Source organism: Lactuca serriola, chromosome 1 (assembly GCF_051521515.1).
Source record: "Lactuca serriola cultivar US96UC23 chromosome 1, Lser_US96UC23_V15, whole genome shotgun sequence".
NCBI classification, from domain to species: domain Eukaryota; kingdom Viridiplantae; phylum Streptophyta; class Magnoliopsida; order Asterales; family Asteraceae; genus Lactuca; species Lactuca serriola.
The window spans coordinates 241,463,282-241,535,370 of NC_136408.1; the positions used below are offsets into that span (position 1 = coordinate 241,463,282).

Genomic DNA, 72,089 nt, shown 5'->3' on the forward strand with positions numbered 1-72,089 from the left:
TTGGTTTTCATCACGAGTAATGTTACTATAACATAATTTATATCATTCAATCATGTCAGAACAATTAACCTACCCTTACTTTTTTTGGAAATGGTGAACAGATAGGAACAGTGTATGAGCAAAATTCATCGACTATCAACGAAGATTTATATGCACTATCTCGTGGTCCAGATAATCGAGCTATATCACATAGTGGATACATAGTAAATGGAGTTAAATTTCTTGTTAAATCACGAGATGACCATAGGAGGACTCAAAATTGCGGAGTCACGGCTGTAGGAATTCATAATGGTGTTGAAGAAGATTATTATGGATATGTTGATGAAGTCCTTGAATTTTCATTCATAAAAGGATATCGAGTTATTTTATTTAAATGCATTTGGTTTGATACCGACCGTAAAAGGATGCAAGTGATGTTTGAACCTCAATTCATATCTATAGATACAACCAAAAAAGCTTATGACGAAGATCATTTTCTGTTGGCAAATCAAGCAAAACAAGTTTTCTACATAAATGATCCCATGCGTGACTCAGGCTGGAAAATAATAGAAAGAAGCACACATAGGCATTTATGGGATATTCTGGATAATGAGGATGTACAGGATATGTTCGAACATGTAGGAACACCGTCGGATACAACCCCATTTCAAGCATCAGATTGTGAAAATTTCAAGTTTCATGTAGATGATGGCGAAGAAGAGTTTGTGGAAATTGTTGATGTTGAAGCTTTTGAAGATGATTTGGATGATTTTATTGATTATGATACTATCCCCAAAGAAATTATTGATGAATTACCTTAAGATTTAGAAGGTTTAGATGATAGCAATGAAACAAATGTAGCCCTAGTTGATGAGTCAGACGATGAATATGAATAATTGTAATCTTTTTCTACTTTGTTGGTGTGTTTTGTAATTTGTTACATTTTTAAAACTTTTTTTACTATGATTATGGATAATTGTATTCTATTTCTACTTCCTTGGTGTGTTTTTAATCTGTTAATATTTAAAACTTTTAGACGATGAATATAAATAACTGTACTCTTGACTAACTTGTTTGTAAATCACATCCTTTGTAGATAAAATGTGGATATTTTTGGTGATGATGATGATTGTTAATCTCGGAGGTACTAAGCGTGTAAGGAAAGAACGACAAAATTCAGTGATGTCATTAGGTGAAGGAAGTGAAGGTGAATTCGATCCAAAGTTGTGCACGCTTCGTCGACGTAAACGTGTTATGGATTCCGTTGATGCAACAGGTAAACCTTATATGTTTTTAGTGTTTACTAAAAAAAAGAGTTAAAGAAAAAATTTAGTGTAATGGATTTTGGATTTCTGTTTTAGACCTGATTTGTGTTTTTAACTTTAAATCTGAAAGTTTGGACAATGTACTTTTTACAACCTTATAAACAACTTACACAATGTATGGGTGTTATTCGGATGGGTAATTCTATTTTCTGGTTATTCGGGTTCGGGAAATATACTTTCTAATTTCTGCAGGAGGGAGTGGTCCGAGAAAAAATCTGCAATCAACATCAAATTTGCTTGTTGGTGGAACTGTCACTAACACAACTGAGCGAGTAGTTTGCCAAAATACAAATTCTTTTCCCCAATCGGGCACTACAGGTAAACATCATCAAACCATGCATATACACCCATGCTTTCTTATGCAAAATAACAGCAATTCCATTGTGATTGCCAGAGAACACAACGAGAAAGAAAATAAAATCCTGGTTTGTTGTAATAATTATCTAATTCAATTTAGTCTATATATCTTCGTCTCTATCTATCTATAACGCCTCGTTCCCGGTACGTATTTAGTTCATTAAATTCTCATTTTATAAGAGCTACTCAACTAGTTGGTAGCCCTAACTCGTCGAGTAGATGCCAGTTTAATCGCGGGGTTTAAGTGGACTACTCGACGAGTAAGGAATAGACTCGGCGAGTAGTCCACTTAAACCCCGCGATTAAACTGGCATCTACTCGACGAGTTAGGGCTACCAACTAGTTGAGTAGCTCTTATAAAATGAGAATTTAATGAACTAAATACGTACCGGGAACGAGGCGTTATTAATCCTTAGGGTTTGCACCCTATTTAAGCAACATTATGGGTCTTCACCCCAACCCCCATCACCTTCACATCCTACTCTCAAAACCCTAATCAATCTTCTGCATTCCTTGAGCCATTTTTCCTTACATTTGTGTGGTTGAAGCTAGGAGAAGGAAGGAAAAGAGTGAGTACAACGAAGGAGGGCAGAAGATCTAGAGTTCTTGGGTCATCTCAGACTTATTAAAGTTATAAAGCTAATACCTTGGCGTCTACCCATTTAGATCTCCTTATAGACTTGATATTTTCACTTTTTGGGTCCTTTCCAAGGTTATTCCGAGATTTGAACCTTAAGGGAGGAAAGGACTTCAGATCTGGACATTTCTAAGCTTTAGAAGCCCAAAGTTGTCACCTTTATTCAGCCATGACTCCATGACATGTTATAGACCTTCATTTTTGGCTTGGAATGAGTGTTTTAGTTTCATAACATCATGCATGAACGTAAAGTTAGCAACTTTGCATGTAATGCTAGTCTAAGGAGTCCAGATCTATGAGTTAGAAGCATTGAAACGGATTAGAATCGACTGAATGGATATGTCACAAAGAGGACTCGGTGAGTTGTTCTCGGACTCGGCGAGTCGGGTTGTGAACCCTAACTCTTTTTCTGATTTGGAGTAGGACCAGTGAGTGGATGTGGTCACTCGGTGGGTGGAATAGGACTTGGACACAAAAGTTGAAGAACTCGACGAGTCTACGAATGGACTCGGCGAGTTAGAGTCGATAGGTCCCTTTTCTGATTACGCTAGGACTCGGCGAGTTTAAGGATGACTCGACGAGTCAGTTCGTCTAGTCACGATGTCGATTAGCATGGAGACTCAGCGAGTCATAGGGTGACTCGGCGAGTCGAGTCGTGAATCTTAGGGTTTCTGAGTTCTAGAACTCGGCGAGTCAATAGGCTAACTCGGCGAGTAAGTCAACCCAGAAGGTTGACTTTGGTCTGTACGTTGGCTACGACCAAGGGTAAAATGGTCATTTTACCCTAAGAAGGATTATCAGTTTTTGATTAAGTGTTGTTATGGAATTTATAGCCGGAGAGACGCCAGAGCAGCAGATAAGGATCCCTCACCCAGTTTTTCAGCAGTCAGTCATACGAGGTGAGTTTCCTTCCAGTAGGAACGGGTCTATGGCCACAATGCCGACCCGTTTAGATGATAGTAGTTCCGGAATTCGGTCCAATGCTGGGGTGGCCTCGAGAAGTAGTTATGTATGCTTGATGTCTTCGTGATTCATGCATGTTTATGATATGTGTATATGTTACGGACTCCGGTCCGATGTCGGGCAAGCCCGATGCAGTAAATGTGATTATGTTATATGTTCATGCTTATGTTATGTTCAGTTTATTCTGGACTTCGGTCCGATGCCGGGCGGGGCCCGATGCAGTGGGCGGGGCCCAAGTTATTCCGGACTTTGGTCTAATGTCGAGCGGGACCCAATGCAGTGGGCGGGGACCAATTTATGCCGGACTTCGGTCTGATGCCGGGTGGGGCCCGATTGTAGCACCTAGTTCCTGGTACGTACTCCTTATGATTTATATTTTAAAATAGTGCATTTTTGCCTTGGACTCGGCGAGTTGAAGGACCAACTCACCGAGTAGGAGCGGGATAAGACGCGGGGTCTGAACTTTGGACTCGGCGAGTCGGCCCCCGGACTCGGCGAGTAGACCCTGTTTGGGCAAAAAGCCTAATCCGGGTGTTTGCACCTTATTTAAACGCTCTAACTTGGCCTCCTTTGTCCCTAACACTTCCAGAGAGCTGTAGAAAGAAACCCTAGCCCCCATATTGTTCTTGAGAGTGATTTTGGCCTTGTGAGGAGGGTTTGGGAGCTTAGAAGAAGAGGGAAGAAGTTGAAGTTTACAAGGAGGGGAGGTAGATCCGAAATCTATACTGTGAGAAGCTTCCATTCAGGTAGAAAAGTTCTTACCTTGATCACTAGTTCATTAGATCCCCCTTTTTGTCCCAAATTAGTGGTTTTCAAGCCCTAAAACCTCAAACTCCATGTATTCATGCTCTATGTTCTGAAAGGACTTCAGATTGGGACCTTATAGACATCTTAGAAGTGTAAAGTCTCTGTGTTTGGAGTTATTGAGGTCCATATTGAGTGTATGACCTCTTAAAGAGCTTGGATTTGCCTTCTTAAGTTTGCAACTTTACGTGATAAGCATGCCCTAGGAACATAGATATATGGTTTAGAAGCATTGCATGTCTCAGATTTGGTCTGTATGGGAAGTGGGTCGAAAGGACTCGGCGAGTCCCAAAGTGGAACTCGGCGAGTTCTATGAAGATGGTCTTAGACTCGTCGAGTTGGATGAACAACTTGGCGAGTCCTATGAAGATTGCATGAAACTCGACGAGTTGTTCTTCAAACTCGGGGAGTCATATGAACTGTCACTCAGTAAGAGGGGTTTAAGTGTTGAAGGTCCAACCCTTCGTATCTGCATGCGGAATTAGCAATTTAACGTGTAGCAATAGTCCCAGAACCCCAAATCCTCTCAAGGGATGCTCGGGTGAGGATTTGGAAGCGAGTAGGAGATCTGCTCATGGGGACTCGGCGAGTCGGATCACGAGTCGGTTCTATAGTCCCGAGTAGTGAGTTAAGGGTGACTCAGTGAGTGGGAAGAGAGACTTGGCGAGTAGGACCGGGTTAGTAGGAGAAGGACTCAGCGAGTCTGTGCCACGACTCAGCGAGTCCAGTCAACTGGAAGTTGACTTTGACCAAGGAGTTGACCTTGGGCCAGGGGTGGGTCAGTTAATTGACCTACGGGTATTTATGAGTGGCTAATCTATGTTTATGGATTTGTAGCCGTAGGATTACCGGTATAGCCGCCAGACGTCTAGCAGTCAAACTTTCGGTAGCTACGTTACGAGGTGAGTTTCCTTCCAGTAGTAACGGGTCTAAGGCACCAAGGCCGACCCGTATAGACGATATATTAGTGCCGGAGTGCGGGTAGGGCCCGTATCTCATAGTTGAGGTTGATTATGATATATGCCAGTATGATAGAATTGTTTATACTCGTTGTCTGTGTGATACTTGTATGTTATGCTAGCAGCTGAGTGTGGGCGAGGCCTGTATCTCTCTGATAGTGGAGTGTGGGCGAGGCCCGTATCTCTCAGATAGGGGAGTGTGGGTGAGGCCCGTATCTCCCAGATAGCGGAGTGTGGGCGAGGCCCGTATCTCCCAGCTAGCGGAGTGTGGGCGAGGCCCGTATCTCCTAGGTGTTCATTGTATGTTTGTATGGTATGAGGTATTATGGGGGAACTCACTAAGCTTCGTGCTTACGGTTTACAGTTTTGTTTTCAGGTACCTCTTCTTCAAGAGGGAAGGAGCTGGCGTGGTAGCAGCACATCATACACGCACCTTGTTTTCCGCACCATGAGTCATTATGGGATTTTGTACTCTGATAGTTGATTGTTTTTCATGTTTCGGTTTTCAGACACGATGTATGTTATGAAATGGTTTGACCAAACAATGTTTTAATTACAACCGTTTTCTAAAGTATTGATTTAAAAAAGAAAATTTTTGGACGTGAAATTTGGGTCGTTACACTGATGCAGTGGGCAATGCCCAGTATGTGTTATATGTGTTGTAGCACCCGATTCCTGGTACGTAAATCCTATTTGAAGTATTTCTTTTCTTTTAGCCTTGGACTCGGCGAGTCATGGGTCCGACTCGCCGAGTGGATGCGGGACCCGGGACGCGTTTAAGTTATCGACTCGACGAGTCCATATCCTGGACTCGGCGAGTCACAGCTGTTGGATGAAACCCTAAGTTTCAGGGGTTTGCACCCTATTTAAGCGACTTATCCGCCCCAGGCCAGCCCCCATTCTTCCCCCCAGAGCTCCCAACCTTCGTTTGTGCTTGTTCTTTGAAGATTTGAAGCTTTGTTGTGTGTTTTTGAAGGCTTTGAAGGAGGAAAGGAAGTAGATCCAGAAGAAAGGAAGCCATCCAAGCAATTATTGTGTTCTTCCAGCAGTTCCTTTGAGGTATAACCCGTTTTCCCCATGATTCTATGCTTAGTACTTCATTTGGGTCTTTCTTGGTCAAATCCCCAAGTTTGTATGTGCATTATATGTTGTAATAAGATGTTTGGCCTCTAGATCTAGGCAAGTTTGAGCTCCAGGAGCTCAGATCTGTTAGCTTTTTGGCCCCATGTTGCTTGTTAGCCCTAGATCTACCCTTTTGAGACATTTTGAGCCCTAAAATCCATATTGGTGAATATCCACACGTAAAGTTGGAAACTTTACGTGTGATTCGTGTCCTAGAAGTCCAGATCTATGAATGGCATGGACTGGAATTGAGCAAATCGGTATATTTTAGGAGTGCATGGCAACGACTCGGCGAGTCGTTCATGTGACTCGGCGAGTCTGCTCGCGAGTCTCCGAGTTTGTCCCCTTTTCGTAGTGTCGGGTGAGCAGTGAGTCACAGGGTGTGACTCAATGAGTCGGAAGCTTAGTCCATCTATGGAGGTACTCGGCGAGTCAATTCCCTGAATCGGCGAGTTCAAGGCAATCTCCTTAGATCAAGAACAGACTCGACGAGTTGTTCATACAACTCGGCGAGTCTCAGTATAAGTGTTCTTCGGATGAAGATAGACTCGACGAGTTGTTCATACAACTCGGCGAGTCTTAGCATGAGTGTTCATCGGATGAAGATGAACTCGACGAGTTGTTCATACAACTCGGCGAGTAGGATGAAGGACTTGAATATTGGTCATGAAGGCGAACCCGTCGAGTCGTCGCCTAACTCGACGGGTAGGATCGGGATTCAGGGCAGTCGCTTGAGTAGGGACTCGGCGAGTTGGAAAGCCAACTCGGCGAGTCGGGTCAACTGAAAGTTGACTCTGACTTTGACTTAGGGCAAGGTCAGGGGTAAAATGGTCATTTTACCCAAAAGTCAGTGAGCAATGTACTGATGGAATATATTGTGGGAATTGCAGCCGGAGGGTTTCCGGAGCAGCAGCAGCAGTAGTAGGCGATCAGTTCCCACACAGACCAGCAGCTATTTCGAGGTGAGTTTCCTTTCCAGTGGGAACGGGTCTAAGGCCCCAAGGCCGACCCACGTAGATGAGATGCTAGTACTAGAGTGTGGGCCGAGCCCGTATCTCTGGGTTTAGCCAAGTATGTTATATGTGTTAATATGATAGAGTTGCTTATACTTGTTGTCTGCGTGATACTTGTATGTTATGGGTTAGCGGTTGAGTGTGGGCAGGGCCCGTATCTCTCCGAGGATGGAGTGTGGGCTAGGCCCGTACCTCCCAGATAGCGAAGTGTGGGCAGGGCTCGTATCTTCACAGGTGTGGGCGAGGCCCATATCTCCCGGCTAGCGAAGTGTGGGCAGAGCCCGTATCTTCCCGAGTGTGGGCAAGGCCCGTAACTCATAGCTGAACATTGGTTGATTATGGGTATGCATGGTATGGGGTATTATGGGGGAACTCACTAAGCTTTGTGCTTATAGTTTTCAGTTTTGGTTTCAGGTACCTCCTCAGCTAGGGGAAAGGAGCTGGCGCGATAGCAGCATGTCACACACACACTCTCCGGTTTCCGCATTACGAATTTTACTGGGATCGATACTCTGATATTCTGATTAGTTGTATGTTTTGGTTTTCAGACATGGTTCACCTTATGTATGGTTGATCAACCGATGTTTTTATTAATTAATATTTTCTAAGGAAATGTTTTTAAACAAAAAAAATTTGGATGTGAAAATTGGGTTGTTACATGTGTTCTTGTATGGTATGTGGTAGTTTGGGGGAGCTCACTAAGTTTCGTGCTTACAGTTTTCAGTTTTGGTTTTAGGTACTTCCACTAGCAAAGGGAAGGGCTCGGGATGATCGCATGGCACACACCACAGTCTTCAGCCTGAGAGTTTTACTCTGATATTTTGATAAGACATTTGACATGAGATGTAATATGTGATAGATATTATGAGATTTTAAAACACATAGTTTATGATTTTATACTTTGGTAATGAAATGATGGTTTTAATAATGTTTTAAAAACGAAACTTTTGGGTTGTATTTTTGGGATGTTTCACTATACTTACATCATAAACGCAAAAATGTTACCTCCTTTCATGGCATCTGTTGGAATAATCAAAATCTAGGACAGGTTTCACCCAAGGGTATTTTGGGAAAAACCATCTTATTTTTAGTTTTTTGTGTTAGATTAGGATTTGTTTTGGCTTAGTATGAATAGTATATGTATCTATGATGTTTTAATTAAGTTGTATTCATGTTTTTCTCAACAAAGCTTGGAGTACAAGCAAAATTTCCCAGAATTTTTGTTACACCCCCGGACCAGACGGGGAAACGTCCGAAGGCGGGTGACTTTATTGTGCAATATCATAACAATTGAATATAAATGAAATAGAGCAATCCAAACATCATACATTGAGATAACAAACTTACATTGTTTCCATATTATATTTGTTCTTCGAGTTACACAAAAGATATATAAGTAGAACACTTCAAACTACAGCTAATTAGCCTTGCATCTACGTCCCTTGTTACCTGATTACTAGATCCCTGAGAATACAAGGCGTTTTGAAAAGTGTCAACTAAAAAGTTGGTGAGTTCATAAGTATTTTGTACAAAATCGTTTACACTTGTTTAGAATCGTTCTTATTGTACTTTCAGAAAATCCAATATTTTCTATTAAATCGTTTGGAGTCTTGCCTTGAAAATCATGGATATGTGTATGCATGTCATTACTTTTTTTCCTCCTTATAAGGAGTGATTTTGAAAAGTAGTGTGATTTGTAAAAGAGAGTTGTGTACGAGGATAGTTCTTTTGAATAGTAATAGTCAACCGTTCCAAGAAAAATCCCTTATTTTCAAACGGAAATATAGTTGAAAATCTTGTTCCTCTTATCGAGTAAAATTGAGTGTGCGTTCTAGTTTATCGTTATCGAAATTGTAGAAAAATCGTTTTCTCCCTAAAATCCTATATTTTCTGCTATAAAATATCTGTAAGTGCTAGTTCCAACTACGTATATGTGTGGGTTAGTTTATCGTTATCAAAACCATTTACGAACGTTTTCCATGGAGTCCTACGCTTTTTAATTTGTAAAAATAGTAGTATTACGACTCTATACTTGTTAGGAGAAAGAATTAACATGACAATTGTGGACATTCTACGCGATGAAAAAGGACAGTTAACACAAAAAATGCGGACCATCACCTATCACGTGTAGGACGGTCAACACAACGTGCCAAAATTTATTTATGAGGTTTTCCTTACATAAATTTCTAGTTAATATAACATATTCTAGTGAGTCGTTATAACCATACTAATCTGACGGGGTGCCTGTTTTGGCATTTCTCAGACCCCTCGGTTTGGAAAAGACATTTGTCACCCTAAACTGGCCTGTCTAGCTGTAGCGAACAACGAAGGTGCGGGGTATCAACCCCGTATAGATCTATACACAAATTCTCACTCTCCCTCCAGAAGACTCTGGCTATAACTCCTTACAGGACTTAGACGTACACTAATATTTTTATATTTAGGTACTTTTGAGGTTTGTCTAAATAGAATATTAACAATCTTTTGAGCAATCGTTAGAGATCCATTATTTGTTAGATAAATAATGAAATTCGTACTTATTGAATAGAAATATCATTCTCGTTTCATATCGTTGATTGTGCTCGTTAACTAAGTGCTCATGTTCGTTCCTTTTCATATCGTTCTCGTTCCATATCGTTGATTGTGCTCGTTAACTAGGTGTTTGTGTTCGTTCCTTTTCGCTTATTGAAAAACAAGTCATTTTAGTCAAGAGAAAAAGTGTCGAGTTATAATTTGTAAAAATTTATAACTGTCGGTTATGACACGCATTTTCTGTTTTATGACATATAGAACATTAGTTATGTTGTTGGAGGTTTTACGACAACAGTTTATGACATGCAAATATTTATGTCATAAAGGCTCTACTTGTGTATTTTCTTGACGCAAAATTTTATATTGAATGTTTATAAAATACTCCCTGATAGTTTGCAAAATAGTCACAAAGTTTCCATTTTCGAAAAATCACTAGAAATAGTGTCAACTTATATATGTCCCTTTTTATAAGTTTTATCTCTAGACATGAAAGCATAGATAAGGGGGTTAAGTTGGACACAACCAAATGTTGGGTGGCTCTTTTGTTCACAAAGTATCCTTTGTTCCTTATGAAGTTGTGAAATCTTTCGTTCATGAGGATATTACTAAAATAATATTTTAATAATATTTCACACACACATACAAATTGTAACACCCGTTTATTTATTAGTTAAATAAATAAATAAATGATCGGATAGTAGCCCTAAAATCGATAATTATTTAGCAAGGTGTTGATCTCGAGGAGCTATTTGTCACACTTTTAGAGATTGGGGGTTAAAAGTGTAAACCCGGACTTAATTTGTAAATATTTATGAAGACAGGGGCTCCGTGGTAATTATTGGGAATTTATGGGACTTCAATTGAAGAGATTATGGGGTAGGGGCCGTTGGGTACATTTCGTACCTAAGTTGTAATGGATTTTTAATGTTGGGGTTTAATGGGTAAATATAGGATTTGATTGGAAAAGGATCCTATGTGGAGGGACTAAACTTGTTTAATGAGCAAAGTTTTGAGTGGAGCGGGATTTAAACCCGATGACTCCTTCATTCCCGTTTAAAGCATCGCTACCAAAACCCTAAACCCTCCCGTATGTAGCAGCCATCATCCCCCCTTATGCCCCCTCACCGGAGCCGCCGCCACCACCACATTCCCGATCAGCCAACGACCACCAGACGGCCGTCCTTTTTCCCCCATTCTCCTTCTTCAGTCGCTGTCAGTTGAGGCTTCGCCCACTCGCTACTTCGCAGACCGGAGCTACCACCGTTGTGAGTTCGATTTCGATCACCACCGTCGTCGTTGAAGACAAAGGAGCCACGAGTCGATGCGGGTTGGTCGGGAGATCAAGGATTATGCTGCTGCGGTTTGCTATTTGGGTCGCCAATCTCCTCTGTCTTTGTTTCTTTCTACTGTTGCGCCACCATTGCTCTTGGTCGATGTCTCGTTGGCGACTCGCTCTAGCCAAAACAACCGAGACCAGTCGAGCCACCACCATGAATCGTTGCTACAACTTTTTGTGAGTTCAGGTGGGTGTGGGTTTCTTTTATGAGCAAAAGACGAAGGGGGGTGCGTTTTTGCGTCATTGTGCATACAGTTGGGTGTTTGATGGCCGACAACAGCGAAGAACTTCCATGGCCGCCACCAGCCGTCGTGGAAGGTGGTAGTGTGCGTGTGCTGCCATGTGTTTAGGTGTGTGTGTGTTCTATGCAGTTTCATTGGCCAGAAAATTGAGACAAGGCCACCACCACCACCGTGAGGTGGTGGCTGCCACCATGTTCCACCACCGACCACCACAAGGGTGGTTGTGGGTGTGTGTTATTTTTAGTATAGTGTGTGTGTGTGTTATTTCATGAGTGCATTGTAATTGTAAAAATTGGAATAATGAAATGGAACTCAAACCACCACCGTAGGGTGGTGGCTGCCGCCACCGGCCGCCGTGTCGGGTGGCGATGTGCTTAGTTGTGTTGGGATTGCTAGTTTGGGGATGTTTGGTCAAGGGACTAAAACTATAATGGACCCAATAAAACCCTAATGGGCTTAATAATATTTTAGTGGGCTTGATAGGCCCAATAAAGCCCTAACTGACCTAATATAACAACGGAAATTTTAAAACAAATTTTTCATTTCTAAAAATGTATTTTCATCCAAGACAAGGCATAAATATCCAACATATCATGTCATAATACAATCATATAAATCCCAAGATCATAAATCATCCCTCAGTGTGTACAGATCACGCCGGCGCCTTCCCACGGTCCTCGCTAGTACCTGAAACACATACACAACAACTGTAAGCATAAATGCTTAGTGAGTTCCCCAAAATACAACTTACGCACATACGCCTTTCCAGGCCCTGACCTTCCGGTCCATGTGTCTCAGGGGACTTCCGTCCCGACTAGTTAAACCTTCCGGTCCTACCTACGTCAACCTTACGGTCCACATCACAGCGCCTTCCGGCCCATAACATATTCGCCTTCCGGCCCATAACATGATGCCTTCCGGCCCATATCAAGCATATCATACTTAGCACATATAACAATTAACTTTTCACATATAGCACATACGTCTCATAACATATCCGACCTTCCGGTCACACAGTCAAAACCCTTCCGGGTACAGTATAGTGAGAAGACTCACCTCGCGAATATTGATAGCTAGCAAATCCTGGAATCACACGTGCTCGATCCTCCGAGCTACAATCTCCCTATATCATCATACGACTCTTATTAACATTTTTACCACTAAGGTTGACTACCCTTTATAAGTCAACACTGGTCAACTCTGGTCAACGGTCAACGGTCAACTTTGACCGGACTCGGCGAGTGCACTAAGGAGACTCGGCGAGTCTAGACGCTTTCACCAACTCTCTAGGATTCCCTTTTTACACGTCGAGTATCCCCCCTGACTCGACGAGTTCCACCCGGCAGAATCGCGGGGCCACCCCGACTCAACTCGCCGAGTCTCGAGAACAACTCGGCGAGTCCCGGCTCGACTCAGTCCACCTGACCACCCTCTCTAACTCGCCCTGACTCACTGAGTCATCATATGACTCGACTAGACCACTCACTGGCCGATCTAAGGGCAATCTTCAAGCTACTCGTCGAGTCTGCTCATCGGGCTCGGCGAGTCCATGCCATGCAATCACTCAAACTCGCTTCTAAGGTCAAATCTGCTCCAACAATTCATAGATCTGAACTTCCTAGACTGATTCAACACGTAAAGTCCTTAACTTGGTGTTCATAACACACCCCATGGCTCATAAATGGCATTTTGACTTAAGGCATAAGGATTCCAATCCAAAACCTCCATTGATTCACCAAAAAGCTTGGGTAAAGGGACACTCTGGACCTCCAAGGGTCCAGATCTATGGTCTAAATCGCTTAAGGGGCCAAGGGGGCTCTAGATCTAGCCACAAAAGGGTTCAATAAACCCTAAATCAAATAAACATCAACATAGAAGAGGGTAGCTCGAAGATATTACCACAATAATGATGCTCTGGACTCCAAACTCTTAGAAAATGGCTCCCCTTGCTTTCCCCTTAGCTGATCCTCCCTTTCCCTTGCAAGATGACACCTCCAAGATCAATAATGGCCTCCTACTTTGCTCCAAACGCTCACACTCGATTAGGGTTTCACTCAAGGGACTGGTGAGCACAAATGACGGCCATAAGGCCCTTTAAATAGGTCCCAAACCCAAGAAATTAGGGTTTCATTAAACAGCGCGGACTCACCGAGTCCAGGCGCGAACCCGCGTCCAAATCGCGATCCTACTCGGCGAGTCTGAGCTCCAACTCGCCGAGTACCCTCACAAAACAACAAAAACTGAAAGCATAGAAGATACCTGGAAATCCGGGCTGTTACACCTAAAAGCCCAACAAATTAATAAATGGGCTAGTATTGGGTTGGAAACCCTAATTAGGGTTTGGAAAACCCTAATTCCAATGAAACCCTAACTTTAAGAATTAATCAGGTCACACACACAAGAATTATTTAATAACTTGAGATATTAAATAATAAACCTTGGCAAACATTAATCTAAGCGATAATGGACTTAATGGATTAAGTCCTTATTGGGTTAAGTAGGAAACTTAACCCTAATCATCATTTTATGTGAAACCCTAATTTCATATGGGTTTATTGTTGGGCCTTTCTTTTGGGCCTTGAGGGTTGGGTAATTAATGGGCCATCCAAAGTCAAGCCAATGAACTAGAATAATTTAATGGGCCTGGGGTAAGGCCCATGTAAGGGGCTTGGGACCAATTTGGAAAATTAGGCCTTAGATGGGCCATAGCTTGGGCCTTAATGATTATATGGTGTTGGGCCTTAGAATGAGACCATGTTTAGGCCTAGGCCCAATTTGGAAAATTGGGCCATGTGTTGGGCTTTGATTTCTAATTGACTTGGGCCTATGGATTGGGCCTAGGGCTTAAATAAGCCAAGCCTGGGGTAATGTAGCAATTAACCAAGTATGTAATATGGTTATGTGTTGGGACCCAATTATTAATTGGGTGTTATTTTGGTGTTGAAAGTTCGGGAATCTGTCAGCCAGCAGTTGGGGTCGAGTCTGCGGGACTTTAGCAGTGTGGGATTGTGTCTACGGGACTTCAGCAATGTGAGGTGAGTTACCTTCCAGTAGCGGTGGGTCTAAGGCCACAATGTCGGCCCACCAGTAGGAGACGTATGATAGATGATTGTCTCCGTGATATCATCTAGGTTTGCTACTACCTGATATGTTATATGCTAGCATGATATGTTATATGTGATAGTAGTAGAGTTTGGTTGTTAGGACCGGAGGGTAGTCAGACACCCCAGATACATCTGACAGTATGTGATGTTATGTTTATATGCTAGCATGATCTGTTATATGAGTTAGAGGTAGTAGGAGGGGAGCAGTCCCCGAGTTCGGTTGTTAGGACCGAAGGGTAGTTCAGACACCCCAGATATGTCTGATAATATGTTTTGTTATGATATGTGATAGTAGTAGTAGTAGTAGTAGTAGTAGTAGGGGTGAAATAGTCCCCGAGGTTCGGTCGTTAGGACCGAAGGGTAGTCAGCACCCCAGAATGGCTTGACATGGGTAGTCAGCACCCCAGAATGGCTTAACACAGGTAGGACGGCACCCCAGAATGGCCGCATGGGTAGGTCGACACCCCAGAAAGGTCGTACCGGGTAAGTCGGGCACCCTAGAAATGCCTGGCAGCATGTATGTTATGTGATTGTGTGGTATGTGGTATGATGGGGGAACTCACTAAGCTTCGTGCTTACGGTTTTTAGTTTTGGTTTCAGGTACTTCTTGTTTAAAGGAAAGGAGCCGGCTTGATCACAACGCATCACACTATGGTTTTCCGTACATGAGATCTTTGGGATTACACTCTGATATTGTTTTATGGTAACATCTTTGATTATTTCTACTTTGGTTTTGACATGACATGATATTACAGATGTTTTATGACACTGTCAGTTTTATAATGATGTATTTAAAAAATGAAAATTTTGGCCTGTATTTTTGGGATGTTACACAAATATACGTATACATGTAATTATTCAAATATTTAGGCAAGATTTGACTTGTACTCTCCCCCAAAAACATTAAAATATTGAAAAAAAGTGGGGTATGAAGCTCACCTTAGTTGACTTGCTGGGTGATTTGAAGAGCTAAGGAGGAGTTTCCAAGTTCCAACACTTGGGAGTTTCTTTGAACTTAAAAATATCCTAAGAATAATTTTTGTGTAAATGCAATGAAATCTTAGAATAATATGAAGAATTATTGTTCAAAGAGGATAAGAATACTCACCAAAGAAATTTCGGAATTTCCTTTGAAGAGATGAACTTGAAGCTTGAAGGAGTTGATAGCACTCTTAGAAGTTTGCTGGATATGAAAATGAGAAGTGGGGAAAAGGAAGAAGAGGAGTTCATGTATTCTAAGTGGAGGGATAAGAGTGATATGACACTTGCTTGGAGGACTTGTGTACAAGACTTATATCCATGGGTATTTTTGTGTTTAACTGGGATTTGCTTGGAAAATGAGGAATTTCATCAAATCACAAAGTCAAACTTCCTTGTCCTTTTCTTGATTTTGGATAAGGTTTTCCTAATTCCTAAACCTTTTAACTTTATGAAAATATGATTTAAATAATTAAATTTGGCATAAAATATAGGTTTTAGGGGTCTTAGTTAAGAAAAACACGAGTTTAGTGGAATTCCCGACCTAAAAATACCTTAAATGATAAAAAGGTGCGAAATGGTCTAAAATCCGAAGTCAAGAAGTGAGTTCCGGAGGCACTATGTGAATTTCGAAGCTATATTGCAATTTCCGGAAGTGTTGGGCGAGTTCCGAAGCTCCTCTCCTAATTCCGGAGTCCACAGACGAGATCGGGAGTGGCCTTCTCGGAATCCGAAGTCAGATGCGAGATCAGAAGCTGCAGGAGAAGTCCGAAGGTGCGAAGGCTGGCTTTGACTTCCAAAATAGGCCTTCAGGCGAGGTCTTCCGGAGCTGAACCGAGGAATCCGAACTAGGTGATTCCGGAGCATGGGGGTTCCTCTTGGTTCCTTAGGAGGCATTCCGGACTAAGAAGGTTCCGGACCAAGAGGGTTCCAGACCAAGAGGTTTCCGGACCAAGATGGTCCTTTTGGGGTTTCCTCTTCCGGTTTTGAGCTGTTTTCGACTGAGGAAGGTACTTAAGGAGATTTGAGAGAGATTTGAGATACGTGGAGAGATTTAGGAGAGATTTCACATAATTGGAGAGATTTGGGAGAGATACACTATTCTTGGAGAGATTTCACATACTTAGAGAGATTTGGGAGAGATTTCACATACTTGGAGAGATTTGGGAGAGGTTCACTATACTTGGAGAGATTTGCATTCTAACACTATATGGCTCCTTAGGAACTCGTATTGAACACTTAGGTGTGTTAGCACAAGTCTCACAATAGCCCTTGTTTACTTGAGGATGAAATTTCCTAACCAAAAGGCTAGTTGTGACAATTTTTCCCGTGTTTTGTGCTTCACCTATTCCGCCTCTATATCTTGTTTTTATGTCTTTGGCCTACTGTGATTTCTATGTTTCTTTCTTTTTTGTGATAATCTATGTAAATTAAGTGAATTAATTCCCAAAAATCTTTTTATTTTGTTTTTATACAGTAAGTATGAAAAGTGATTGTAGTTCTATATCATTCATATTTTAGTGTACCCTTAGTTTGACCACTCATACAATGTTTTGTGTATTTGTAATACATGTTTAGTATACCATCCATGTTTTTTAACTACACTTATGCTTATCCATTTGCGCGCTTATGTGACTACAACAGGAGGGAGTGGTTCCAGAGAAAATACTCAACCAGCTTCATTAGCCACAGAGGAAGTGGTTCCAAGTAAATACTATACACTTACTCTTTTATTATGATATTACAAATTATGCATAAGATGACGTATAATTTATGTCGTGTAGATCAGCCACAGAGGCAGAAACAAGGCGAGACTCGTGGTTAAGGGTTACTCCCAGGAGGAGGGTATCGACTACGAAGAAACCTTCGCACCTGTTGCAAGGTTGGAATCAGTTCGGATATTCTTAGCATACACAACTCATAAGAACTTTGAAGTGTTTCAGATGGATGTTAAATGCGCGTTTCTAAATGGTGAATTAGAAGAAACAATATATGTTAAACAACCACCTGGGTTCGTTAATGAGAAGTATCCAAATCACTGCTACATTCTGGATAAGGCAGTCTACGGACTGAAGCAAGCTCCGAGAGCCTGGTATGAAACTCTTACTCGTTTCCTTAAAATGTCTAAGTTTAAACAAGGTTCGGTTGACCTAACCTTCTTTCGTAAGAAAGAGGGTGACCACTTGATGATCGTCCAAATTTATGTTGATGACATCATTTTCGGATCCACTAATCCCAGCCTCACAGCTAAATTTCAAAAGTTGATAGAAAATAAGTTTGAGATGAGCTCAAAGGGTCTTATTAACTTTTTCCTTGGATTGAATATAAGGCAGGGACCAGAAGGTATTTTCATTAATCAGGAAGCATATACAAAAACTTTGCTCTCTAAGTTCGGCATGATAGGAGACTCTAAAGTGAAGGTTCCAATGACATTTGGAACGAAACTCACACCATCTATGGAAAAACCAGCTGCAAATATGACCCTTTATCGTCAGATGATTGATTCCTTAATGTATCTAACAACTAGTAGACCGGACATTATGTTTTCTGTTTGTTATTATGCAAGGTTCCAAGTAAACCCTCGTGAACCTCACATGGTGGCAGTGAAAAATATTTTCAGATGCCTAATGAGATTTATCATTATTTTAATTGGTAGGATTATTTATAAACATAAAACCTAAGAGGAAATTTAATTTATCTTTTTTTATATATTTATGATCTGTGATTAAAAGTTAAAGAGCAAAGGAAATAAGGCCCAGTCAGTAGGTAGGTAAGGCCCATACCAATGCAACGAACTTTGAGGTCAGAAATGTAATTTTCACGTTCCCCTCCGGAGACAAAAAGGAGTTCACGGCAAAAACTTCTGTTCACGGATCAAAGCGAAGAAGACGATGGCTACGACGTCGTTCCATCGTTACGCCGTCGTATCGCTTCTCATGATCTTCTTCATACAACCTTCGATCTCCATTTACTGCGACGAAGATGATTGCTACGATCTACTAGGGTTAGCTATAAATTACCCTCTCCCTTCTAATTACTAACAGTTTCACTTTCACCCCTTTATTTTGACTAAAATTTTGTTGATTGATTACTCTAGGGTTTCTCAAAATGCAAATGCATCTGAAATCAAGAAAGCTTACTATAAGCTCTCATTGAAACAGTAAGGTTCTTGTTAATTTATGTAATGTATAGTCGAATTAAGTTTGTTGTTTGATATTGAATCGAATTTTGTTTTTACAGTCATCCGGATAAAAACCCAGATCCCGAATCGAAAAAATTGTTTGTAAAAATTGCAAATGCTTACGAGGTACCCAATTTTATTTGAACTTCTCTATTGAATTATTTGCAATTTAATGCTCTACATACCCTTCACGCTTAATAGAAAACCATAAGTTACTTTTGCGTTCAAACAGGTTAATTATCGACTTCAAAATTGATGTAAATTTTAAGCTTTTTGAGATAATTTCTTAACCGTATTAATCTATGGTGTAAATCCGTATCTGTTATTTTATCAGTTTTGCTATTGAACTGTTTTAGGCTTAACGACAACAATCTAAAGGTTTCTATCTCTGTGTATGTATCTATTTGAATAACATAGTGATGCATTAAACTATAGATCAAGTACTGAAACATAAAAAAGAGTATGCTGCTTAAAGAAATAATTGGTAACATAGGGTTATGAGCTTGTGCTTCATGGGGTAAAATGACACTTGTCGCTTTCCATTTTCTTTCATAGATCTTAAAAGATGAAGCTACAAGAGGGCAATATGATTATGCAATTGAGCACCCAGAGGAGGTAAGTTATAGAATTCATTGCTATATTTCAAATCATGATGAAGTATTTATGCTTTTTTGATAATTATTCCCCCCTCTCTTCCCAATTGCAGGTGTTTTATAATACAGCTCGCTATTATCATGCTTATTATGGTCATAAAACGGTTAGTTTAAATAAACTTGCAATGTGTATCTTTCTGTTTTGAATTTTGTAACAAATCTTTATTACATTCTTTCTATCATGTTTAAATAGGATCCTCGTGCTGTTTTAGTGGGACTTCTTCTAATTCTCTCAGCATTTCAATATTTGAATCAGTGGACAAGGTATCATCAGGTAAATGACATGCTATTATACCTATATACATGTGTTTCTTTTTTACTCAATGCACAAATAACGACTTAATAGAGAAAGTACTAAATCAGGGAAATGGATATAGTAGTTGAATGGATAATGATGTATGTATGAAGTAAGTGTTGTATACAAAATAATGTTTTTTTTTTCATCACTATTAACATTTGAAAATGTCAAGAGTAGTTCATAAATCTATAGATGCTTGTCTCTTCTTTTTTCTTTTTCCATTAGATTTTAGTATTATTATTATTTTTTTTTTTTGATGTATATTACCTTTTTATAGGCTATTGACATGGTGAAAAGAACACCAGCATACAAAAATAAGTTGAAGGCATTGGAACTTGAACGCACTGGAGCATTGTCAAGCAAAAAGAAGGGTGGTTACAAGCTTGACAAGTATGAAACAATCACATTTATTTTTTTCATTATTTTTTATTTTTTGGGAAAACTGTAAAAAAGTCCTTACTTATTGGCCTCATAATCGATTTAGTCCTTATATCTTTTTTTATTCAATTAAGTCACCAAAACCGGTAATTGTATTCAATTTGACCATTTTACCCGGTCAACAGGTCATCCAACTTTTAAAAATTACACTTTTGGCCCAGATTTCAAATTTTATTACAAATTTTGGTCCAAAACTTACACTTTTGGCCCATATTTTAAATTTTATTACCAATTTTGTCCAAAATCTATACTTTTGGCCCAGATTTCAGAATTTTGTTATGAATTCATCCTAATTTTAGTTTTTTTTACAACTTGTTTTTTCAATATATATATATATATATACACACACACACACACACACACGTTTAGGATGAATTCATAACAAAATTCTAAAATCTAGGTCAAAAGTGTATTTTTTGAAAATTGGATGACCTGTTGACCGGGTAAATTGGTCAAATTGAATATAATTACTGGTTTTTAGGACTTAATTAAATTTAAATTAAAAAGATATAAGGACTAAATCAATTATAAAGCCAATATGTAAGGACTTTTTTTGCAGTTTCCCTTTTTTTTTTTTTTAAATAAATTTGCAAAGTTTTATTTTCGGATTTCTATCCTTTGTTCAAGATCACTCTCTAAGGTTATGTTTGGTACACGAGACTCGACAAGCTTTCTACAGCTATTTTACATGATGAGGATGAGGAGGGCATTTACGTCTTTTGCACAAACAATGTCAGAGAGCGACACTTGTCCCACCTTTTTTGGGTGTGGGACAAAAAGTTGCAGTTTTTTGTCCCATTGACCTCTCACAGAGTCACATTTTTGGATCAGGAGGGCATTTACGTCTTTTTTGAGAATTAAGCAAGGAATGTTTTTTTATATGACAGGAAAACACAGGAAGAGCTTAGCAAGGAACTTGAACTACAAATAAAAGGTGCTGAAAAGCCATCAATGTGGGGACTTCTTGCTGTTCGTTTTATACTTTTGCCATACACTCTTGGAAAGGTCTTTTTATATATCCTATCATTTGAATTTTCTAGCATATATATATCATCATTGATTTTTTATTTTTTATTATTTTTTTTTCCAGTTAGTTTTATGGCATGGATCTTGGTATTGGAGATACAAGATAAATAGAACTTCATATTCTTGGGAAGATGCATCTTACTTGACAAGAAGAGCACTTGGGGCACCTCCTGATTCATGGGAGTATCTTGGTAACTATTTCACAAGATTTATGTTTTTTTTTTTTTTTTCTTGATTTATTTTATATATCTCCTTCCTTTCAAATTATAATTATACTACTATGAAGTTAACCGATTTTAATTATTTAGTTCTTTGATGCTGATTCAACTTCTCTACCAAGAATTATCTTTTCGCTATTCTTAACATTGTGAACCTTTAGCTATATATGATTTTTTTTTGTCTTTATCTAAATGTTGAATTTTTTTTCCGATATTTTATTGGGAAATCTACAGAAAAGTCCTAAAAGTTTTTTTTTTGAACAGAAAAGTCCCGATTATTTAACATTTTGCCCAAATTAACGAAAAAGTCCTTTTTTATATTTGAACAGCAAATGACAGATTATATGATTTTCTCAAAATAATGGGACTTTTCTGTTCAAAAAAAAAAAAAAACTTTAGGACTTTATTGAAACTTTTCCCAAAAATTTGCGACTTTTCTGTAGATTTCACATATTTTATTTGCACAAATTTCCCCTTTTTATCATGAGAAACATGATTGTAATTATCTTTGTAAACCTCCTAAACTTTCTCAACTCTTTGTCATTTTGAAATTTAAAATTTTGAAGATGGTAAATGTAAATTTTATAGCAATGAAAGTATGTTGTTATTTCTTGCATTTAACATTTGGTATTGTAATTTTTAGATGAGTCAACCAAGAAAGATCTCATTAATCGACGTTTATGGGTGAAGTCAAACTTAGAGATCTACCTTGCTGAGATGCGAAAAGAGTCAAAGAGGAGAAGGTAAAATGAACCGGAAGTCAAAGGTTTGACTTTGACTACCATTAGTCAATAAACCAGAATCAAATTACAGAAGATTAAATTTTTTGATCCAAGTAAACTCATGATACAACATTACAACTTACTATGCCTCTATAGCTACTCTTTTCAGTTTTTTTTTTTTTTTTTTATTTAAAAAAAATTAATATAGAAATCACAACCCAATACGTATTAATTGGAATAGTTTGTATTGAAGAATATTAGATCGTGGGAGTTGACAAATGGTGACATGTACTTCTATCGAAGAGAGCTGTTGTTAAATTTATTTATTCGATTGTTCTTGTTTATTATAATATTGTTATGGTATTTATAAGGGAATTTTGATTGCAAGATCCACACTTGAATATAGATGAAACCTAACCCTGCTTCAATCTAATGGGCCATGTTAAACATGTACAATTTTTGATGTGTATAGAGGTGTGCAAAACGTTTTTTCAAGCTGGTCTAGTTTTTTCTACAATGCTAAAAACCAATTTGACGCAAAACGAGTTTAGGGGGGAAGTTCAAACCTATAGGCCTGGTTTTAGTGAAACTTATTTAAAAAAACTATGTTTTCACCATCTTTTTGCAATTTTGCAAAACTCGATTTTGATGTTAGGGTCTAATGAAATTTTCATGGTTGATCAAAAATGACCATTCAGGATCATTTAGGAGGTTAAAAACAAAGTGTATTTTGGCACATGAGACCGTGTACAAAGGCCGAAATCCGATCTTGAAAAACCTCCAAAATATAGTATCACACAAACGCTGAAATCCGATCTTGGAAAACCTCCAAAATATAACATCACACAAGCACACATACATTTTCATTTACAAACCATTTGTTTTTTAGAAGACCACAACCCAAAACTGGTTTGTGGGTCCTCTTAAAGTAGGTATAGGACAAAATCTTCTAACCTTTTCTAAGTTACAATAAAATAACGCGGAAATCTTTTATCAAATCGTGCTACAATGGCATATCTTGATATTAATCGTCCACAATTATCTATATACTAAAAGTAATAAATCGGAAGCATACCTTTTTCACGTCAACCAACAAAAGTCTCATTTGTGAAAACAATAAAACGACTAAAAATATCACTTGATAAATTTTAGTATAATAGAACCAATGTTCTAAATAACGTAAGGCGTGACTTGGCGGCAATGTCAAGCCTTAAGCTTTTTTGAGCCTTGACGAGTCACGTTGTTTATAAGACATGACTTAAGGTAGCAATTTTGTATATAATTAATAATTTTATATATATTTTCTACTATTATTTATTTTTATATACATATATGACTTAAGACGACATTTTCACAAAACTCGTTGACAAGAACAAGCCTTGGAGCCATGACGTGTCGTGGCGAAGCCATGACGAGCTTTTTAGAACCTTGAATAGAATGTTATTTTTTATCAGTGAAATAATATTTTTTCATTTTTATAGAAATCGTATATTTGTTGCTAAATATAACACCCGTTTTCCATGATAGATCATTTGAGGGCTTGAGGGATTAAATGTAAGGTTTTGGGGGAAAAACCAAGTGCCACAACATGGAGAATGAGGTGTCACAATAGGGCATTGCAATTTCAAGAAAACGCATGTTTGGATGGTCGCCACGACTTGACAAGAAGAAAACCACGGTGTGACAATCGATGCAGCCCGATCCCACAATTTTTAGGGTTTTCTCCATATTTAAGCACATAAACCCAAGGTTTAGGGCATCCTCTTCAACCTCCAACCCTTCCATTCATGATTGAGGGCTTGATTTCTTGATTTAGAGCTTATTCTTTGGATTTTGGTGAAGCTTGGGGAAAGGAGAGGTTCATCTTGGTGCAAGGAAGTAAGGAGCAAGTTTAGATCCAACATATTCTTCATATTTCTGAGCTATTTGAGGTATAAAGTTCATATATTGGCACTTATTCTTCTAGATTTAAGTTTGACGTCATATTTGGGATGTTTTGGTCCCTTCCATCGATGTTTTTGGAGTTTGAGGAACTCCAGAGCTTGGTATGATTACTCTACGATCAATATGTTCTATAGAATAGGAAAAAAGACATGTTGGAGTCACCTTGTGTCCATGCACAAGTTTTGTCTCCATTAAGGACCTTCTCGTTGCCCAAAAATCGAGAACCCAAATTAGCAAAAAGAAATTCAAATAAAGCAAAGAAAGAAACTTTTCGGTGGATGTAGAAGATGGATAAAAAAGTTGAAAAGCTTCAAGGAAACTGGAAATCGACGGGTCAATTATGGAAATCAGTGTTGTAGTTGGAGGGTCGTGAGATTTCTTTTTGTGGCATCTCCTTGTTTCTTACAGTTTGAGGTAGATGGTGTGTCACCGACTCCAAACAGAAAAAAAAAAGAGTTTTGTTTGTATAAAAGCTATGGAACTAACGGTGGATCGTCTATTGTCTGCATCTGATTAAAAGCACCGGATGTCAATCCCAACAAACTATTATGACTAAAGTTGTCAATCCCTACAAACTATTATGGCTAGCATAAATGCACAAAATAAACATTTCGTCATCCACTTTTAATCTCTATACTAATAAAAAAATAGTTTTAATCTCTTTGTGACATGTGTCACTCTAATACAACTCCACATTAATATTATGACATGTGTTAAAGACATATATTAGACAAATCACTCTCATAATTAATGAGGATAAAGTTTTAAATAATAGATTTTAAACTTTTTATAGAAATATTTACTTTTTTAATTATATGTTAAATTTGAAGTTATAATTAACTTTAAAATTTAAGTATATCACTTACTCTTAATTAATAGTTTATTTTAAATTATTTATTTAAAATAATTGATTAATAATTATAAATTTTTACTATAAAAATTAAATTAATTTTATAACCATGGTTTCCACGAGTTATGAACTAGTATTATATCTCCTTATTATTCTAATAAAAGAGTAGTTTTATTCTCCTTTTGACATGTGTCACCATATTAAGCTTCATAATTAATGCAAATTTTACTTTTCTTTATGTTTTACCTTATTATGTCTCATAATTAATGCATATTGATTCTCCATTTTAAATTTTAAATTTTAAATTTTAAAATTCTCACTCTAATTACATTAAATTAACAGCATTAAAATTAAAATTAAAATAAAATTAATACAAATTATAAAGGAATATAATTTTATATATTTATTTAAATCAATGATTATAATTTTATATAACTAAAAAACCTCTTAATTAATAATTTATTAAGCTATTAATAATTTTAAATTTATAAGGGTTATAAACTAGTATAATAAAAAATAGTAAGTTTCAAAAACTTTTGTTTTTGCTTTATGCTCCTACATTTTTCTTTAACAAAATCATGTAACCGAACACCGCCATTCTTCGCGGAATTAAAAAGAAAAAGACTACACGTAGCTCCCCCTCGAGGTGCTGACTGATATTTCCCCCTCATTTTACACACCAAAAACCAAAGTACCAAACACCAAATCCATATCCGTTATTAGGGTTCAAGATCATGCTTTGCTAGTTACACATTTGTCAATGGAAACTTCTTCTAAGGTATGTAACCTCAACATACTGTCACACGAACTATTACACATGAATCGGTTTACGAAATATATGTTTTTTCTTTTTGATTATGTGCAGAAGGTTGGGGTTTTGGTGCCTCTGAATGCTAATCTAGAGGAAGACACTTCGAATTCAATCCCTAGAGTTGAGATTAGTAAAGGCATTAACTTATTAGGTCGCGATGTTATACCTATCACTGACAAGAGACTAAGCCGTAAACATGTCTCCGTTATCGTCTTTGCTGATGACTCTGCGGAAGTTCTTGTGGTATAACCTTTTTGTGTATTGCTCACACACTTATGTTCACCTCCATTTAAGAATGTGTTTGGATTTTGGAAAAAAAATCTTCTCAATATGTGCAAATTTACCCAAACAGATAATGGGATCGATCCTAGTAAACAATTTTGTCATCATGAAACTTCCAGTGATGACGATCAACAGGAATATATCATATACCTTCTTCCATTCAAAGAGAAAGTATGAAACTTGTTAGAAACCGAGTTTGATGGAAATAGAACAAAATCTTCACAGCATGATACAATATGCACTTTCAGCTATGAAAGGTTTTGCATTTGACATATATAAACTGAAACAAGACTATTTTTATCTTTCAGACCATAGATTTCGGATATAGCAATGTTAAATGACCAAAATACCCCTCTGTTTGATCCCTTTAACACTGTAACCTTGTCAAAAATGCAACATTCTGTTTGACATAAGGTGTGTGCTTGTAGGAAGGAACAAACCCAGTTGTCATTAGATCACAGGATCAAAGGAGGAAGAAGCTCTTATCTGGACAAAAGCTAACAATCAGAGATGGTGATATAATAGAACTAATCCCTGGGCACTACTTATTCAAATATAAAGCTCTTGATGATGTAAGAAAAAAGTCTTCCCCAAACAAACAGAAAAGACCTTTAACTGAAGGAGATCAAGATGAGCCACTTACACAAAAGAGATTGAGACAAGTTTCTGAAGATGAGGCCCTTGCTAGAAGATTACAGGTACTTTTGTTACTTATAGTACTGCAGCTTCACTTGTTTAAGTTGTTTTTTTCTTTTCGACTTAATGGGGACAAAACTTAATCTGGACAAATAAACAGTGGTGTTTCTTTTTGATTTGTTATGACTCATACAATGGTATTTCTAATAGGGAAATTCCTTTTTTCTTTTAAATGGTTGATTGAATCTATATGAATTATGTTTATGTATTCCTCTTTTACATACAGACTGAGCTGAATGAAGATACCCAAGATACAAAGAACTCTGCTGAAGCAATCCGCAATTTCAAGCCCTCAGAAGATAAAATACCACAAACTTTTCGACTTATGAAAGTCAAAGGTCTGCAACCATGGGCTAATACTAGTTCTGTATCGATTGCAGATGTAATTCAGGTATTCTTTTCAAATATATCGAAATTTATTCATTCCCAAAAAATATATATATTGAAAATCGTGAGCTTAAGATGAGCCACTTCTGTATTTTTGTTAGGGGAATGTGGTCATTGCTGTTCTTTCAAACTACATGGTTGACATTGATTGGTTGATGTCAGGTAAGAAAACATCCACCCAAGTGTGGCCTTTGGTGGCATATTGTCATCTTTAAGACCTGTGGAATTTTCAATGATGAGGATGAGGGCATTTCCGTCTTTTTTACACAAAAAGTTGCAAATTTTTTCTCATTGACATCAGTCATTGTCCCAGTCCAATGCACACCAAACAGGATCCAAATGTTTTGTTCTTTCTTCTATACTTTTTTAGTATTTCTAATTTTAGATGATTTATGATTTCTAACATTTCTTTTTTTTGGTTTATAGCATGTCCAAATTTAAAGAATATTCCTCATGTTTTGGTGGTTCATGGAGAAAGTGATGGTAGGCAGGCGAATATGAAGGTGTGCAATTGGTTTAATTTGTCTCACACATGCATTCAAAGCTTCTTGCTGGCATAAAAAGTTTTAACTTTTTTTTTTTTTTTTGGCAGAAACACAAACTTGAAAATTGGATTTTCCATAAACCTTCTTTACCAATAGCATGGGGGACACATCATTCAAAAGCCATGTTTCTGGTGTATCCTGAAGGAGTAAGAATTATTGTTCATACAGCAAACTTAATCTATGTTGATTGGAATAACAAAAGCCAGGGTCTGTGGATGCAAGATTTCCCATGGAAGAATCAAGATTGTTTGAATAAAGCAAGTGGTTTTGAAACTGATCTCATTGACTACCTTAGTGCATTGAAGGTACTATGTGTATAACACTACTGCATATGGAATTCATCTTTATCAAGGATTATATGTGCATTTATGCAATAAAGTTTCACCTTTTCCACAACTTATGCAACAAACTTGTTTTTTATTTTAGGATCAGAAGATGCAATGTTTTACTGGTGTGTATCTGGTTGAAATGTTCTTGGTTACAATGCTTCATATTAATTGGTTGTAGAATGAAAATTTTGTTTGAAAAAACACTTTGTTATATAAATTAGGAAAAAGGTGAAACGTTGTTGCATAAATGCGCATTCAACTGTTGTATTAATGTTAAATTTCATCTGATTTTCCAGATTGTGTTGGTTTTCTTCCAAAGAAATTTCAATATTCTATCATTGATTCTTCATATTTTCTCATTATATCCATTTAGCCACTTAACTATTCTCTGTAGTGATTAAACTATTATACCACCATTTTTATCAATATAGCCACAAAACTATTATTTTCTTATGATTATTATAATAACAGTTTCGTGGCTATAGATGCTTCTAATAAATAAGTGATATTAGGGTATTAAAATTGATTGAAGATGGGCACAAAAATTAATAAGTGATATTAGGATATTAAAATTGTGTTAATTGACATTTTGCTCTTTAGAAGCTTCTAAACTTGATAAAAAGGCAATTCTGCTGGAATTTTTGGTGCAATCACAATGTTGTTGTTCTAAATATAGTTTCCCCTTGATATTTTTATCATATTTCTATAGTGATATCAGTTCCTTTAATTAGTGGTTATCTATTTGAATAATTGCAGTGGCCTGAGTTTTCTGTGAAGCTTCCAGAACTGGGCAACATCAGCTTCAACTCATTTTTCTTTAAAAGATTTGATTACAGCAGTGCAACGGTAACTCTCTCATCTGTGCAAAAGACGTTAATGCCCTTCTCACCCTCATTATCCAAAATACCCCTAGAAAGCTTTGTCCCATGTAACAAACACACGGGACAAGAACGGATAAGCTTTTTCTAGGGCAATTTTCATGGGGAGGGCATTAACGTCTTTTGGCTAATCAAACCCTTTCAATGCAGTCTCCATTTTTGTACTTAAAAATTGTTTTTTCTGAAATTTCAGGTGAGGTTAATAGGTTCTGTGCCTGGGTATCATACAGGTTCAAACATTAAGAAATGGGGACACATGAAGCTAAGATCGATTCTACAGGATTGTGTTTTTGATAAAGAATTCCAAAACTCTCCCCTTATTTATCAGGTAGATAATTTTACAATGAAAGTATGAATTTTTATTTTATGGTTTGTTATAAATATAAATAAATACATTGATATGTTTTCATTGCAACAGTTCTCATCCTTGGGTTCTTTAGATGAGAAGTGGATGTCTGAATTTGCATTCTCAATGTCATCAGGAGTTTCAGATGATAATAAAAAGCCTCTTGGCCTTGGGGACCCTTTAATTGTATGGCCCACTGTTGAAGATATCAGATGCTCTCTTGAGGTAAATATATAAATTTTATTATTATTTTTTTATTATTATAAAGGAAGAATGTTGAGTTTCTTTTATTTAACATTTGTACTCAACAGGGTTATGCTGCAGGGAGCTGTGTTCCAAGCCCTCAAAAGAACGTAGAGAAACCATTTTTGAAGAAATATTGGGCAAAATGGAAAGCAACCCACACTGGTCGCTGGTATTAAATATTTTTTTTTCTCAAATGTTTTTTTTTTTTTTTTTTTCTTTTTCTTAAATATTACTTGTTTTAGATAATACTGATATATTTACATTATTTGTTCCAGTCGTGCGATACCTCATATAAAGACATTTACTCGTTATAATGGTCAAAACCTTGCGTATGTGCCTTTCTTCTCTTGTCTTGTCTTTCTATAATTTGCTTGTTGACTATTTGACCATATATATATATATATATATATATATATATATATATATATATATATTTTGAATCCACTTATTACAGATGGTTTTTGCTGACCTCAGCAAACCTCAGTAAAGCTGCCTGGGGGGCTCTTCAGAAAAACAATACACAGCTCATGATTCGTTCATATGAGGTATTTTTTAGTTTACTATAAGTTATTTTTTTAGCTTCAAGTTTTGAAGAATTATCATATTTCTATAATTCTATATATATATATATATATATATATATATATATATATATATATATATATATATATATATATATATATATATATATATATATATATATATATATATATATATCAGTCAAGCCACAGAAAAGCACAAACTACTTACTTTCCATCAATTTATTGTTGGTCTATTTTTTTTTAATGGAATTAGCCAATCATAAAAACACAATAGTGAATAGTTTGATAAAATGGTGAAAGTACCTCATGTTTTTTCTGTATTTTGTCCTCAACTGGGAAAATTGTATTTTTAAATAGTCAAAAAAGTATGATGATTTAGAAATAATTAAAGTGGCGAATCTATAAAACAGAGAAAGTGTGTTTTTTTCTGAAATTTTCCTTTGAAGCTTTAATAGTGTAATATAACTTATGTGTGTGAAAAATATCTTCATTTTGTTCCCTATTTTTTCCTACATGATGAATAAGCAATCCAGCATTTGTCTGTTTTGATCTAAAATCGCCCAAACCATGATTGCAAATTTTCTTCTACCGGAAATGGGTAGATTGGTAATTTTACAATTTCACCCATATATCTTGAGTTGACTTTATTACCCTTTTGCAGCTTGGTGTGCTGTTTTTACCATCTTCAACCATACATGCTCATGCGTTTTCTTGTACAGAAAACCGGACCCCATCAGAGGTAAAAATGCTTGTTTTCCACCAGAATGAACTGGACAAACTTTCAAGGGCTGAGGATTAGGAGGGCATTTATGTCTTTTCATATTTTCTAGGGCTATTGAGGGCATTCACGTCTTTTGCACACTTTCTTCTAGGTCTACTTTTTCAATTGTGAGGATGAGTAGGGCATTTGCATACTTTCTAGGGCTGTTCTTGATGATGAGGGCATTTATGTCTTTTGCACATATTATAGGGCTATTGATATGATTGTGTGAATGAGGAGGGCATTTACGTACTTTCTAGGTTTATTTTCCAAGATATGGGCATTTGTGTCTATTTAACATTTTCTAGGTCTATTGAGGGCATTCATGTCTTTTTGCACACTCTCTAGCTCTATTTTTTTTTATTGTGAGGATGAGGAGGCATTTACATACTTTGTAGGGCTACAGTGCATTCACCTCTTTCCCCCACTTTCTAGGGTAATGATATATTTATTCTAAGATGAGGGCATTTGTGTCTTTTTATTTCACAGAATATTCACGTCTCATCTTCAAAAACACATGAAGAAAAAAGAACAAAGCTAGTGACATTGTCTTCATTACATACCAACAAAATGTCGGATGTCATCACCTTACCAGTGCCTTATGAACTCCCTCCTCAACGTTACTCTTCAGAAGGTCATCTTAATTCTTTTCTCACTACCCATAATAGCAAACTACTTATCCTCTTTACATTTCTTTACCCATAATAGCAACGTACTTTATTTTTTACATTTCTACACAAATATAGTAATGTACTTTATTTGTTGCATATTGTTATCATTGATAAATAAAATGTGAGTAGGTTGTTATTATGGGTAAAATTATAAAGTACATTGCCTATTTTGGTTAAAAAGTAAAGTATGAGGCTATCTTATGTAGTTTTTGTCAAGTTGTACAATTTGTGTTTGTTGTATACTATGTGCAGATGTTCCTTGGTCTTGGGATCGACAATATAAGAAGAGGGATGTTTTTGGTCAAGTTTGGCCTTGAAAAGCTCTGTTGAATTTGAATTTGTAAGTATGTCGACTTTTATTTTCTTCATTTGAGAACATGAAAATATTGGGTTTTTTTTTTAAAAAAAAACTTGAAAAGATGTTGATTTCTTCCATTTTAAAGTAGATTTGATTTGGTAATTGGTTATATATAGTTGTATTTTTGTTTTCTGCTGATAATTGGGTAGAATAATAATAGTAAAAAAATTAACTAAAAAAACCGGTTAAAAACTGTATAAATTATTTAAATCAGTTATGTGACGTGAGTATATAATGTGCATAAACATTCCTTAAGGCTATTCGGTCCACACAAAAACAGTTGACCAAGGTTTGACTTTGGGTTTAAGACCCAATTAAGCTCATTTAGCTCTCAGAACTCCGAAACTTAATGGGTGTTTTTGATGCATGAGTGCTCAAATCAAAATGAAATCAAAGAGGATTAACAATATTTAGCATCATATACATTGAATTCAAGGTATTCACTCTTGATCTTTCAATAGAGATTTGAAGTATGATTATGAAATATGACTTTTGATTTTGGGTTTACATGTTATAGTTTAAGCTTAGATAATGGAAGTTCGACTAAGGATAACATGTTATTGTGCTGAATTAACATGTTTTGCAAAACTATTCATATAAATGAGATCAAGAATCCTAATTTGGATAACAATGATATGAGCTATCTTAACATCTTATCCACCATTATTAACAAGTTGGAGCTATCAGCTATATTTGTTTTATAAATTAGGTGGAAAATCATCATAGCTTATATAAATTGCATTATGAAATAATACATATGGAACGATAACAAGATTATTGGTGGAACTATATTACAACAGACATTACCATTGAAGTGATAGTTCAAATAACGGGGCTAGAAACTATTTGAAACTGTGTTTCATTTTGATAAATAAATTCAAATTGGATTATTAAAATTAGATTAAGAGTATGTCGCTAACAAGATCTTTATAATGCGTGGAAACTCAATGATATCAAGTATTGTAAATTAGAAAAGATGTAATGACATCTCTATATGCATGTTATGATGAAAATACAAGGGACAAGTGTTAAAAAGCATTGATTTATCGATAAATTACCATGTTTAATATTATAACAAGCATATGAATTGCTAAACAAGGTTGTTATAACAATTGAATATGATTGGAGAAGAGTTTGGAGCAAGAACAAGGACAAGGACACAATCAAAGTGTTCTAGTTAGTTAATACTAACTACCAAAAGTTGAGTATATATGAATAGTTACTTGGATAAATCTCACAAGTGTTTAATTATGAACATATGCTTTTATTATGAAATAAAATGTTTATGATTGAGGAATTCTACGAATAATTATTATGTATTGCTATGTTACTTTGTGTTTTGTATAATAAGAATACCATGATTCATGACACATCACTTTGTATGTGAAGAATGTTTGCATTTTCAAAGTGTGTTTGTAGTATGTTCATCATACACACAAATGTAATTACATTGGTTTGGTAGTATGTCTATAAACTCATCTCAATAAGGGTTGGTGGCACCAATAAGAATTATGAAAATAAGCTCATTAGGGTTGATATGTTCATCGTAAGTGGCAAGGAGTCGGTGATTACAGCACCAAGGATGTGGACCTCTTAAAATTTACTTACTTAGAAATCATGCATTGCATTACATATCATTGAGTGTAACATGAGAGTATGTTTATCTAATTATGTTTTTATACTGAAAGATAACAAAAGACTTTGGTATGCAATTGATTAATGATTAAATACTTTTTTTTTGGTCTAAAACCCATGTATCTTACAAAACAAAAATCTTACAAATTCTTTTTTATTTTAAATGGCATGTACATGTAATTAGTATTGACATAGACTGCTAACATGTATTTTGTAAAAACTTGAAGACATATATTTTAGGACTCAGAGGTAGAGCATCATAGTTAGTTAGTATTTTGTAGCGGTTTACTTTTGAATGCTATCGATGGTTTCGTATATTAGTTTGTAACCCTTGTGAAATGTGTTATCATGTTTTGGAAAAAATTTACAATTACGACTAAATTTCGCTATATGAAAGGTTTTGAAAAAACAAACATAAACAAATATTATTTTTAAAAATAATATAAAATTTATGATGTTACAAGTTGGTATTAAAGTTATAATTAAGCAAAATAAGTTGAGATTTTTCACCCATAGACATGTGAAGAGTAAGAAAGTAGAGTAACTTACTACCACTATTATTGACAACATTATGTCCTATATGCTTATTAAAATTTATATATTTGCATTGTTAGGAATTATCATGCTATATAATTTGGGTACACACTTTTATTTGACAATTTGGATATAAAATGTACTAAATTTGGAAATATTAGGGAAAGTTATTACAATAAGAAATGACTTCATGTCGTAATGAGATGAACAAATTTTGAATAGAAAATCTTATCAAGGAAGACGCTCACTCTATATTGATCTTGAAGACAACTCGAGACTAATGAAAGTTCTAAATTGGCCATTTTAAAGCTATCCAAAAGATTCTTAGTGATGCATAAAGAAAGAACAACAAATAGATACATAATATAATCAAAGAACTCTTCTTAAGGATGTGTACAAGATAAAAGAAGAATAAATTATTATAATCAATAATGAATAAATATGTGGAACGACACAGAGCTCAATCATATGACAAAGACGCTTTCAAAAGAGTTGTAGAATATTTTATTTCCCTACAGATTATTATTATTATTATTATTATTATTATTATTATTATTATTATTATTATTATTATTATTATTATTATTATTATTATTATTATTATTTAAAGCATTAAGCTAAATTCATAAGAAATATATGGTCAAGAGGAAGACAATGTAAGTTTGGTTGCGAGAAGAGAATACATATCATAATAAATTAATGAAATCATCATTTTATTAAATGTCGATGCTTAAACAATGTGTGTTTGATAGATGGAAATTTAAAATGGGAATGACAATCAACAAGATATGAAGTACAAGAGTAAAACATATAGATCTATGATTAAAAACCCTTTCACACATAGAAAGTTTTAAAATTTTAAGCCATAAGAAAGTCAAAATTATATTAGAGATAAGATAAAGTGTAACGACAATTGAGGTTGAATGATCAAGGTATAAACATCAAAGAATATGGAAAAGAATAATAAAAAAAGTTATGTGAAAACTCCAATATCTATAAAGAATGAAAGGTGATTTCTAAAATAAAAACAAAATAATCTTAAAATTGGAATCATAAGGAGCAAGTGAGAATTTGGAAAGAATAGATCATAGAAGATTAAAATAAATACATATATAGTACCTTGATAAAGGAAATGCAAAGTATAAAAGAGAATCAAAATACAAATAGGTAGTTGAAAGTAAATTGAAGAACAAATACAGATGGGTGGTTGAAAGTAAATTAAAGGACATGTAAAACCAAAGGCTTTCGAGGGTTCAAGTCCCGTAAGGGACATAAGTAGAGAATTAGAAGTAGTCTAGGAGTGAGTGGTGGCGTACCCAAAATTTTGTTTTAGGGTGGGCCAAATAATTTATAATATATATATATATATATATATATATATATATATATATATATATATATATATATATATATATATATATACATACTAGCCGTCTACCCGCGCAATGCGACGGGCGACAATAACTTTGTTTCAGCAGTTAGTTTCATTTCGGTGAATAGTTTTTTAAACGAAAGTTAAAAACCTCAATAAATAGATTTCTTGTGACGATTTGTTTCATTGCGGAAATATGTAAAAATCCAGAAATAACACAATGAAGTAGACAATGTACATTGTTGGGTTAAAAATAAAAATTTATTATTATCTTTCGTCAAAAATAAAGGTACGATTTTTAGTTTCAAAATATTTTGTATGTTGTTTTCTTTTAACATATAAGTTGCATTATTATTTTGTGTTAAAAATAAAATTATATTATTGTTTTTGGTAAAAAGCATGTAGGTAGTTTCTTATTAAAAATCAAAATATGTCCAAATTTTCGAGTTTTTTTTTTTTTAAAAAAAATAATAGGGCAAATTACACATCTAGTCCTTTTACAAGATTTTTTTTATATTATCCATATTTTTCTATTTTTTTGTGGTATACATATTAAATTATAATACGAAGTCTTTGTATTTAATAATTTATTGGGTATTAATCAATATAGTATTATTAAAATAGTTGGTTTCCGGTCAATTTAAATTAGACATGTTTGATTTTTATTGTCAAGAATTATTAATCATTCAGTTTGTTTTTGTTTAAGACTTACTTTCTTGTTTTATCAAATATTTTCAAATATAAAAATAATAATAATAAACATGTAAAATGTATAGTTTTATTTTCTTCATATTGAAATTATTTTTGATAATTCTTATTTTCAGATTTGATACAAATGACGTGTATATATGTATAATAATTCTTATTACCACTTTATTTAAAAAATAGAAGTTTTAATTTTCAAAAAAAAAAAAAAACAATGAATAACTTTGTCGGTCATTTTCACTTTATATTTATAATCTATATTAATAACTAACTTGTACTTTTGTGTATTTTGTATAATAAAGATAAATATTATAATCAATATTATTTGACATATTTTAATTTATTATCCACATATTAACCTCAATAATAAAAACGGAATTGTAACCTTTAATTTTAAATTTTGAATCGCCGTCTAGGATTTCAAATTTTCCACAATATATGGGACACGTTTTTTATTTGGTACAATAAATAAAGATTTATTACTTTTATTTTAGGCATAATATATTTTTAGTTTGAATTTTTGCTTATCTTTTCCACTTAAATAGGGTTAAGTTATAAATTTAATATTATTTTATTGGTTGTTACTTGTATTATTGGCTAAATCGTTTGAACGTCTTAAAAAAATAATATTATTATATTGAAGTTATTTTTAGAAACAGTGAGATTTCCTTTATAATGTATTATATATATATATATATATATATATATATATATATATATATATATATATATATAGGGTTAGGTTATTTTGTTTTCACTATCTATTGTGTGCATGTATGACTGATTCTGGACCAATCATTTTAGTTATTTTAAGAAAGTAATTAATGCATATTACATGTTGAAAATATAATAGGTATTAATTACATTTTCAGCATTTAATAAGCATTAATTACTTTCTTAAAATAACTAAAATGATTGGTCCAGAATCAATATATATATATATATATATATATATATATATATATATATATATATATATATATATATATATATATATATATATATACTCAAATTTATTTGGGTGGGCCAATGTCTACCCTTGTACTAACGTGTTGCCGTTCTAAAAAAAACAAATGTAATTCTTATTTAGACCATCTCCAATCCATTAAACTCATATGAGTTTAATGGATTGACACATATACATCCCACTCACTATACAACTTACTCATTAAACTCTACACTCCATTAAACTCTATACAATTTAATGGATTGTCATATCATTTATCATTTTTTATTTATTTATTGTTATTTAAAAAAATTAATTAGCATGAAATTAAAAATTAAAAACTACAATTAAAATTAACATTAATTTAAAATAAAAAATAAAAAGTTATATATATATATATATATATATATATATATATATATGTGTGTGTGTGTTTTTGAGAGAGAGAGAGGAGAGAGGAGAGAGAATATAGAGTTCAATGGGGATTGAACTCCCTATTCCATTGAATCCTAGTCATTTTTCTACAATGGGGATTTTGGGTTTAATGAGATTAAATTCCCCATTAAACCGCCCATTGGAGATGGCCTTATGGATTTTAATATGATTTTGATGAAATAATTTTAAAACGGATTTATATATTTCATAACGTCTCCATATTTTAATTTCATATTTCATTATATGTATGGTAGTTTTCTTTTGAAGATAGACTAACCCAAAATACATTCTTTTAATTTTAATGAATCTCTTAAATAACCTAAAATATCTCATAATATTAAATTTAAATATTTAACATAATTATCTCGTTATCATCATTTTATGAAATAAAATACGAATTCGCTTTCCTATATCTAGAATCTTCCCAAACCAAGAACCCAACGGCACCTCATAAAATATCATAAAGGCGGTCCACTCTTTCCGCAAGGTTCCGAACCTTGGCCTTAACGTGCGGCAACAGATAGCGTCTACATCGATACACGTGTCACATTATCATTGGATCTCTCCCACCGCCTTCCATTTTATTCTCGTTGAATACTCTCCTTCATTGCCCTATAAATCAACCCCCAAATCCATCCCCTATTCCTCACAATTGCAATTCGAATCGATTTTTTCTCGACACACTTCTTCAATTCTCTCAAGGTTAGTTCTTTGATTCTTCTTTTGTTGGTTTAATTGTTTTAATTGATTCGAGTTTTTGATGTTTTTTATATCCCCTTTGTTGCTTTATGTGTTCGAATTGGTTTGTGATATTGATTTCACGTTTAATTCCGATCATAGGTATTGTTTTTATATCTCATTTTGATTCTACAATCAACAACTCTCTTAGATCTGTTATATCCATATAGAGTTATAGTACCAGTTTGTTTACAATCAATTGTAGTCTGTTTTGTTCTTGTGATCGATCGGTGCTCATCTCTTGTTACTTTTAGAGGTGCTTATGATTTATAGTAACGCTTCTGATGTTTCAATTTACGTTTCGATTTGTAAATCAACAGATCTATTAGATCTATAAATCGCTTTTTATAACCGATCATATTCAAATTCAATTTTGGTTTATCGATTTTTCAATTTTTCTTACTTCATTCCAATTTAAGTCTGCTTCAACGATCGCATCATCAGTTCCTCGGTGAAATATACTTTCTACAACCGTTGTTATTAACTAATTCATGATCGCAAACATAGGATTTGTGTAAACTGGTTATAGAATTGATAAGTATATGCATGAATAATACTTGCAGATATGATTTTTCTGATTTTGTTCTTATGATGTTGTTTATATACACAGATGCAGATCTTCGTAAAGACTCTCACCGGAAAGACAATCACTCTCGAAGTCGAGAGCTCAGATACCATTGACAACGTCAAGGCAAAAATCCAGGACAAGGAAGGGATTCCCCCAGACCAACAAAGGCTTATCTTCGCCGGAAAGCAGCTAGAAGACGGCCGCACCTTGGCCGATTACAACATCCAAAAGGAATCAACTCTTCACCTCGTTCTTCGATTGAGAGGAGGGATGCAAATCTTCGTCAAAACTCTCACCGGAAAAACTATCACCTTGGAAGTCGAAAGCTCTGACACCATCGACAACGTCAAAGCTAAAATCCAAGACAAGGAAGGGATCCCACCAGACCAACAGAGGTTGATCTTCGCCGGTAAACAGCTTGAAGACGGCCGCACCCTCGCCGACTACAACATCCAGAAAGAGTCCACCCTCCATCTCGTCCTCCGCCTCCGTGGTGGCATGCAGATTTTCGTCAAGACTCTCACCGGTAAAACAATCACCTTGGAAGTGGAAAGCTCCGACACAATCGACAATGTCAAAGCTAAAATACAAGACAAAGAAGGTATTCCCCCAGATCAGCAACGACTTATCTTCGCCGGAAAACAGCTTGAAGATGGCCGGACCTTAGCTGACTACAACATCCAGAAGGAATCCACCCTCCATCTCGTCCTCCGTCTCCGTGGAGGTATGCAGATCTTTGTGAAAACCTTGACCGGAAAAACGATCACCTTGGAAGTGGAAAGCTCCGACACCATTGACAACGTCAAAGCTAAAATTCAAGACAAGGAAGGTATTCCCCCAGACCAGCAACGTCTCATCTTCGCCGGAAAACAGCTCGAGGACGGCCGGACATTGGCGGACTATAACATCCAGAAGGAGTCTACCCTCCATCTTGTCCTCCGTCTCCGTGGAGGTATGCAGATCTTTGTGAAGACCTTGACCGGAAAAACCATTACCTTGGAAGTTGAAAGCTCCGACACCATCGATAATGTGAAAGCAAAGATCCAAGATAAGGAAGGGATCCCACCGGACCAGCAGAGGCTTATCTTCGCCGGAAAACAGTTGGAGGACGGCCGGACGTTGGCCGACTACAACATCCAGAAGGAGTCGACACTTCATCTGGTTCTCCGGCTCCGTGGTGGGATGCAGATATTTGTGAAGACGTTGACTGGAAAGACGATTACATTGGAGGTTGAGAGCTCTGACACGATTGATAATGTGAAAGCGAAGATTCAGGATAAGGAAGGAATCCCACCGGATCAGCAGCGGTTGATCTTTGCAGGGAAGCAGTTGGAGGATGGTCGTACGCTTGCTGATTATAATATTCAGAAGGAGTCGACTTTGCATTTGGTTCTCCGGCTTCGTGGTGGGTGTTTTTAGGGTTCTTGTGTTGGTATGGTTGTCTTTGTTACGATGATGATGATGATGGTTTTTCTTTTTATGTTTATGATGGATGTTGGTTGATGTATGAACACTTATTTGTGGTTTATGTGATTGTGGTTTGAGCCTAAACTTAGATTTTTTTATCACGTTATGTGAAGATAATATTTTTATGGTCTTGGGATGCAAGGTGGAAATGGAAGTAGGGGGCAAACTTAGACAAAAATAGTTGAGTATTTTAGAAGTGATTTTTTAACACATCAATTTCACATGTCGATAAAGAGTAGATTTTATCAAAAGTTTTCTTAAATTTTTTTGAACTAACAGAGCCGAATAGTTTAATTCTCCAACATATTTTTTGGAATCGGCCATTAGATTAAAATTAGAAAAAGAGGGACTAAAATTAGAAAAAGAGGAAGACAGGGAAAATATCAGTACAAAGCTAGTAGCAAAACAACACAAGCATGAACAACATGAAAATAAAACAACAGTAAACAACTGAATTTACGGGTTAAGAAAAGGGCATTGAGACCAATTTGCCCAGGCTAAACTTCTTTCTTTTACCCTTGTTTTTCATCCAAAGAAAGCTCATAGATTTGATAATATTGGGTGAAAGTCGGTTCTTATTGAAAACTCTATCGTTTTACCCTTGTTTTTCATCCAAAGAAAGCTCATAGATTTGATAATATTGGGTGACAGTCGGTTCTTATTGAAAACTCTATCGTTTCTTGCTTTTCATAACAGTAACAAATGGCCATAAAGATCCTCATTCTTTTGGAACACGATCCCACTTGGCAGCAAACTCTAGAATTTGATTTACCTTACGAAAACTTCCAGCTTGCACCCTGCACCATCTTAATATCCCCTCTATGACCATCGTTGAAAGACCCTGTCTAATGGTTTGGTCTAGGCATACTGGTTAGTGGTAGTGATTGTGTATAAATAGGCTATAAATAGTTCACGGTCCCCTCTATGACCATCGTTGAAAGACCCTGTCTAATGGTTTGGTCTTGTCTAATGGTTTGGTCTAGGCATACTGGTTAGTGGTAGTGACTGTGTAGGAAAAACCAATTTTGTCTAGTTTACGGCTGTTATGTGTTTACAGCCGTAAACTCCTTGCGGTTGTAAGTCATGTCTATAAATAGGGCGTTGTGTCAGACTTTAAAGGTTGTTGATGCCTTCGTGTTTTCTCCAAGTTGTATCTGACGTTTTATTGCTTTAAGGCGTATGCAAGCTTGGTTCATTTTGTTATTTGCTTATTATTTCATCTTTGCTTCTGTTATTTGTCTTTGATCATTGGTAGATCCGTTTTTCGGGCTTTACAATTGGTATCAGAGTGAGACCAGTGTCAAAGACGTCCTACAGTTGCGATTTTGCTCAAAACGATATTCGCAGCGAAAGAAGGGTTTTATTCTAGTCGATTTTCGTGTGTTTAAGAGTTCACGGTCCGAGCTTACGGCCGTAAACACCAAGTTCACGGCCGCAAGCTATTCAAGGCTCATTCACCGCAAACGAATCTCTTCTCCAGCAAATCGAGTTCCTGACTTAAGGCTTTAATAATCATATTTCATTGCATTTAAGTTCTCAAAAATTAAAATAAATTCTTAGCAGAAAATCACGGGCCGTAAACTCAAAGTTCCTTTAGAAAATCATTGGCTGTAAATCGATTATCTGATAATCGACTTTAGAAAAATTGCATCTTCAATTTTTTGTTCCAGAATTTAAAATTTTCACGGGCCGTAAACAAGGAGTTTACGGCCGTAAACACTTCTCGGCAGTAAACCTTTCTTGAATCTTAGTCGAGTAATTTTCAGAATTCACAGTAAACAGTAAATTAATATTTTTTTTTATTGAAAATTAGGTTTTATTTAACAATTAATTAACTTTAATTTAAAAAATGGAATCACAAAGTCCTAATCAATATCAAGAACTCGATGCTGTGATGGGAACAACCACGCGCATTCCAAGACTCATGTCCGCTGATGGTTTCCCCGAGTGGAAATATAGAATTGAGAAATATATAAAGATGAAGGACTTCAAGATTTGGAAATGTGTTATAAAGGATCCAGTCAGAATCACCACTATAGTTGGGGGGCAGGTGGTTGACAAGAAAATTGAAAACTACACTGATGAAGATTTTGAGAGTGTAGAAGAACAAGAAAAGGCATTGGCCATTTTGACTATGGCCTTATCTCTAGACATTGCTCAAGGATTCATAGTGTATACTTCTGCTAAAGCACTGTGGGAAGCCCTTATTGAAGTATATGAGGGAAATGAAGACATGCGAGAGAGTCGCCAAGATATGCTGAGGCAACGTTTCAACATGTTTAACTATGTGCCTGGAGAGACTCTCGAGGCTCAACTGCAGCGATTCACAACTCTCAATACGGAGATGACTGTGGCAGGGATCTTCTATACAAAGTCAAGATATGAACGTAGCTGTGATTAAGAAGACTAAGGATCTCAATCGCCTTTCTCTAGCTGAAGTGATGGCTGTCATCAAAGCGTGTGATATTGATGACAAGCAGCGAGAGATCAATCATGTGAACTCCTACTCAGCTGCTAATCTTGGCATTTCAACTAACAATGCTCTTTCTTCTTTCTCTTATACCCCTGCAGGTTCATCTTCTTCTGCACCAGTCATTCCCTACCCACAAGGTCAACCACTCGTGTCTACCCAAACTGCTCCATCCTCAAATGTGGCCTCCTCTTCAAAAGGAAAGGAGGGTGATGAAAACCTTGTCTTTGCAGCAGGGCTTGTGAATTGCTACAATGCACTTGTAGCTGGGGAGCTTCCGCCTCAATTGTCATTTGCAGATCTTGATCAAATCCATCCGGAGGACGTTGAGGAAATGGACATCACATGGCAAATTGCCATGGCTGTATTTAGGGCAAAATAGTTTGCCAAAAAGACAGGGAAGAACAATCGGGGAATGAACGTTAATAAGAAGGTTGGATTCAACAAAGGAAAGCTTCGGTGTTTCAATTTCCACGAGCCAGGGCATTTTGCTCGTGATTGCCCACACCCCGATAGAAGGGTTAATAATGACAGAACAATGGTTGCAGTTGGGAACAACCGAAGCAGTGGTCAAGCAAACAATGAAAATGCTATGGTTGCGCAATCTTTCGATTGGGATGATCAAATACAAGCTCTCAACTTATCTGGACCAGAAAATGCTCATCTGGCACAGGTAAGGGATGATACTCCAGCAGGGATTGTAGCAGCAGAAGACAGTGTGATGAAGCTACAATTCGCTTTGATGGTATCCTCTTCCCATGAACCTAATTCGTCCAAGGTAAGTCTCCCATCATGCTCTAAGGCTTGTATAGATTATGTAAAAACTTTACATGATAAAATTGAGACATTAGGCAACGAAGTAGAAAATATTAGGATTCTTCGTGAACTCAATGAAAATTAATAAGAAACGTAGAAGACCTTAGATATGAAGGGTACCAACTTCGAAAAGGACAAAAACCACTTAAAGCTCAACTAGAATCTAAAATTAAAGACTTTAGGAGACTCCAGGAAGACTACAGTAACAAATGTGAAAACTATGATTATGTAGTCAAACAAAATGCTGAGCTAGTGGCTGAAGTTGAATCTTTGAAAGGAAAATTTGAGACCGCCAAACTTGATGTTAGAAAATATGATTTCTCAAGTGAGGTGGTTGCAAATATGATAGACCAAAGTATGCAGTTTAAAAGGAATCAATCAAATGGTCTAGGGTATAATCATGTACCCCCTCCTTTCAATCATTCATATGTGTCCAAGCCTTTGTCCAAAGAAGAGATTGCCAATGAATCATTTATGATTTATGGCAAGCCCTGCTGTTTTGTTTCCGGAGGATTTATTAATGTTGAAAGTACTAACATTTCTACTTCTCCTGCAGATCAATCCTTGAATCAGTCAAAGCACAAAGTTGAAGGATGTGTTTCTGAAAATAAAATCGAGTCCAAACCTGAAGTTTTCATTTTAAATAAAGACAATTCTTTTTCAAATGTTTTAAGTGACAATATTTCTTGTGGTGTTTTTAATTCTTCTGATACAGTAGCTGTTACTTCTGATACAGTTTTGAGTGCTTCTAATATGTCTGATAAATTTTTGAACAATTTGGTTGACAATTTGAATGTTTGTGATAAAAATGTTGAGACACCACTAGTTTTACAACCCTCCATGAGTATAACACCCTCACTTGCCTCACAACCTAATAATGTTGCATGTTCCTGTGAGACAAGCAAGGGTGTTTGTAGGGAAAACGAATCTGATAAATGCAGCACAAGTTCTAACAATAACAAGCATATTTGTTTTAATTGTGGTACTAGTGGTCATATTGCTAGAAATTATCTTAATCGACTTTTTGTGAGTCATAATCTTCCAAGAGGGGAGAACAAGTTCAGAGGAAGGTCTTTAAATAGAAATTCCTCTAGAAGTCGCTCTCGAAATGATGATTGGGCAGATGAACGAAATAGAAAAAGGGATATTTTTCACAGACATAAAAAGGTTTTTAATCACCTTGTCCCGAGCAGTCTGCCAAAAAGGAGCATAGCCACGCCAAGGTCAAGCTCATCCCAAAGCAGTAGTGGATCTTCAACCAACTCTGGTAGAAGTCACACATGCTTTAAGCAGATTGTTAAGCATAAAATGACAAAGTTAACCGAGTTTTTCAGAAAACCTAATTATAAATGGAGGCCCAAACCTGCTCCCAATACATCATCTGTGTCCTTAGAGAAGTTTAAGTGCAGTAAATCTGAAAAGGCATCGGGATCACCCAGGAAGATCATGACCTGGGTGCCCAAATCTAATTAAACCCGCACATTTTGCAGGGACAGTTGCGGGGAAATGTCGTCAGACCCTGGTTTGTTGATAGTGGCTGTTCCCGGCATATGACGGGAGATATCACCCAACTGCACATCATTCAATCATTTAATGGGGGGTATGTCTCTTTTGCGGGTGGAGATGGAGGGAAAATCACTCAAAGGGGAACCGTGTCAAATGGAGTTCTAAGTTTCGAAAACGTGAATTTCGCTCCCGAGTTGAAACACAGTCTGTTAAGCGTTTCTCAGATTTGTGACAAGGGCTATTCTACGCATTTCACTGACAAGGAATGCATGGTCTTAAAGCCAGGCTTTGTCATCCCTGAAGAATGGATTCTCGTAAGATCAAAAAGGGATGGGAACGCCTATATTATTGATATGAGTAGCAATCTCCCAGAACAAGTTACTTGTCTATTCTCCAAGATCTCCGAGCAAACTGCAATGCTGTGGCACCGAAGATTAGGTCATGCTAACACCAAGAATCTAAATCGTCTTGCGAAAAATGAGATGGTCTGTGGATTGCCCGTCAAGGACTTTATTACGTTTGAAAAATGTGTGTCGTGCGCTCAAGGAAAGCACCATCGAAAGCCGCACTTGCCAAAACAGGTTAACTCAATCAGTCAGGTTCTTCAATTACTTCACATGGATTTGTTTGGTCCAGTGAACGTGCTAAGCATCAACAGAAGTTCTTACTGTTTAGTTGTGATTGATGATTTCTCTCGATTTACGTGGGTTTTCTTTCTATCCAACAAAGTCGGTGTCACTGAATTGATCAAGAAGTTCATTGTACTTGTTGAGAATCAGACCAATCATAGGGTGAAGGCGCTTCGTACCGATAATGGAACAGAGTTCAAGAATTCTGTTCTCAATCACTTCTGCGCTGAAAAGGGTATCATGCGTCAATTTAGTTCAGCTCATACACCTCAACAAAATGGTGTTGCTGAAAGGCGGAACAGAACACTCAAAGACGCTGCAAGAATGATGTTGTGTGACTCAAAGCTGCCTGTTTTCTTTTGGGCGGAGGCGATAAACACTGCCTGTTATGTTCAGAATCGGGTGCTTATCAACAAAGCTCAAATGAAAACTCCGTATGAAATTTACTATGAACACAAGCCGTCAGTCATTCACTTCCGAGTATTTGGCTGTCCTTGCACCCTTCTTCACCTAGATGCCAATCTGAAGTTTAATGCCAAAGCCGATGACTGCTATTTTGTAGGGTATGCTGCTCGCACCGCTTATAGAGTCTACAATAAGAAAACCAAACAGATTGTGGAATCCTATGACGTGCGTTGGTTGGAAGAGAATGAGACAGATGCAAGAGTGGGTCCGAATTGGTTGTTTGATTATACGTCACTTTTCAAATCCTTAAACGTGTATTCAAATGATGTATCTAGAACTGGTTCGCATTGGAAGAGTATCTATGAAGATGAAGACGAAGAAGTCGTGTACAATCCTGTATCTAAACCTTCTGATTCATCGAAAGTAAAATCTAAAGCTTCACTTGAAGGAGAGTCCTCTGACTCGAACAAGGGAGGATCTTCTGCTGCATCTGAGGGGGAGCCTTCTACTGCATCTGAGGGGGAGCCTTCTGCTGCAATTGAGGGGGAGTCTTCTGCAACATCTTCGGGAAAGTCCTCTGCTACTCCTCAAGGGGGGCCGTTCTTGGAACATGATAGTCCTCAATCAGTCCACACTGATTCTTCTGATGCTGAACCGATACCTCACATATCTTCAGAGAAAGAGTTCGTTCCAAATGATGCTTCCAATGTCTCTTCAACCCTTATGGAATTACTCTTTCCTGACCTTATTGCAGATGAGTATGTCGCAGAACCATCTGGTACTACTCAACCAGCAAATGAAGGTCTCAACATTCACACTCTACCTGTTTCTCTCAATGACATCAGCCAAGAAATACCTTCTAGGGTTCAACGGGATCATCCGATCGAAAACGTCATCGGCCAGCTGGATGATGGTGTTAAAACTAGAAGTCAGAGTGGAGACGTGAATACATGTCTGTATTCTTGCTTTATTTCTCAAATTGAGCCCAAGAATGTAGAAATGGCTCTAAATGAACCTAGCTGGGTGGATGCAATGCATGAAGAATTGCATCAATTTGAAAAACTCGGTGTTTGGAAATTGGTTGAGTTACCGAAGGGCAAGAAGTCTCTTGACACACGATGGGTCTATCGCAACAAACAGGACGATTCAGGGGTTATTGTGCGAAACAAAGCCAGACTGGTAGTACGTGGGTTTCGACAAGTCGAGGGTCTTGACTACACTGAAGTTTATGCTCCAGTAGCTCGCCTGGAGGCTATTCGTATCTTCCTAGCATATGCTTCGTATATGAACTTTACTGTCTTTCAAATGGATGTCAAGACTGCCTTCTTGTATGGCAAGGTGAAGGAAGAAATCTACGTTGATCAGCCTCTAGGGTTTGTCGACTCGAAGTATCCTAATCATGTCTACAACTTGGACAAAGCGTTATATGGGCTGCATCAAGCTCCTAGAGCATGGTATGCAACCCTAACAAAGCATCTGCTCGAACATGGCTACACTCGCGGCACTATCGATCAAACACTGTTCATAAAGCATGTCGACAAGGACCAGATACTCGTACAAATATACGTCGATGACATAATCTTTGGATCAACAAGCCAAAAGCTTTGCAAAGAGTTCGAAAGTGTAATGAAGAAAAGATTTGAAATGAGTTCGTTGGGAGAAATGACCATGTTTTTGGGGCTTCAGGTTAAACAAAATTCAACCGGAATCCTGCTACATCAAGCCAAGTATGTGGAGGATATTCTTGAGAAGTTTGCGCTTTACGATGCTAAATCTGCTTCTACACCGATGGCTGAACGACCTCTCCTGACTCCAGATCCTGAAGGCGAGTCCGTAGATCAAACTCTTTATCGATCGATGATCGGATCGCTGATGTATCTTACTGCAAGTCGACCTGACATTATGTTTGCAGTCTGTCAATGCGCTCGATATCAGGCTAATCCTAAACTCTCTCATCTTATTGATGTTAAAAGAATTTTTCGGTATATCAATGGAAGCCCTAAATTGGGTCTTTGGTATCCGAAGAATTCTGAATTTAATCTTTATGCTTTTACTGAAAGTAATTATGGAGGCTGTGAGCTTGACAGGAAATCAACTTCAGGAGGATGTCAATACCTAGGTGACAGATTAGTTTCATGGCAATGCAAGAAACAGCACACTGTCTCGACATCAACAGCAGAGGCGGAATACGTTGCTGCATCAGCTTGCTGCTCTCAAGTTATCTGGATCCAACATCAGCTGTTGGACTACGGTTTGAATTACTTCGAAACCCCTATCTATTGTGATAATGAAGCGGCAATTCAAATAGATAAAAACCCAGTCCAACATTCTAAAACCAAGCACATCGACATTAAAATTCACTTTATCAGAGACTGTTATGAACGATCTTTAATTCGAATCGAACAAGTCCACACTGATAACAATGTAGCGGACTTGTTCACAAAGCCTTTTAACAAAGCTCGTTTCGATGTGCTTGTCGGATTTCTGAAAATGATACGTTTTGAGGATTAAGTTTTTTATTTTTATTTTTATTTTTCTTTTCTCAATTTATTTTTGGTTTTATTAGTTTACATTTTCAATTTTTTTGTTTCAGGATAGTTTAAAATTTGCGCATTATTTTGTTTCGTATTCTCACCCATGCACAAATTTAGGGGGAGAAATAAAAATCCAAAAACAACAAAAAAACAAAACTTATAAAAAATCCAAAAATAGTGTCATTTCTGTTCCGCATTTTAAAATTTATTGTTGACAACTTCGGTTGTAAGTACTGTGATGGGAAATGAAATTAACAAGTGATAAAGGGCAACCTGAATCGGCGTAACGTACCAAAGTTGAATCGTCTACGCTCTGCACTCGATGTGCTGGTAGGCACGAAAGATTTTGAATGGACTTGATTATGAAAGTTGAACCTAATGAATTTGAGGACTTGACGAACTTTGACCTAGTTAGATCCGTTTAACCTGATGTCACGACGCTCGGATAGGTTGAGCAGGGAGATATACATGAGAATCTACTCGTCACATTAATTGAACCCGTACTTGGAACCGTGGCTTAACTTTTTCTCGATGTGCGGATTCTGTCCTTAATTCCGGTTGGATGGGGCGACTGGTAAATTCCGATAAATTAGGTCTGTAGAATATCATTTTCTTTCTTTCCGTCTGTTAGCCATATGTTGTCTCCTTTGCGCGACTTCTAATCCGACCTGGTACACAACATATGCAACTCTATTTCTCTGCAGGATATATATATATATATATATATATATATATATATATATATATATATATATATATATATATATATATGTGAAATACTTCTCATCTGTTAGCCATATGCTGTCTCCTTTGCACGACTTCTAATCCGACCTGGTACACAGCATATGCAACCTTCTTCTTCTCAACCCCTCTGAAGTAGTTAGCAATAGAATTCTGAATCTCTTCTCTCTCTGAATGGTTGTCTGCTCACCCGGTGTAAGGAGTACTCTGGAAGTTCTTGATGGCTGGGGCATATCAGGAAGTGGGAAACACGTTCCAGTACACTTAAAATTGAACTCATACAGATTGTCTGTAGATCTCGCTGCTCGATTTAGGTGGACAACAATATCCCTGGTTGTAGTCAGTTAAATGGTCATAAGGTGAATTTATTTAAGATTTAGGAGTTATCATAATTACAGAAATTCACAATTAGATATATGCCTGAATCATGTCATTGGTAAAATGTCCAAAAAATGTTACAAATCTTCCGTGCTTAAGTGGACCACAATATTGGCAATCGGTCAGACGAAGATGTGAAGATAAGGGTACCGACAAGCGGAATAAGGTCGTCCAACAACTTTGATCCAAGCATCACAAAGGTTATAGTGGTTAAATTTGTTGTGTAAAAATTATTTTAGTTAAAATATTTTTTCTCTCAATTTTATTTTTTTAATTTTATTTTATTTTTAATTTTTTTGTAAAAATGTTAATTTTAATTTTAATTTTTAATTTTATTTTTATTACTTTTGCTATTTCAATTTTTATTTTAATTTCGTTTTTTTAAAATTGTATTTTATTTTATTTTATTTTACTTTATTTTTCAAAAATTAAATTAATCCTCAAAGTTTTTGTTGGAAGTTGGAAATACTGGGTAATTATTAGGTAAGAGGGTAAGTGAGGGTAAAAGGAGTAAAAAGGAGTTCACTGCCGGAATCTCCCCATTCACGAGTTTTCGGCCGCAAACTCTTCCTAAACCCTCTCAAAAGGCTAAAATTTTTCCTTTGATTTTTGGAAAACCGCTTACACTATCACAAAGGTAATCTCTTCTAGATCACAAATATGTATTTTGTTTCGTGTTTCACCGTGCCATTATGCCAGAAATCGCAAAAATAGATCCGACGGAGCTTACGGCCGTAAGCTCCGGCCGTAAACTCCAAATGTTTGAGATTTGGACTTGTTTATAATTTATATTGATGCTACGGATGTCTACATTTACATATCTTCTAGTATTGTGCATCAATTCGATAGGCAGGATCGATTTTTGGGGAATTTTCGGCTGTTTGTTCTTCGGCCGTAAACTCTTAGTTTACGGCCCTAGAACAATGAGTTTACTGGTTGAACTTTGGATGTATTAAATAATGAAATAGTGTGTGATAATTTTTCAAAGGGATTCTTAGACCGTAAACTTTGAGTTTACTGCCCAAGAACTCATTTCTCGATCTCGGCAGTAAACTCAACAGTAAACTCGATCGTCACTTAATGAAATTTTGTTTTGGTCATATTTTTAATTAGAATATTTTTTGGGTCAAAATAAAATTTTATTTTGAGGTTTCTTACAGTTGTGTTTGAGTGCAGACAATGGCGAACTTAAAATTTGCAGATATGCACAACCTAGCAATTGTACTCGTGGACCCTCCGGCTGTTCACTCGGATATGCGTTCGATGATTCATCGATTGCGTGAATGCTGCTTAGCATCCGCAATCACTATCAATCCGGTGGTTTATCAAAGTTTAATACGCGAGTTTTGGGCGACTGCAGAGACAGACATGGATGATGATGGCAATTTTACGGTGAAGGCAAAAGTACAGGGTCGAGAGATTGTCATTAATGAAGGCTTAATTCGTGAAGCGCTGCTAATTGATGATCAACCCAATTTCCCGACAGAGATTGGAATCGAAGATGTTCAAAGGGTTCTACGAAGAATGAGTTACGAGGGAACCTTTCCGCCGACGCTGAAAAAGTTGCTACACCCATACTGGAGGTTTTTGGGCCATGTTTTTGTGAGCTGCATCTCGGGAAGGAGGTCTGGGGCAGATGAGATCTCTCAGCGCACAACTGGTGCTCTGGTATCTCTTGCTGCTGGGTTTCGCTTTAATTTCTCAAAGTTCATCCTTGAGGAATTTGTTATCAACATCAGAGCTTCTACTTGGGATACTTTTCTGTTGTATCCCCGCTTCGTACAAGTGTTCATTAACATTCAGTTTCCAAATGTGAGGAAGACAGGAGAAACATTGGATAAGAAGTCCTTGGGTCCCCACACGGTGGGACTCATCAAACAAAATCGGAAAGGCAAAGTCATATTTCGAGGACTATATCCTCTTGAAAAGTTTGGGAAATTTACTGAACTGGATGAAACTCCTGAGTCATATGAGTCGTTTGAGCAAACTTCCTCGGAGTAGACATCTGCTGAAAAGTCAACGCCAACCAACATTGTTATAGATGTGTCCGAAGATGAAGAAACCGAGAAAGAAGACTCTCCAACTCCCAAAGTTCAAACTATCTCAGAACATGAAAAAGAGTTGAGTGATGATCAAGTTGGTGGAGAGATGAGTATTGGTGAAGAGAGAAATGACTCTTTTGATGATCTAGATTTAACTGGTTTTGATCGCGATGATATTGCAGCTTCGTTGGCAAGCAGTGCTAATGTTGTGTCTCATGAAAATCTTGACACAATTTTCCATAATGTCGATGATGTTGGTCTTCACACAACTGAGACAAGGAAATCGAGCGAGACGTTTGATACGCGAACTCCTACTTCAAAGCAAATGGTGTCGACTTCTATTCCTATGGAGATGGTTATGAGATGTTCCCCTCCCGTGTCCGTTTCTCCTACTCCCGAACCGTTTGTGAGTGTGTTTTCTCCTGAAGCTGACCAACAACAATCTAAAAGAAGAAGACTTGATGCAAGACAATCTGAACTGATCACAAGTTTGGTTAGTGGTCTTCCTACCCTACCTTTCAGTGCTACTACTACAAGGCTCACCACTACAAAGATGTTTCCTACTGGTCCGAGTTCAACATTTGATGTTGGTGGTTCCTCTGCACCGCCTGGTTTCTCAGTTCCTAGATACCGTCGAGATGTTGCTTCTGAAAGGCTGGTGTTGCACATGGCTGAAGAACAACTTGTATCGCCAGATCCTCGAGGAAAGGGTGTTTCCATTGAAGAAGGTGGTGCTAGGGATGACAATCTTACTCTTGCCGGTCTGCAGAAAGAAATTTCGGTTCTTAGCCAGAAAAATATTGAACTTGATATTCAGGTGGCAGAGCTTCGTGCCGAGAATGTCGATCTTCATATCCAAGTATCCAAGCTACAATCAGATAAATCTAGTCTTGGCGGACAACTGGCTGAACTCAAGAAGGATAAGAAGGTGAAAAGCAAGCAGATCTCCGATTTACAAGATCATTTTAATCTGCTGACTTCGAGTTATTTTGAGTTAAAGAAGAAACTTGAAGTTGATTTTGGTGAGAGATACCAGACGTCCGTTGAAGAACAAAGGATTAATCTTCACGTACAAGCTTTTCCGGTTGACCTACCAGTCGGTCAGTCTTCTAGTACTGCTGACGTGTTGTTGTTGAACCTCCATTGGCTCCACACATTCAAGAACTTATTCGTTGTAATCAAGAAGATGATGTTCAGAGAGGACAATTGTTGTTTAAATGGAATATTAATCAGAATACATTTCGGAGTGAACCCTTAATAACTGTTACTGATCTTGAAGTTGTTAGGTTCCGAGATACATTTGGAGATAGATCAGGAGTGGCTGCCTGGGGATTTCATGATGCTCTCAGAATGTGGATTGTCATTCGTAAGAGTGGTAATTCAGAGTTGTATAAGGATATTCATGCATTTAGGTCGTTCACGAGAATTGATCTAACAGAGTTGTCTCAAGCTCCGTTTATCAATCTTTTCAACACTCCTCAGGTTACTCAGTTTAAACACTTTCTGGATGATCAAGTGAAGAAAAGATTTCCATCGATGCCGACGGCAGAGTCAGTTATATTTGAACACCCGGATGTCTTAGAACCGTCTACTGACAAGCCGTTGCAGGTAGTGATGTGGCCTGCAACGAAACAAGTCAAGCAGTTTCCTGTACTTCAGGGCTATCAAGATGGATCTCTCAGTTCTTTGGAATGCTGGGTCTATGATGAAAATACATCAGGAGTGGTTATCAAACTTAAGAATGGGTGTATTCGTCTGTACGATCGCAGAGACTTGCTGCAATTTAGGAAATGGGATATTCATTATCTTAGCAACTTTCAAATTAAAGTTGTTGAAGATATTTACGAGGAAGGAGCTAAGGTGTACACAATGATGGTCGCGGAGAATCTAAGCAAGAGAATGTGGAATGGAGCGATGGGCCAGATGGACGTGATGATTGTCGACAAAGGAATGGGCTCGAGCTAGTCCAAACCAAGGGGGAGATTGAAAGACCCTATCTAATGGTTTGGTCTAGGCATACTGGTTAGTGGTAGTGATTGTGTAGGAAAAACCAATTTTGTCTACTTTACAGTTGTTATGTGTTTACGGCCGTAAACTCCTTACGGCCGTAAACTCCTTGCGGTTGTAAGTCATGGCTATAAATAGGGCGTTGTGTCAGACTTTAAAGGTTGTTGATGCCTTCATGTTTTCTCCAAGTTGTATCTGATGTTTTATTGCTTTAAGGCGTATGCAAGCTTGGTTCGTTTTGTTATTTGCTTATTATTTCATCTTTGCTTCTGTTATTTGTCTTTGATCATTGGTAGATCCATTTTTCGGGCTTTATAATCGTTGCATAAGAGCATGCCATAAGAGTATGGTCTGGACATTCTTCTATCTCACATCTTACATGTCAATGTTTCCATATATACCCTTCTTTTTGACAGTTCATTTACAGTTGGAATTCTGCCCGCTTGCGCCCTCTAGATGAAACAGGATACTTTCAGTGGTATTGTAACGCCCCGATTCTCAGCTATTGTTCAATTATAGTTTCTTGGTTTTGGCCCTACTCGATGAGTTGATTGGCCCTACTCATCGAGTAGCAGCGGGCTTGGATCGCAAATTAAGTGATTGACTCGGCGAGTCCACTAGTAGGACTCGGCGAGTAGGAGCTGGCAAGTGAAACCCTAATTCCCGGGGTTTGTGTCCCTATTTAAAGGAGCCTTAGCCTCCCTTGGGCCTCTTTACAGCCTTAGAGAGTCCCTGAGAGGTCTGATTCGAGTGTGTGTTCTTTGGTGAGTGTGTGAAGCTTGATTTGAAGATTTTGGAAGAAGAAGGCTTGAAGGAAGAGGAGGTTGGAGCAAGTAAGGTGGGGAAATCAGCACTATTCTCTGTTGTCATCTTCCAAAGGTATCCTAAATCACCATCTCTTTTGTGAGTTTTCCTTTTTATGAAGTTCTAGGATTTTCTATGGACCTTAAGGGTTGATAAGTTGAACAATGAGTTGGATCTGAAGTTGTAACTTCAGATATGAACCCTCTCCAAGCTCTAGCAACATAAAGTCGCATAATTGATCATGCATGAGGTCCCTCTTGGGCATAAAGCCCCATTAAGAGCTTAGATTTGGCATTTAGAGCCTTAAAAGCAATGCATGTACGTAAAGTTTGTGACTTTACGTGATAAGTATGCCATAGAAGCCTAGATCTATGAATTTGAGCCACTACATGGCTCAGAATAAGTATGTATGGAAAAAGGACCGAACGGACTCGGCGAGTCACAAGGATGACTCGACGAGTCTGATGAAGAAAGCCATGAACTCGACGAGTTGGATGAACAACTCGGCGAGTCCGATGAAGATTGTCATGAAACTCGGCGAGTTGATGAACAACTCGGCGAGTCGGATGAATTTCCCCCAAAGTTATGCACATGTGTGTACCCGTCGAGTTTCATTTAGGAAACCCGGCGAGTGGCTTTAGAATTTAGTCGAGAAACGACGGAAACTCGATGAGTCACTCGATGACTCGGCGAGTGCACCGGAAGCCAAGGAAACTCGGCGAGTCAGGTCAACATGGACTGTTGACCTTGACTGTTGACTTTGACCATTGACCCAGGTTGACCCTTTGACTTTTGTGGACAGTTCTAGAAGGATCAGAAACTTACGTAAACAATTCATGATAAATATAGGTGGTGGAGTTCGTGACAGTGACCCGAGGGTTGGAGCTTATTTCTGTGAGTCGACGTTGCAAGGTGAGTTATCCTCACTATACTAAGGGGTCTAAGGCACCAAGGCCGACCCATTGGATTTTATATCCTAGTAGTTATTGATATGTTGAGTCGAGTTAGTAATGTGTTCTAGTTGATATGCTAGTCGGGTAGATCTATAGGATTGCCTGTGGTACTGATTGATTACATGTATGTGCATTTATCTGTTACATGTCGACATGTTATGTGGGGTGGGTTGAGGTTGTACTGCTCCGTGCGGTAGCCAACAAACCCGAGAGTATTCCAGATATGAGTTGAGGGCCCGATAGGCATTCCAGACTCATACTGAGGACTCGAGAGCATTCCAGATACGAGCTGAGGGCCCGGTAGGCATTCCAGACTCGTACTGAGGGATCGATGGCATTCCATATACGAGCTGAGGGCCCGGTAGGCATTCCAGACTCGTACTGAGGGCCCAGGGGTAGTCCAGCTTGTAAAGCTGTGGACCCAGTGCATGCTGTTCTGTTTTATTGATATAATGTGCCAATGTTGATATTGGTATGTGAACTGTATGTGTATCGGTATTTTGGGGTATCTCACTAAGCTTTCGGGCTTACAGTTTCAGTTTATTGTTTCAGGTACCTCATGGGATCGCGGCAAGGCCAAGGCGTGATCGTACCGCTGCTCCTATTGTGTCATGTTTCTAGGAAAAGACTCTGATAATCAATGTTTTGAAAACAAAGTTGTAATATATTGATGAACTTGACATGTTTTTAAAAGTTTAAATTTGTTTGAAATTTTGGATGTTATAGGTATTTCTTTAAGCCATTGAAAATTAGAATCAATGGTAGGGGTCCTATAGTCCCATTTATTCCTCAGGGCACACACTGTATATGAACCATTCGAAGTTAAGCCACATTTCCAGATTTCACTTGTAGGACCTTGATGCTTGGAAATCACTGAACAAACAGGGATGTTTCTTTTTCATGAGATCATTCTTTATACCTGCAATGTTGTTCCATACCCCAAGTAAAGTCTTCATCGAGTAACAATCGTCAGGTTTGGAACGAAGGTTGTGCACACTGTAGATGATTGTTGCCCATAATTGTCCAAGTTTGGTTCTAAGCTTCCACCACCACTTCATAATGAGGGATATGTTTAGGGCCTTTATTGTGCCAACGCCAAGGCCACCGGAGTCTTTAGGGGCTGTCACTTTGTCCTACGAAATCCAGTGAATAACCTTCCTTTCATCTGATCCACCCCAAAGGAATCTGTTCCTCAACCTTTCAAGAGTCTCGATGACGCCCTCTGGAGCCACAAATAAAGATAAATAATAAGTTGGGAGGTTTCCTAGGACTGATTGGACGAGGGTCAATCTTCCACCGAAGGATAGATTTTTAGATTTCCACTTTGAAAATTTTTCTTTGAATCTGTCAATGATCGGCTTCTAATGTTTCTTCAACTTCATATTGGCTCCAACCGGGAAACCGAGATAGGTAAAAGGAAGGGAGGATGGTTCACATCCAAGAGGTCTCGCCAAATTTGTCACCTCCTGTGTGTCAACACTAATTCCAAATACTCTAGATTTATTGAAATTGACTCTAAGCCCCAATGCAACATGGAAGCAGTGTAAGATGCGTGATAGGTTCTTTATGTTTTGCTTCGACCACTCCCCCAAGAAAAGGGCATCATCCGCGTATAGCAAGTGGGAGAGTGTTGGCTCCCCATTTGGCAAATTGATCCCATGGAAAATGCCTAGTTCACACGCCGATTTCATCGCTACACTAAGTCCTTCCATGGCTATAATGAACAGAAACTGTGAGAGTGGATCGCCTTGTTTGACGCCTTTGGATATAGAGAATTTGTAACACCCCGATTCTCAAGTATTGATTTAAATAAAAATTTATTTGATTTCAAGACGTACTTGACGAGTTGGTTGCCCTACTCGTCGAGTAGCAGCGGGTTGGATCGCGTATTTAGTGGCCTACTCGCTGAGTCCATGAAGGAACTCAACGAGTAGGAGCTGGCAGATGAAACCCTAAAATCCGGGGTTTTGCACCCTATTTAAAGAAACATAAGTCAACTTTGGCCTCTTTACAGTCCATTGAGAGCTCAGAAAACCCTAATCCATGTGGTGATCCATTCTTGTGTGTCTTAAGCTTTGGAAAGGAGATCTTAGAAAAGAAGAGCTTAGAGGGCAAGAGGCTAGGAGCAAGGAAGGTGTGGGAGGCAGAAATATACTTCAGTTGGCATCATTTAAGGTATCAAGTGGTCACCTTTACCTCATTTCCTCCTAGACCTCATTTAAGTGAGATTTAGGGTTATTATGGCTTGGTAATGATGATATTGTGGGGTATGAGCTAGATCTGAAGTTGCACCTTAAGATCTGGACCCTTCTTGGGTTCTAGGTTCATAAAGCTTCGAGCTTGGTCTTGTAAGAAGCCTTCCGCGAGTGTGAAACTCCATTGTAAGCTTAGATTTGTCATCTAGAGCCTTTGTAGCCATGCATGCATGTAAAGTATGCAACTTTACGTGAAAAACATGCCTTAGAAGCTTGGATCTGTAATTTGGAGCTACTGCATGGCTTAAAAGAGTCTGTATGGCTAAAGAACTGAAGGAACTCGGCGAGTCGCAAGGTCAACTTGGCAAGTCATATGAAGATAGGCCTGGACCCGACGAGTTGTATGAATAACCCGGCGAGTCCGATGAAGATTTTCGTAGACTCGACGAGTTGTATGAACAACTCGGCGAGTCGGTTGAGGTTTCCCCAATTGATGGATGCGGGTGAACCTGTCGAGTGGCAAGAAAGAAAACTAGACGAGTGGCCTTAGAGTTTTGATCGCGAACCTTATGAACTCGACAATTCACTCTGGTGACTCGGCGAGTGGTCAAGTATTTCAAGGAACTCGGCGAGTTAGGGTCAACATGGACTGTTGACCTTGACTGATGACTTTGACTTTGACCAGAGGTTGACTAGTTGACTTATGGGGTACCTTGGGAGGTTGAAAACTTACAGTATGGTTATATTATGGTAATAGGTGGTGGAGTTTGTGGCAATGATTCGAGGGTTGAAGTTTATCTACCGAGTTGGCATCTGCAAGGTGAGTTATCCTCACTATATCAATAGGGTCTAAGGTACCAAGGCCGGCCATTTAGTTGTTATCTTGGTTATGGTATGCTATATGTGGTTATGATCTGTTAGATCGGTATCAGGATAGACAGTATGTTACGCTCTTATGATCCGTAGGGATTGGTATGTTAATGACCTGCTAGGTCGGTGCTCTAGTTATGAGAGACTGCTATGATTGATGATCAGTGAGATAGTTATGTTTGATATTTGTATATGCCAGTATATGTTAGTTATACGCACCTGGTTATTTGTTTGGGTTGAGGCGGTCCTGCTTTGTGTTGAAGGCCAACATACCCTATGCGCGGTCCGGAGAGACTGTAGGCCAGTACGGCGGTCCAGTTATACCGAAGGCTCGGGATAGATTCAGTTAGACTGTTGGCCCTACAGGGTAGTCCAGTCAGGCCGATGGCCCAGTATACATGTTGTTATCAGTTACTGATATGGTATTATCAGTGTGGTATTGGTATTTTAGGGGTAGCTCACTAAGCCCTCGGGCTTACAGTTTTCGGTTTATTGTTTCACGTACTTCAGGAGATCATGGCAAGACGAAGGCATGACTGTACGCTCCTCATCCTTATGATCTGGTTATTAGGACACTCTGATGAATATTTTGTAAAAAAAAAAAATACTATTTGGTTTTTGTGATTGAAAAAGTTTAAATTTGGCGTAAAATTTTTGGATGTTACAAGTTGGTATTAGAGCCTTGGTTTGAGTGAATTGGAGGAACACTCGTGTGAATCTAGTCTCAAATCAAGGGAATTTTCGGAATAAATTCTAAAATGGTTTTCAAAATAAAGGATGGAGGATGTAGAGGGGACGATCAGCCGGAGCCTGTAAGTAAACCCCAGAATACCATACAATTATTTGATATTATGATATGTTAGAACAGCATGCTAGTGCTAGGCTAGGGATCTTCAGGAATCACATGATAGACTTGCCTGATTATATGATGCCTACTAGCCTAGGGTTTCTTGTATATAAAATTGCCATCATAACTGTAGATGTTTAGTGTATGCATCACGGATGTGTATAATCAAGATCTTATAGACTGAGAATGTCTGATTCGACCTTAGTGTAGGATTGGATATTCAAAAGTCTATCGGGTCCAGCGTTATGTGTGGCTAGCATACACTAGTGCTGCAGGGTTGGTGGAAGTTTCATGGATGCGTGAGTTATGAGAGGTCGTAAGGCCAGTTGCGAGATAGTTGACATTCCTCTAGGAGTGAGGGTTGAGCGCTTATTATGATTGATGTTATTGTTAGGGAGTTGTGGTGATAATTGAGACAAATATGGGTAGGTGTGGAAGGTAGTATGGGCCCGTACTACTGAAAGCACAGGACCCATATGTGTAGCAAGGAAGTCACAACCCCTAGGGTTTGTAGGAATTGATCTCCCGATATTATGTTGCTTATCTGACGTCTTGGGTATATTTTCAGTATGGTGGTGACGAAACGTTTTACGACTGGATCCGGATCAGGATCAGGATCAGGATCGGGGGACGGAGGTTCGGAGGTGCCTGTAGCACCTGAGCCCATGGTACAAATAAGGACAGAGGAGTTGGATGCCAGGATTCGGGAGATTCTGCACGATGAGATTGCTGTTGCGTTTCGAGCACAGTTGCCGGAGATGTTTGGGTCTATTAAGACCGCGATGGTTGAGTACTTTGATGAGCGATATGCAGCCCTAGCAGAGGCGGCTGCCGCTGCAGCCACATCGGCTGTAACCGTGTCAAGGGTTGGAGGAGGAGCCGACAGGGCTTTCCAGTCTCGGGACTTCGATCGCACGAAGCCCCTAACATTTGATGGTACACAAGATGCGATCATGGCTATGAGGTGGTTATATGACGTGGAGGGTTGTTTCTTCACGTATTCATGCCATACTGACCAGAAGGTCAGGTGTGACCTGAACCTGCTAAGGCTTGGGGCCAAGGATTGGTGGAGATTGACGACCGTATTGTATACCGATGATCAGAGAGCTGCTGTTACTTGGGAGCAGTTCCGGGATATGTTCCGCACCTGCTACGCTCCACGCGTGGAGTGGGAGCGGCTTGTTCAGGAGTTTTTTACATTGAGGCAGGATGGGGAGTCAGTGATGGAGATCACTCGTATGTTCACAGAGAGGGCTATGTTTTGCCCGAAGTTCGCTTCACAGTCTCAGATGAATCGTTATCTGAGTATGCTCAAGACTGATATTCGACAGTTTGTTGCTACGCAACGTTGTGATACTCTCCTGGATCTTCAGGAAGCCACGAGACGGCGTGAGTTGGAGATAGAGATGCAGTTGAGGGAGCAGCATTAGGTTCCGGAACAGTCTCAGCCAGCACCTAAGCGGTCCAAGACCGCTAATACTCGGACCGGGGGTCAGCAGAGCCGCACTTGTGGAAAGTGTGCCAGGGGTCATTCTAGGGTTTGTCGAGCAGGAGGTGTATTGGGTATTTTGTGTTGCTTCATGGGCTTAGTTTTTGTATATCCTGTATGGGCCTGTCCATCCGTGATTATTGATTAGGGTTAAGCTATTAATAGTGCATGCATGTATGCCTTAGACGCGGTCGTCGTTATTATTATTATTGCTTTGTAGCCCTAAACACCTTTACAGTCGAAGTTCTTAATAGAGCTCTTCTGAGGTGTTAAAGCTTAATCATTCGACATCAGTTAAACCATTCATGTGTTCTTTATTGCTTTATTTATTGCTTTTCTGCTTAGAATCAATCGATCCTACTAGAACTTTGTTCCAACAATTGGTATTAGAGCATGAGACTGTGTTACTCATACACATTCCTTCTGTGTGAATAACTCTTTAGGGTTTCAGCTTTTATCGAATATAAAGAAGTCGTCTTCTTCCTGTCGACGGTAACTCTTGTATTTGATAAAACCCTAATCTCAAGTTTACAGGTCTGATTCTAGCAGTACTTAGGAAAGGCTCATCATGTCTCACGGCGATTCTCAAACTAATCCCATCAACATCTCCAACAACATTGGATCCACTACAAGGGTTCCCATTCTTTACACGCAAGACTACGAAGTATGGATGCATCACTTTGAAGACTATGTAACTGGATCTGAGGATAATGGCTACCTCATCTGGGATGAGATCACGTTGGGGCCGTTTGTTCATTCTGGAACGAACAGGATAGTGAAGACTCAAAAAGAATATAATCATCTTTTGGTGGATGTAGAGTAGATTCCACAAGACGAGAAGGATAAGCTGCTATGTAACATGAAAGCCATGAGAATGATCAGATTCACATTGCAATCTGACACTTTTCGTTTAGTCGGTTCATGCACGACGGCTAAAGAAATCTGGGATCGGTTAAAAGAACTATACTCAACCGATGAGGATCTAGAACACTCGATCCAATCCTTGTTGCTCTCAGAATTTGGAGCTTTTGAACAGAAACCGGAAGAGAAACTGATACAGACCTTCAATCGCTTCAATCATCTCCTTAGCAAGATGATCAAGCATGGCATTGAAAGAAAAGTGATTGAGCAGAAGGTGACCTTCATGAACGGCTTAAGACTATGGATGTCAATAGTTTCAATGGTGAAAGCTCATGAATAGTTTAAATCATACTCTCTAGAGAAACTGATGGGTATTCTTAAATCCCATGAAAGCATAGTAACCAAGGAGGCAAAGGTAGTTTCAGGTGTTGGATCGCTGGCCCTTGTCTCAAAAGGCAAAAGTATAGCAGATGAAGAGGAGGATTCAGATATGTTTGAGTGTGACCTTACTAGCGAATAATATGCAATGATGGTCACCAACTCAAAGAAGTTTGCACGAAAGAAGTTCCTTGCCAATAAGAACCGAAACTGGCAAAGAAGTTACAGCTCTGAGAAGGTGAAAGAAGAAACGAAGAACACCTCTCAAAAGGATGACGACAAGAAAGAAAGCAAGCTTGTAGGAGACTCTGGATTCAACTGCAATTATTGTCATGGCAAGAACCACTTTGCTAAAGATTGCATGTTAAAGAAGATGGCTAAGAAAAGGGATAGTGTGTTAGGGTGCAAAGTCATGCTTGGATGTAATGTTTTAGGCTTTCCTCTTTGTATGTGTAAATGGGTTGAGTCTTTCCTATAAATAGGAAGTGAGTGACTCCCATTATGTAAGAGTCCATTTTGGAGTGTTAGACTAGAGAGAAAAATTGTATACAAACCCATTTGTATAATCTTTCTAGATCTAATAAGAGCTTACAAAGATTTATTTACTCCTTGTGTTCTTAATTTTACATGATGATTCACTAGATCTTTCATATTCCGCACATGCCATCATAATCAACACCACTTCAATTGGTATCAGAGCGGGTGTTCTTGATTTTCATCAAGAATTGATCCTTGATGGCTATTTTGATTTGGTGATTCTTACTGTTCATTGATCTTCATGTTTAGAGAGTTTTTTTTTTGTGTTCTAGAAGTCGAATTTTTCCTTGATTTGATCCATAATTCGACTTTCTCTCTCTAGAATACTTGTTTGTACCACTTTCTCTCACTAGAATTTGGTTCATATTCACTTTCTCTCTCTAGAGATCTCCTTGATTTACACTTTCTCTCTCTCTAGAAAACTCAAGTTCATAACATTTGATTCAAAAGAAAAGAAGCAATTATGGAGCAATGGTTGGTTCGGAATGAAAGTTTTCTATACGTATACACTTCTTTTGAATGCATTCTTTATCGAATGACTGTTGGATTGCAAAGTGAAGATGCACTTATGTCAAATGGAGAAAGGGATGGAAATGGAGATTTCATTGGTTATCCAATTTATCAAAACAAAGATTTGTTTGATCGATTGATTACAACATATCAAGAAAGACGAAGAAATAAGAGGAACGGTGAAGTCATAAAAGGAATTCTTCTTGCTAATTGTAAACCAGGAAGAAATAGACTTGAATATCATGCAAATTGTTGTGAAGCTCAAGAACATGTTCTTGATGATGTTCATCGTGTTCATGATGTTCAAGGAAAAGAAGTTCAAAACAATGGAGTTCAATGTGATGTTCTTGATGTTCAAGAAAAAGGAGTTCAAGTTGATTTTCAAGATGAATAAGTTTTTTGCTCAATTGGAGTTCAAACCGATGATATTTTGTGTTCTTGTGATTCGTTTGAAGGAATGATTCCTTATCGGAAGCCGGTGATCCAAGAAAATCACAAGTATCAAACTCCAAAAGATTTGATTAAAACTCAAAATGTTCATGTTGTTGAAAGTGGGTTTGTTCATGAAATCAAGTCTTCAAGATGCAAAAAGATGAGAAACAAAAAGAAGAAGAAGATGAATCGGAAGAATAAGCGGGTTTACTCACAAAAATCGTCATATGTTGTGAAGCCAAAATCCGTGAAGCAAATTTGGGTTCCAAAGCAACAATCTCCAAAGGTTGCATTGAATTTGAAGTCCAAACCCAAATGTGTTGGTGGTTCTTCTAAAGATGTTCTTGGATCGTTGAAGAACACGAAGAACACGAAGAACGAGTTGTACATCTCGCATGGTGGGTGGTACAATGTTCGATTTGGAGATTTTCTCATTCCGACAAAAGAACCAAGATCTTCCAAATTTGATTCGTTTGTTGAAAATGGATGTCGATTCGTCAAAAAGGTAACTCAAATTCTCAAATGGATTCCAAAACGTACATGATTTCGATTCGTACTTTACGTTTGTCATTTTTGATCGATTTGTCTCGTTGGATCAAATTTGTTTCAACCCCATTGATGATCCAATAATTTTTTTTAGATCCAATACCAAAACTAAAATCAAAATTTTCATTAAATTTTGATTTACTAAACATCAATTTTTGATCCAATTGTTCGAAACTTTCACTGTTCATAAAGCCCAAACACTTATTTCTTTTATTGTTCATCCGATGAAATTTCAAGCCCAAAATATTTCAAATCTTGTTACCGTTCATGATTCATTTGTAGAGTCTGATCCAAAACTTTGATCCAAACATCTTGAGTCTACATTGATTCGGTACTGTTCACGCTATTTGTGTGAGCCCAAATTCGATTCCAGCGTATGGTTTATCAAGCATATCCCTGAATTAGTCACACGCATCAAATGGTTGTACGTGCATCTGTTCTTGCTTCTTAATCTATTGCGTTTGAACGCTCTTCTCAATTTCTCGATAATTTTTTCCTTCTTTCTTTGGATCGATGTCGATCAATGATTTGTTTTGATTGTTGAATCCAACTTGTGAATCGATTTGTTATGTTACAAAAATTGATTATGATCAAGTCAACGTGAAGAAATCGGAAATCGGTTTTTCTTTCTTGATGAAATTAGTCAAGAACATTGTGAACAATGATGAAGAACAGTTGGAATAGAGTGTTTAATCTGAAATTGTTCTTGAAAAATTTTCGATTTGTGTTTGTTGACTGATACGATTGAAGAGTCAAAATTCAAAAGTCAAAATTGAGATGCAATTGAATCTTTGGAACGAAAGCAAATGATGTGTAGTTGAAGAAATTCGCATTTGATAAACGATGAGCTGGAATCGAAACTATTTTCGATGGATTGAATTTTGAATGATAAGGTTTTGAAACGAATCTATGAATGACGATAAAGAAAGATCTAAAAATTGGAAGTTTTTTTGGAATCAAAGGCTTGAAGTTCACCGCCGATGATTAGGATTCAAAAATCGATGGTTAGATTGTCAAAGAACGAAGGCTGTGAAGTCGTTTTAGGAACTCGATTAGTGAATTGATTTTTGATTTCGCATGATTGAAGTCGATTTGATGATCAGAAAACGATGCGAACAGTTGCAGCAATTCACATTTGATAAATTGATGATGACTTGGAATCGAAATTGATTGTTGATGGTTTGTTATTGATAGTCGAGAGTCGATTGTGGGTACTGGAAGTCGATTGGGTTAATGTTCGCATATGGGTTCACATATGAATTTTTGATTTCGCAAGCTTGGAGTTCAAGAACTAAATTGTATTCGCATCTGGATTTCAAACATAAATTCGCATTTGGTGAGAAAAATGTGTGGTTAGTGGTAAAACAAAGATTCACACATAAGGTTGTAATACTGTTCGCAATTGGGATGTTCATTCGCATTCTGTTTTGGTTTGAAGATATTTGCATTTGTTTAGATGGATACAAGATGCGAAGCATATGCAATATGCGATGTCATCTCATTCATGATTCGCATTCATGAAATTGACGAAACGTGCGAAGTATTAAGATGCGAAGTCTTTACTGTGAAACATTGGTGAATTGGGGAAGAAAACAGAAGTTTCAAAAAGCGTCCCTGCAGTTTCGCATTTTTGGCAACAAATACCCAACTTCGCATATGGGAAATAAAAGCTCAAAAAAATGTAGAATTTTCAGTTCTGGTCCTTGCAGTTTGTGCGAATGTACATTTTCTACCCAGTTTCGCAAATGGGGGAGAATTTCGCATATTTGACTGTTTTTGGCGCAACGGGTCCCTGCAAGTTTCAGAAAGCAACAACTTCTACCCGTTTTTGAAAAATCTTGCAACTTTCACCCAAAAAGTCAAAAATTTTCATAAATTGGAAATTTTTTGTGGCTTTTTCGTGATTGTTTTTCCGTGCAAGATTTTTGGTGATTTATTTTTGGTATACATCAAGGGGGAGTATTGTGAAGACTATTCCTCGGGCGCTTCTCATCCTTAGTGGGTTTTATAATCATTTTTTGATTATAAAAAGGGGGAGAATGATGGGTATTCGAAGCTTCTCGAGTTAAAGAAGATGGCTAAGAAAAGGGATAGTGTGTTAGGGTGCAAAGTCATGCTTGGATGTAATGTTTTAGGCTTTCCTCTTTGTATGTGTAAATGGGTTGAGTCTTTCCTATAAATAGGAAGTGAGTGACTCCCATTATGTAAGAGTCCATTTTGGAGTGTTAGACTAGAGAGAGAAATTTTATACAAACCCATTTGTATAATCTTTCTAGATCTAATAAGAGCTTACAAAGATTTATTTACTCCTTGTGTTCTTAATTTTACATGATGATTCACTAGATCTTTCATATTCCACACATGCCATCATAATCAACACAACTACATGGTGAAGATGATGAGGCGTATTACATGCGAAAGTTGGAGGAAATAATGAAAAAGAAGGCAACTAATAGTTCAATGAATGCCTTGATCGTGCAGGAAAATATGGATGAAGATGAGTTCGGTGGTGTTGAAGTCTGGTCAACCGATTCGAAGGATGAAGAAGTGAGAAAACCCATACATGGAAGAGCTTATGTGGCAAGAGAAGAAGTTACTGGTTCAGCTGGGAAATGCTTAATGGTGACTGTTGGAGTGTCAACCAAAGGTAAGCATGAGGAAACGAATGTCTATGAAGACAAATGTTTTGCAGCCAAGCCCGTGAGTGAAAGGATCAACGACTGTGACCGGTTGATCAAAAAGGTACAATCCATCCTTGAATCACTTAAAGTTCCCATCACAAACTATGAAGAAGAACTAAATGAACTAAAATTTAAATTTTCTAACTTAAGTGATAGTCTCATGAAAACTCGCTTAGCGAACTCTAACCTAACTGACCAACTTAGCAGGACGTCTTCGAAGAGTGAAAGTGAAGGATGTGGATACAACTGAAGAAAGCGGAGTTAGTTAGAGCTAGGGACGAACTTATTTATTTACAACGAGACAATTTAAAGTTTTTAAAGCAACATAATGTTTTTTGTTTAATAGAAAAACATTTATACACGAATATTACTCAGTTGCACTTAGATTGTGAAATACGGAAAAAGATTCATAAAATGATCTTACCCTTCCTCGAATTTAAGGAGGATGAGGTCATTGCTAAATGTAAATCAATAATGTCCTCAGAAGAGACTTCCATCTCTTACAAAATCGGATGGGATAAGATTGAGACCTTTATTGACTCCATGGAGCACAAATGCATGCTCAAAAATATTTTGGATGAAAATGATAAGTTAAAAATTAAGTCCGAGACCTATCAAACATTTGACTCGTCGAACGCCAAATTAATTTCAGAACATAAAATGAATATAGAAAACACGTTTGAATTTGATGAGGACAGCGAAATGAGTGAAATCTCGGTGGAAGACGTGGTTGAATGCTCTGAATTTTTGAAGAGCAAAACCGAGAATGAAAAACCACTCATATCTGAGAACTCGGTTAAATATACTCGCCTATCAAAGGACAAGTCGAAGAAACTCAAAGAAAAGGAAGTTGTCTATCAGAAAGTTCAAACTGTGCCAAATCAAGTATATGTTGTTAAAGGTGTCACAGAAACACAAACAACATAATTGAAAATCTTGGTCGACACAGACAATGCTGAAGGGTGCGACGATTACTTCTGGTCCGCCCCTATCGATAATGCAGAAGAAACCATCGACTTATCTGAGCGAACCTCGTGGAGGGTAAGGGGAAGATACGTTGCTGAACCCATCAAAAAACCCTCAAGTTTTAATAAACCAAGAACGAGTGGAACAAAAACGATACTAGAAGAACCAAAGAAGGCATCCAATGTATCTTTCAAGACAACCGAAGCTCAAAAGGAGAAGCCGAAATCAAGCTTCAATATTCATAAATCTCAAAAATAGCTGGCTGAACAGAAACACCAAAGAAATAAGAGATACATGAAGAATCTGAATGAGCGAAAACAGTTTTGGCAATCAAAAAACCCTAACTATGTTCCTTCCAAGAAAGAGTCAAATGTCAAAGGAAATGACCAGCCAAAAATCAACCGTAAGGAAAGTTTCAGTCCTAGCTCCTATTACTCCAAAGCTCAGAACCGAACATCCAGTTTCGGTTCCAACACTAGAGCTCAGGACCGCACATCCAGTTTCCGTCCTAACGCCAAGGCTGAGAACTGAAAGTCTTATTTCGGTCCTTCTTTGCCAACAAAATCCTTTTTTAGTAAAGGATATCAAAGGAAAGGGAAAGCTTGATTCTAACTCTGAAATCAATAATCAGAAAAAGTCAGCTAACCCTAGGACTCAAAAGAATATTCCAAAACCAACTAACAAAACACCATCTGATACACCACAATTTAAATAAGACAAAAATAAAATAAAAGTTTACACCATCGAAAGGAAAGACGAAACCACTCTAATAAAAAGAACTTATTTGGTTGATCTTTCTGTTGCTATACCTTTTTCTGTAAAAGACTCACCAGGGCCCAAGAGACTTTGGGTTCCTAAATCTGCTTGAATTTGCAGGTTATAAGTGACGAGCAGCTCGATGACGAATGGTACATAGACAGTTGTTGCTCACGTCACGTGACAGGAAGGAGGGAAGAGCTGAGGGAGTTTCGGTCTCTTAAGGATGGTGGATGTGTAAAGTATGGAAACAATTCCTCGGGCTCTTCGGGCACTTCGGAACGTGTTTTGGGTGTTGAGTATGATCCTGAGGCTTTGGGGGATGCTAAGTAGCTTAAAAGAGGGTTTATGAGTGAAGAGTATATGAATTTATAACCAAATCCGGGAAATTTTGCACCTCCCTTTATATAGGGGAGGCTTCGGACCGAGGGGGAGGAGAAGCAAGCACGTGGCTCGCATGCGAGGGTGCCAAGTGGCTCGGTTCGCAGGTCGACACGGGGAGGGCAGGTGGCGTCTCGAATTGGCCGAGCCGTTGGTGCGAGAGGGTTGTGACACGATTCAGATACATGGCAGCAGTGAAGCGAGGCGACGTGGCTGGTTCCTGTTCATACAAAATTTCTCGGTTCTTGGGATTTTCTCGGATTTTGTGCCCCGAACTTCAAAAATCCATAACTTTCGCATACGAGCTCCGTTTTTGACGTTCTTTATATGCACGCGTAGGTGAAATTATGCTCTACAACTTTTGTTTAGACTTCGTCGGCTAGTTTTGAATTTATTTTTAATATTATTATTTTTAACAAACGGGGACAGGAAAATTCGTTAAAAATTCATAACTTCTTCATCCGACGTCCGTTTTCGCTTGTCTTTTTTTCGTTGTACTACTATTGACAAGACATTCGATTCCCGTTTAGGTTGCATCGGCTAAAAATCACTAGATCTTTATTTCGAGTTTTGAGCTGTCTACTGATATTCCGAAACTTAGAAAAATCACAACTTCCACATGCAAAGTCAGGTTTGGACGTTTTTTTATGAAAATTATCAGTTTAACAAATACTGTGACTTTCATTTAGATCATATAGGCTAAAAAGTAGTTTATCAAAAACTCACCTTTTACGTCATTCGGCGCCGTGTCTGTTTTGTCACGGATCTTCGATTGTTCATAACTTCTTCGTTATAACTCGAATTTCGATGAGGTTTTCGCCTAAATGTTTCTAACGAGATTCTTTACAACTTTCAATAATAAAAATTTACTTATTTCACCAAAGGGCAACTAGCCCAACGATATCCGGTGTTGACCTCCCTCTTTGAGGTTGAGGGTTCAAGTCCCGTCGTGGACATAAGTGGAATTAAGGTGTAGTTTAGGAATATGATAGATTTGATGTTTCAAAAAAAAATTACTTATTTCAAATTTTATATTTTTGTTAAATTTCGACATTTTACTTTTAATCGGAATTTCATAAGACTTCCAATATTTTCCGATTGATTCTAAACGTAGTTTTACTTCATTTCTAGTAAAAACTATTCTTTAGAACTCAATTACTCATATAATATTTCATAATATTATTTACTTTTAAAATTACATAACACGATAACTGAACATGTATGTTACAAAGACCCATTTTTATGCAAATATGACTCCTTTGGTCCTTGTAAAACCGTAAATGACACAAAAGTCTCAACTTTTTATTTATTTGTCAAAAATGGCCCTTTTTGAAGACTTTGTTTAGTTTCTTAAGAATATTCCCAAGTTTAACACTTTTATGTTCATAGTAAGTTGTATGAAGTGTTTTAGTTTGCAAATATCATGATTTTTGGATATAGTTTTCGAGATCTATATTGTTTCAACACATAATTCACAACTTAAGCCAAGAAAACACACATAAACATGCACAATACATAGATCTATCACATTGCAACTTGTTTGTAACATCCTGGAAATTCAAAAGTATAGGTGAAGGACTAAAAGTGTAAATAAGAAGGTCGACTCGGCGAGTCAATGGATAGACTCGGCGAGTCGAGTCGCGTGCGGGTCACGTGTTAAGTGACTAACTCGGCGAGTCGCATGGGTGGACTCGGCGAGTTGGTGCTGTATGGAGAAAACCATAATTCCGGGGGTTGTGCACTATATAAAGAACATAACATCGTTTCTTCAATCTCCTTACCTCCCTTGAGAGCTTAAAAACCCTAGAAATCGAGTGGAACTCCATTGATAGTGCAATTGGAGCTTTGGGAAAGGAAACCTTGAAAAAGGAACTTGAAGGCTAAAGGATTACAACAAGGGAGTGGTATAGATCCGAAGTCTACTTCAGTGGGAGCTTGCATTTGAGGTAATAATCTATTCTTGAGCTTTGCACATCTAGATCTATCTATTGTGGGGGGTTTTGGGGCATAAATGAGGACCATCTCGAGTTTGGTGTAAGATCTGAGGTTGCTACCTCAGATCTAGGTTGTTAATGATCCAGAAAGTCTTAAAGTCTATGCCCAAGAGTTGTTGGTGAAGTTCTTTTGTCCCAAACCTTAGCCCAAGAGTGTTTTGTGCTTAGATCTCTTTGGATTCACGTAAAGTTTGCTACTTTACGTGATGGGTGGGTTATAGAAGGGTAGATCTATGGATTGGAGCCCCTGCATGGCTTAGAAAGCCACTGTATGGGTTAAGAACTAGAGGTACTCGGCGAGTCACATGGGTGTACTCGGCGAGTAGGATGAAGATAGGCAGGGACTCGACGGGTTGGAAGAACAACTCGGCGAGTATGTTGAATGTTGCCTTGGACTTGGCGAGTCTGTTCTTGGACTCGACGAGTCAGGTCGTGAAGTCCTAATCTTCTCTGGTTAAGCTGTGAATCTGTGAGTCAAGGGATGACTCAGTGAGTTGAGTTCGGTTTGACTCAGAATTGTGGAACTCGGCGAGTCTTGGGGCGACTCGGCGAGTTGAGTCGTGTTATGGGAGTTTCAGAGCATGGGGACTCGACGAGTCAGAGGGTTGACTCGACGAGTACGGCCAGTCAGGAGGACTTTGACTGAGAACTTTGACTTTGATCAAGAGTTGACCAGTTGACTTCCAGGGGTATTTTGATTGTTGTTGGTATTTATTGGTTTTGGTGATTCAGTGGTGGAGTTCGTGACGCTGGTCGGAGCAGCGTGATCTTGATTCTTCAGTCGGCAGTAGCAGGTGAGTCTTTTCACTATACTTTACCTAGAGTGGTAACAGAGTTATGTGATAGAGATATTATATGCTATCTATGTGATGTGTGACATTGCATTATTTCTATGTGATTTATGTTGTGTGTATATAAGAGTTAGGACCGGAAGGTCCACAGAGCTAGGACCAGAGGGTCCGCAGAGTTAGGGCCCAAGGGCCCATACAGTTATAGCCTCGAGTGGCTAATATATGTTATATGTGGTATTTTTAGAATTATGTGCCAGTGTATTTGTATGTTATTTATGTGTTGAGATTTATTGTGATATGTGATTCATAGTTCTCAGAGTTAGGACCTTTGGGTCCCACTGAGACACACTGACCAGAAGGTCAACAGAGTTATAGCCTTGAGTGGCTAATATGTGTTAGAGTGGTATTTTGGGGAACTCACTAAGCTTTGTGCTTACAGTGTTTCGTGTTATGTGTTTCAGGTTTTCTCCGGATCACGGGACGGCACCGGCTTCATTGTACACACCAGAAGGAGCGGTTGTTTTGAAGATCCTGGTTTATTTATTGATTGAACAAAAGAGTCATGTATTGTAATTTAAACAAAATGGGATTTTATGAAAAGTGTTAAGGAGAAAAGTAAATTTTAAATGAAAATTTTG

At 37.7% G+C, this 72,089-nt stretch overlaps 3 protein-coding genes across 3 annotated transcripts; all 3 read left to right on the top strand.

The window, feature by feature from the left end:
- The first annotated feature begins 18,180 nt into the window (after positions 1 to 18,180).
- LOC145050116 (Chaperone DnaJ-domain superfamily protein) lies at positions 18,181 to 22,070 on the top strand. The gene is made up of 10 exons (XM_078998421.1): positions 18,181 to 18,355; positions 18,449 to 18,511; positions 18,592 to 18,658; positions 19,088 to 19,147; positions 19,239 to 19,289; positions 19,379 to 19,459; positions 19,761 to 19,873; positions 20,809 to 20,926; positions 21,012 to 21,138; positions 21,809 to 22,070. The coding sequence occupies exons 1-10, from the start codon at positions 18,243 to 18,245 to the stop codon at positions 21,910 to 21,912; spliced, it is 897 nt and encodes a 298-aa protein (XP_078854547.1). The 5' UTR covers positions 18,181 to 18,242; the 3' UTR covers positions 21,913 to 22,070.
- A 3,199-nt stretch (positions 22,071 to 25,269) lies between these two features.
- TDP1 (tyrosyl-DNA phosphodiesterase-like protein) lies at positions 25,270 to 31,641 on the top strand. The gene is made up of 16 exons (XM_078998426.1): positions 25,270 to 25,459; positions 25,547 to 25,735; positions 26,203 to 26,472; positions 26,697 to 26,861; positions 26,959 to 27,019; positions 27,284 to 27,360; positions 27,450 to 27,707; positions 28,488 to 28,577; positions 28,803 to 28,937; positions 29,028 to 29,180; positions 29,267 to 29,370; positions 29,477 to 29,530; positions 29,656 to 29,746; positions 30,405 to 30,482; positions 30,993 to 31,137; positions 31,427 to 31,641. The coding sequence occupies exons 1-16, from the start codon at positions 25,442 to 25,444 to the stop codon at positions 31,489 to 31,491; spliced, it is 1,953 nt and encodes a 650-aa protein (XP_078854552.1). The 5' UTR covers positions 25,270 to 25,441; the 3' UTR covers positions 31,492 to 31,641.
- A 6,081-nt stretch (positions 31,642 to 37,722) lies between these two features.
- Positions 37,723 to 40,016, top strand: LOC145050132 (polyubiquitin). The gene is made up of 2 exons (XM_078998429.1): positions 37,723 to 37,861; positions 38,508 to 40,016. The coding sequence occupies exon 2, from the start codon at positions 38,508 to 38,510 to the stop codon at positions 39,882 to 39,884; it is 1,377 nt and encodes a 458-aa protein (XP_078854555.1). The 5' UTR covers positions 37,723 to 37,861; the 3' UTR covers positions 39,885 to 40,016.
- Positions 40,017 to 72,089: the final 32,073 nt, after the last annotated feature.

Coding starts and splice junctions, on each gene's coding strand:
- LOC145050116 (XM_078998421.1), top strand. CDS start 18,243: ATGGCTACGACGTCGTTCCATCGTTACGCCGTCGTATCGCTTCTCATG. Junction 18,512..18,591: donor TATAAGCTCTCATTGAAACA/GTAAGGTTCTTG, acceptor TTGTTTTTACAG/TCATCCGGATAAAAACCCAG. Junction 19,148..19,238: donor CAATTGAGCACCCAGAGGAG/GTAAGTTATAGA, acceptor TCCCAATTGCAG/GTGTTTTATAATACAGCTCG.
- TDP1 (XM_078998426.1), top strand. Junction 26,473..26,696: donor CCCTTGCTAGAAGATTACAG/GTACTTTTGTTA, acceptor TTTTACATACAG/ACTGAGCTGAATGAAGATAC. Junction 27,361..27,449: donor GTAGGCAGGCGAATATGAAG/GTGTGCAATTGG, acceptor TTTTTTTGGCAG/AAACACAAACTTGAAAATTG.
- LOC145050132 (XM_078998429.1), top strand. CDS start 38,508: ATGCAGATCTTCGTAAAGACTCTCACCGGAAAGACAATCACTCTCGAA.